We start from the raw sequence: 72089 nt of genomic DNA, 5'->3' as shown, positions 1-72089 counted from the left end.
CGGGCTCGGGTATTTTTGCCATCCCTAGTTTGAACTAAGAAACTAAGAGTAAAAATCCTGGTTGATCGTGTGGTTTGCAGATTTTGCGTCGTTGCTCCTTAACTTTTAATTCTAAGACTGGAAGGTATGGGGGCCGGCTGATGCCCGGCTAGGCCCGGCGCCGGACCCCCACACCGCCCCCCTGGGGCTCGGCCCAGCACAAGCGGCGACCCACAGCCGGGTCCGCCGTGCCTCTCTCCTTCTTCCTTCTCTCACATATACCTATACATATATACATATATATACACAAAGGGGTTCATCCCCCACCCCCCTAGGTCCATCCTCTCCAAGCCACTCCTACATGGCGCCTACGTGGCGGCTCATCCCCTCCAAGCCCATCCAAACCATACCTTCTAGTCTAAGTGGGCCCCATTTTTTATTTAAAAACCCCCACCCTTCTTCCCCTACCTCACCCATAGAAATCCAAATTGTTTATATCAAGGATTAGGATATTTTAAATTTTAATCCCCCTAAATCACCTATTTTGCATCTGATCATTTTCTCCATTGCCATGTTCTTCATTTCATGCTAAAGTCTCTGATTTTCATATGTTACATGACCGGGGTGATGGGTGTAAACAACGGGGTGATTGGTTAATACCCGTATAGTGTTATGTTCAATGAGTAGTGTACTTATTGGAACTATTTTGGTTAAAACCTATTGATTAGTTTACTTATTCTGATTAATACCAGTTGATTAGGGGAGTGAGGGTGGTCACTAGTGATGAAATTCCATCACTCACAAACATCCAATCATGTTCCGCCATGTCAGCAACAATTTTTCCATCACTCACAACCTTTTTTAGTGGCAATGGTCATCACTCATCGCCACACCCAACAATTTCCCTCCAACCAACAATTCTTCTCACAAAATCATATCATCACGCGTTGAAAAAATCACACGTTAAAGATATTTGCATGTTCCACGCGTTATAAACAACTGGTGGCGGTGGGAATTGTTATGTTATCACGCGTTGAAATATGCTATCACGGAAGTTTAACGCACCGCCCCCACCTCTCTTGGAAATATTTTGAACAATTTAACATGATTTAACTTTTGTAGCCAGGATCACGGTGACAGATACCCTGACCCACCTGATCGTGCATATTCAGGTTGTTTTGAGGTTTTGGAACAACTTCACATTGGATTGGACATATGTGTACAATCCCCATATTAATTAATGTTAATGTTATGATATATTGTAGGTGTTAATTTTAATCTTAAGTTAATATTCGCAAATTACGTATTTTGAAACGATTTCTATACTATACAAAAGCATAGGGACATATTTTGCTACGTATTAAATACTAAACGGACGCAGAATGAAAGTATTTTATTTGAATTTGGTGGGTAAAAGAACTAATACGCTCAAGGACTCAAAGAACAATAGGTTTTAAACCATAGGACCGCAAGTTGATATGGAGAAAAGGGTAAAATGTAGACATTTCAGTTAATTTAATAACAAAGTTGGCTTTAAGGACTTAGAATGTAGCGCTTTTTAGAAGTCGAAGACTCAGGCATCCAAAAAGTTTATCCGGAAACCAGTGGCGGACTGGGAATTTTTTTTTAATGGGGTCCACTTTTTCGGTGTTCAGAATTTTCACAAACACGTTAAAATTTTCTGGTCGTCGAGGTTTGGGTCGGGTCGGGGAATGAACATAGTAAAAAATAATACCATAACAAAATTATATAGTCGTTACTTATTAGAAAAAAAACACAATAATAAAAATACGATGTCATCGAAACGGAAAAGAAACATTACAAACTTTTAGAGTTGTTCCCTACGAGTTTCTATCTTTTGAAAACGATCCATTACCTCATCGACCGAAACAACCAGAGAAGTAACAAAATTAAGTTACAAAACTTCGTTCATTTCGAATCAGATTTTCATATTATTTGTTACGTATGGCGCATGATATCAAAGTAAAATCGAATTCAAAGCATACAAAAATTAAGTTATCAAAGTAAACTATTTGTTATTTACGGCGCATGATATCACTCTTGGCAAGGATTTCAGGTTGTTTTTCATGGTTTGTGAGCACAACTTCATAAAGAACTTATTAGTTTAGTATACAGGGCACTTATAATTGATGAAACATTCCCAATATACAGTACACCAAACTATAAAAAAAAAGAAAAAAAACTTAATCAGATTTTACAAAACGAAAAATATACGGTTCTTACCTGTGGAGAGAAGTTTTACTTTTTGGCAAAGGGAATAAAAAACCCTAGTCTAAATTTAGATTTGAAAAAAAAACCACAAAAAACGGCTTAAACATGGATTGAACCCAAGACCTTTTGTTCACAAACCTAGGAATTCACCACTACAACAGGCTCACTACTATTTTACTGGTGTCCAGCTAATTTATTTTATGGGGCCCATGGAAAATTTAATAAACCGGCTCTACTATTTTCTTAAAAAACATTGCGGTCCGAGGACCCCGACACATTCAATATGGGTCCGCCCCTGCCGGAAACTTAACGTGACAGTGTCGACGCAACACTTTTACTCTACAAAGTGTTGGCTGCTTATAACCAATGGCTTTCTTAATTTTCTTAATGTAGTTTAATTTTCTTAATTTAGTTTGATGCATGAGTAAGTGTATTAGAGCATTCACATCCATTCCATCAATTTTTCACCCTAAATTACATTAAAAAACAATACATATTCTTTCTCCTTTTCAATTAAATAATATCCTTTTATACCTTTATCATTACCTTTTCTCTCTCATCCACTCACAATCACTTTCAAAATATATTAAAAAATTATAGAGGGTGAACAGTGTCCCCTCAAATATACAGATGAACAGTAACATTTTCTCTCTCCTCTACTCACAACCTCTTTTTATACTCTTTATATTATAAAAACTCCACTCACATATTTTAGTGGGTTGGATGTGAATGCTCTTATGCTGGCATCATAAAGATCCACCAAAAGACGATTGACTAGCTCCTCCTTGATGTACTATGTTATCGTCAGTTTGCTCCTTGACTCTAACTTAATTAAAAGGTTCTTTGGTTAATTTTACATATAATAATTTATTACTAATTCCTAAAATCAATTTTTTATTGATAATAAAGATAAAAAAACAACTATTTATTATTATTATTATTATTATTAATATATATATATATATATATATATATATATATATATATATATATATATAGGGGATGGTTCAAATGAAAACCACTTTTGTTGTGAAAACTTGAAAACTAACTAAAAAAAGACTAAAAACACACACAATTTTTTTTTTTATAAAAAATCGCAGGTTTTTTTCTATAAAAAAACTTTTTTTTTCAAAAAAAAAATTGTAGTACACATGTGTAATAATACACATGTGTATTATTACACATGTGCACTACAATTTTTTTTAATTTTTTTTATATATATAAAAAGTGGCGAAAATTGGTATGCAAAAAAAATTGGTATGTTTTTTGACTTTTTTAAATAGTTTTCGAGTTTTCACAATAACTAGTGGTTTTCGTTTGAACCTTCCCCCCCCCCCACACACACACACACACACACACACACACACATATATATATATATATATATATATATATATATATATATATATATATATATATATTATATATGGGATCCTAAGAGAAGTCCACCATATTTGAGAAACTTAAGAAACATTCTGGACCACACATTTTCCTATGCTTTTCGTAATATACATATATGTATAGTTTAAAATGGACTATATACATATATGTATATTGTCAAATCTTGAATTATACACATATGTATATAGTCAATTTTAAACTATACAAATGTGTATATTACGAAAAGCATAGACAAAATGTGTGGTCCAGAATGTTTCTCAAGTTTCTCAATTAGCCTAGTGCTTCTCACATGATCCTAACCCTATATATATATATATATAGGGTAAGGTTATTGTAAAAAAGGTTAAAGTGTGAGAAAGGTGAAAAATATTGTATAGATGACATGTGTCCTAAATCTAAATTAATTCAAAAGGGTAAACAAGTAATTTTATCATTAATTCAATTAATTAAAAACTTCCCATAATCGTCACCTTAATTAAAGGAACTATATTTATTTAAAAGATCTCTATAAACACCATTCAGCAAGTATATAACACCACAAGTATATAACACCATTTAGCATGTATATAACACCATTCAGCAAGTATATAACACCATTCAGCAAGTATATAACACCATTCAGTAAGTTTATAACACCATTCAGCAAGTATATAACACCATTCAACAAGTATATAACACCATTCAATAAGTATATAACACCATTCAACAAGTATATAACACCATTCAGTAAGTATATAACACCGTTCAGTAAATATATAACACCATTCATGGACTAAACATCTGATCGAAACATATTTTTTTCTCTATATAAGTATAACAATATGGTACTCATATTAAAGATAAAAACGCTCGTTATTATGGTGTAATTTTTTTTTAAAAAGTTACGTATAAAAAGTTATCGACGTTTAAAAAAGACGGGGGCAAGTTACATGTGCATTAGTGTTAGTTTCTTAATTTAAAAATGTTAAATTTACCTATATACCCTTAATCTAGAAAATTAATATGTTTAATAGTAACCATTATTTACAATTTTGCCATTACAATCTCAACCATTAGATCAAAGATCTGATGGTGTAGATTCTTTCTTACCTTTCTTACAAAAAAACCCTTTTTTTACAGGAACCTCTACCTACCTACCTATATATATATATATAGAGAGAGAGAGAGAGAAAGCGAGAGAGAGAGACACACACACACACATATTAACACCACCCCTCTTTTTACCACCACCACCAGCCCCTTTACCCCAGCCACCACAACCACCTCATACGACCACCACCACAACCACATCCTACAACCACCACCCTCTCTTTTACCCCTTTCCCTTGCCACCACCACCCACCTTGCACGCCGACCACCACCACCTTGCACGCCACCACCCCTTTACCCCTCCCCTTTACCTCTTTACCCCTTCACTCGTGAATCATACTAACACCTTCATCACCGCCCCTAAACACTCACCATCACCTCCATCACCGCCCCTCAGCCCCCATTGTCATCTCCTTCACCACCCCTTTCAGATCTCGCCGGTGAGTGAGTGTTTTAGATCTCACCACCATCGTTTTCATACAATCACCACCGTAGAGACCACCGTAGGGCTTCGATTCCGGCGTCAACCTATGGTTATAGGGATGACGACATAATTAGGGCTTCTGATTTCAGATTGTGGGTTGTAAAGGACGACGACCATCGATCTAGGGTGGTTTGGGTTTAAATTGTGTCGTCCTCCACCATCTGAAACTTCAAATATGTTTTCAGATAGAGGGGTTAGATGAGGCCCCTGGAGATGGTGCAAGGTGGTGGTCACTAGGGGTGGTGGTCCGGTGGAGCTAGTGGAGCTGGTGCAAGGTGGTGGTCGGGTGGGGGCTGTGCACGGTGGTGGTAGTATCGAATCTAGTGGTGGTGAGGTAGTGGTGGTGAGGTAGTGGTGGTGAGGTGGTGGCGGTTGGTGGTTGTGGTGGTGGTTGTTGGTGATGGAAAAGAGATAGGGTATAGAGAGAGAAGAGAGAGGGTGTAAAGAGAGAAGAAATAGTGCAGATAGTTTATGTGTTTTGTTATATATATTATACATATATAATATAATCTTTATTTATAATTTTACCAAAACACCCTTAGAGTGAATAAATATTTTAGATGGAGTTAGTATCGAGGAGCTGATTGGGAAAAATAAAGTAACATCAGGGAGGAAAATGACACTTTTTAAACTATTGAGGCAAAAGGGTTAAAGTAGACAAACCACAGGAGCAAAAACGAAGTTAACTCGTAAAGATTTGTATTTGATCTTTAAAAAAAATAAATGAATGGTTATCTTTAGAAATTAAAATGATCACGACACTAAATTACTAAATTAAGAAATTAACTTTTTTTAACGTCCAACAAAGTCACATTATTTGGGTGTAACCATTGATAAAAGGCCATCCACGCTCCTAATCACGTACAATTTAAAACCATACATGTTAATTTATCAATATGTGGTTTTATTAGTATAAAGCATAGAGATGGATAATACAACATGCATTCAAATACAGCTAAATTAATATATATTATTACTATATATTACTAAAGGAATTGAAATAAATAGTAATTTTAATATTATAATAATATATAGTTTTTTAATACTTTTATTATTTTAATATTATAATAATAGTTATTTTCTTTACTTTTTAACTTTAGTCCTTTTTTTAATATCAGGGGTTGGGATAAACTTGGTGTCAACCGGTATCGAACAAGTACTGGTATCAAAAATACCAGGACGGTACTGTTCGGTATCAGTACATGAATGTAAAAACCGACACTAATGCGGAAAACGCCAAAAGTTGGTGCCGAATTGATATTGGAAATCTTTTGGTTCCGGAAATTCACTGCTACTACCTGGTACCATTTGTTCATCCCTGACCACGGGTTTTATACGAACAACATCGTTACCATACAACTTTTTTGGTTGATTTTCTTTCAGTTATCTTTTAGTGTTTTTTCTACATTTTTTTTATTCATGTCAGTAGTTTCGTTCGTAACACGCTCGTAATGATTTTAAAACACATGTAAACACAGACTAAATAACAAAAGAAATTCGCCGCAACGCGACGAAATTCTTTAAACCTAGTTTGTTATAAAAATAGCTTGTGGGCTTAGACGGATTAGAATATTTATATATGTTCAAGCAACATCTCTTTATCCAATTTTAAAGATAACAAATTAGAATGGGAAAATTACCAAAATGTCTGTTGACCGAGTGCATTTGCAAATTTGTCTCGTTCCTGCGTCTTTGGAAGGTTCTCCCAGGCTCGGAAGCGGCCGTCATTCATGTTGAAGCGTCCATTTCGTTCAAGCTGACACGTGTCCGACAATGTTCAAGCGTCTGGTGCTTGATGTTCATGCGTCTGTGGACGCATGACTCCACGGCTTGCGTCCCTGGTTTCATATCGTATCTAAAATGGCTGAAGCTTTCTTCCGGAATGGTCTGGCTGAAGATGAGCAATGGTCCGGCTGACGCTTTCCACAGCGTCCGGCTGACGCTTTCCACAGCGTCCTGCTGACGCTTTAGATTAGGCCGACGTTTAGCTTAGGCCGACGCTTTAAAACGGACATGCGGACGCTTTAGCTTATGCCGACGTTTTAAAAAGTTATGCCGGACGCTTTAGAAAGTTAACGTGTTCAATTTTTAAGGTAGTCATTTTTTAAATTTTTCAAGTTCAATTTATTGTTAAACAGTTTGGTTTTGGCATATTTATGATCTCCCCCCTTTATTTATTAACATATAACAATTTATTCTTAAAACCGTTTCAAGATTTCTTCCCCTATATATACCACTAGTTTTTTCATAAAATCCTTATTCTGCATTGATCATCTATTGAAAATTTCCTTTACCCGCATAGATTTAGCACCTTCCAAATATGATCAGACCCCCTGAAATTGATTTGCGTGAAGTTGCTTTAATTGAAGATGACGTTTTCCTAAGCTTTAGAGTTGTCGTTGTTTTTAATCGGCAATACTTGTCTGACGGCACGGGTTTCAGCCAATTTCCCCGTCCTCTACCTCTTCACTACAAAGTGCGAAGAAACTGCGAACAACCGGTCCCATATCACTTCCGCCAAAGTGTAAACAACGTGTTGATGGAACTTACCATTTCAAGACACATCGTTTATCTTTGGTCGGTGTTTTGATGCGAATTCCGTAAGCAGAAATAAATTCATTCTTAATTTAATATTTCTCTCCGGATCTTCTACCCAGAAGGAATTAATAGTTTGACGAAGTTATTTGAAGACTATTTAATTCAATTGGAAATAGCAATTTGGCGTAGTTTACGTTTGTTTGTAACACGTGATTTCAAACACGTCTTGTAATAAATATCTGTTTTTAGGTTATTTATTTTTGTTTTTACGTTTTTTAATTAATGTAATGTTTAGGTTTTATGTTTTTGTGTTAATATAAAAATGGTGTAAATGTAAAAAAGTAAAATTTTGGTGTTTTAACCGGAAACAGATTAATTATTTAAAATATGATATTTTTATATAATTATTTAATTTTAGGGAATTGTTTTATTTAAAATTTGAGGGAATCTCCATTAATTAATATTGAAAAACGGGAACGGTCAGGCTGACGCAATCGCGAAGTCCCGTTGACGCAATACAGAGATGGACCGTTGACGCTTTAAAAAAGTTCTGGACGACGCTTTAAATAATCTCAACGGACGCTTTAGCTTTTTGTCCGACGCTTTAGCTTTTTGGCCGACGCTTTAGATTTGGCAGACACTTTAAATTTTTTGAAATTTAACCCTATTTATATACATACAATCTTGTTCACCATATACAATCATTTGTTCACCATATCCTCTACCCCCCGCCCTTAGTGTTCACAGTTCACAGCAATGGGCAGACCTCCTGAAAAGGTTAATAGGTAACGATGCTTGTCGGTGAAGAGGTTGTTGTTGAGGTGTTCGTTGGGTGTTGTTGGTGTTTTGGTTTCGGAAAGGTGGAGTGGGTGGTCTTGCATTGGTGTTACCACCCGGTTGCTCTTGAGCGGGATAAAAGGCTCCTCGGGATTGGAATTGATTTGGGTGGAGGTTTTGGTTTGGGTTAAATTCTTGGTTGGAATTGTGGTTTGCCATTGAATCGGTTTCAATGGTTGGTGTGAATGGTGGTGTTTGGTTGGTTTGATTAGAAGCAAGAGTTGCTTCTAACCGGCTTGCTAAGTTTCTTCTTGCGAGTCTTTCAATTTCCGGTTCGTAGACTAGAGGTGAAGTCCTCCCGGAATTTCGTGTACGCATGCACTACCTGTAACCTGCACAAGTAACACACCCCGCGTAACAAGGAAAAAGACAATACAAAAAGAAAGCAAAACAAATTAAACAGTTAATCACACAAATTCAAACAATATCCAAACACAAAGCGCACGCACTCCCCGGCAGCGGCGCCAAAATTTGATCGGAGAGTCGCACTCCGGTCAAAGATAATATTTATATACCCTAATTACCCTTAACAAATAGCTAGTGGTAGCAAGGGGTCGAACCACGAAGAGTATGTGGTTTGCGAATGGACTTTGAATGAAATGTTGAAAATGTCACTTTTATGAAGCTTGCTAAATATGTTTTTGTGTTTTTGTTTGATTGGAAGTTGTGAATTAGAATAACTAAAATGATTAACTAAATTAACTATGCACGATTACTAAACGCAAAAAGTGAAAATGGTTGGTTGGACAATAATAAGAAAACAAGGCTCACACCCGGTTCGGCAATTGCATTCCTAGGGTTCCTACACGTTTTAAGATTGATTCAATTGCAAAAACGATTAACAAGTTTAGTGTTACACGGCTTAGGTGCCAAGAGCTATCAACGTTATAAGAACGGACCACAATGCACTTCGTTACCAAGAACATGTAAACTCTAACCTAGACAAGGCATAATTGCACATATTCATTTCACAAAGTCAAGTTTAATCTTCACTCGACGGTTTACGAATTCAATACAAATGCAAGACAATTATCATAAGTTTCAAATCAATAAGCAATTTGTCACAAAATCAATCCAAGAACAATGTTTTAACCCTAGACTTACAATTAACCTACACCGGGGTGAAACCTCCGAGGAATTAGCCGCGCATGATCGAATAAACTTGATCACCGGATGTTGTAGACTTGAGTTGGATCATCATGAAGCGTGAAGATGGAATGATGGATGAGGTTTGGAGTTTTGATTGAATGATGATGGTAAATGGATGTGTGGTGTGGTAAATTGATGGGAGGATGGAACTAGGGTTGTTGAAATCAAGAAGAAGATGATGATGATTTCTTGATTCGGGTTGTAGGATCGATGGTAGGGTGATTGGAGATGAGATGATGCTGAATAATGGCTCCAAGACTTGTTTTCAAACTCCAAATGAAGTGTAACTCCCGAATTGAAGGAGCTAGGACCAATAGGAATCGAAATAAACCCCCAAATGGCCAACATTCGCGATTTTCAAATCCCACACCCGTCGCCGACGGGTCTGACCCCGTCGCCGACGGGCTCCCAAAAATGCATGTTTGGCCGACGGCCTAATCAACTGGATACGGGTAACTCAGCATACGGGGTTATCCAGGGGGCGTCGCCGACGGCCTGGACCCCGTCGCCGACGGCCCCCTAAAAACCAACTTTCCATTTTTCGCTCCTTGCACTTCCGGTTGCTCCGTAACGCATCCCGGTGCTCCGGTTTTCGACCCGATGACCCGTAAAGCTCCCGAAAAGCTCCTTAAACTCCATCAAACCTGCAAGACACATTCTTGATTAAAAGTAGGCTATTCGAAACTAAAACTTACGTAAAAACGTTAAGTTAAACAATAACAAGCACCGGTTTTCAACCGCGTATCACATCCCCACACTTGTCGTTTGCTTGCCCTCAAGCAAATCTGTTTTTCACTTTCACGTGGGTCAAACAATGAATATACATCCCATTCCCGAGACAAAGGTTAAGGTCTAATGTCATACAAAAGTTCAAACTCCTTACGATATTCAATGTATTTAGCGGTGACGTGCTTTAGATACACAAATGGTTACCCAAGATTAACCCGCCCGTAAAACTAACAAATCATGCATATCCCTCACAATGTGCTCTCCACTCGGCTTAAAGTTTGCTAACATGTGTAATGTATTAGCTTTTCAACAATTAATCGCTCAAAACCAAATAGAACACGTACCCGCATAGGCTTGCAACTCAATCATTCTCCACTATCGAACACAAATACTAAGCACAAGTCAAAAGGTCTTTGAGGGTTTGTAACGGGGCTAGGCGAAGGGTAGGAATAGGATATTTTTAAGTGGCTATGGTGATGAAAAATTCGAATTTTATTACAAAAGAATATCCTAAACAAAAGCAAACTATAAACATCCACAATGGGCAAAAACTTTCGTCTTTTATTCAACAAACTACTAACACATCTTTTTGTGTTTTTCTCATCGTTTTTTTTTCATTCTTTTTCGCAACATTTTCTGATTTTTTTTTTTTTTTTTTTACAAATGAATCACAACTATACAAACTTAAATTCCTATAATCGAATTTTTCATCACACGGGTTAAAAACGAAAAGGCTTATGGTTATGGGCTAAGTGGGTGATCAAACGAAAGGTATAGGCTCAAAATGGGTAACTAAGGTACTGGTTTGGGTAAGGATAGATAAATGGTTTAAAAGGAAAAGGTTTACCTAATGCCTTAATCATTCTCGTGCTTGTATTTGGTCTATAGTCTCAAATGTATCAAAAGTTGCAAGTTCTACAATACGCGACTAATGGCCCACTCAAACAAAGAAACATGTGAATGTGAATCTATGATGTATAAAGGGCTCAATCCTCACGTATAAGGGTATGATATGTGATATGCATACATTGCTAGTTCCTTAGGCGAATTATTCTCAAATAACCACCCGCTAAATACCCGATATGCTTATTAATTTGAACTTGACCATGACAAAAGACCAAATGGTTTGTGACATCCCTCGTCGACTTGGTTACTTGTGCTTTTGAGATTGCTTTGAAAACAAGACATTTTTGAAAATTTTTTTGAAATTTTCCCCCATCCCCACACTTGAGGTAAACATTGTCCTCAATGTGTAGTATTTAAATGAACGGGTCAAAATCGAAAATTTTTACTACTCCCCCATCCCCACACTTGAGGTACATATTGTCCTCAATGTGTAAGAACTAGAGTTTTTAGGGCACAAGAGATGTGACACGGCTAACCTCCCCAAAATTACCCCCCGGAAAATAAAATACAAAATACAGTCCACTTATTTGCTAACTAAAAATCAAAGGTAAAAAGAAACGTATGCACCTGGTTTTTCGCTAGTTCCTCGTGTGCTATTCATCTTTTCAACCAAGCGGTCGTCTCACGAACATAGTGTACCTACAAATCTTAACCCTTGTGTAGAAGCATGCTTCTCACAACCATCAAAATTTGTTAGTTACCTAGTTCTACCACTTTTATGAAATTATTACCAAGCCATACATTATTGTACCTTTGACTTTATGTGGAAAATATTTTACAACAACAATAAACCTAACTCACTTTCGTAGGAATCACGACGGCATTTAGCATATGCACGCAAGCCCTTTAAACCTCCCGATAGCTCGGGAGGACGAGTCGGTCTCGTGAGGGTTATATAGGGAACACACCCACAAAGTTCATTTAACTAGGCAATAATTAAATAAAAACAAAAAGAAATAACGGAAAATAATATACAACAACAACAACATAAAACATACCATACCTCTACCGCTGATATCGCTCGTTTGGATCCATGGGCGGGTTGGGTTGGTATGGATAACCAGTGAGGGCCTCGAACATCTCCCTATAGTTATCTAAGGGGCTTTGCTCCCCTTGGGGCGGTGGTTGGTACGGGATTGGAACGAAGCTAGACCCTACCGCTTCGGGCCAATGCGGAGTCGGGTCGGATGGGCCTTGAGGATAGGGAAGATCGGAGTAATTTGTCCACCCCGAGTGCTCGGCGTAGGGGAGGCCGGCTTGGTAGTCTCTATGGTGTCGCTCCTGATCATGCAACACTTTGGCGTTATTAAGCGCCATCTCTTGAGAGACGTACATGGCACTCCAACGGCGGCGGTTCAATTCTTCTTCTTGTTGTCGACGCGCCGTTTCCGCTTCTTCCCATGCCCGCCTTCGGGCTGCTTCATCCTCCTGTTGCTTTGCTAACTGTTCCATGTGTGATCTTTGCATGGCTTGGAACAGTTCTTGCTCTTCCATGAACTTATTCATTCTTTCACGTTGGGCTCCTTGAGCGTCCCAGTATTCTTGCATTGAAGCTCCGTAAGACCCTTGCCAAGCTTCTCTCCTTTGATTGTATTCCCGACCTTCTCCTATACACGCGGAGACATTATCATATATCTCCTGTTGCCCCCTGTCAAAGTTTTTGTAGGAGGGCACCCGTCGTCGGGTCACAAAACCTGCCACCTCAGCGTTGATCTCCCTATGTGGCCGCATGTAACGTTGCCTTGGTCTTTGTGCATCGGAGGGTTCAGCTTCCTCCTCTTCTTCCTCCATCTCCACATCTTCTTCCTGCACGGGTGGTGCCCCGGAAGTACGAACCTCAAACTTGTTCCCCAAATCATCGGTCACCACATACCTATTTCCCGAAAACTTGACCTCTATCCTCCAATTTTTCTTCATGTAACCCCAAGTAAATTCCTCCACTGGCTTAGAGACCCATAGTGCTTCCGAGGGTAAGCAATTCTGCTGCACAAGCATGGCACTAATGAGGCGTGCATACGGAATAAACCGCCTCTGAGACGACTCCCTGGTAGCCCATGTGTTCATCATGACTATGTGCCTCCACGACAGTGTCGGGGTCCCATACAATAAGGCATGCACCACCCTGCAATCACTTACTCTCACACCCCCACGATCACCAAATCTTGCTAAAATGTTCTCAACCGAGATCCCTTGAAGGATCTTTCCCTCGAGCGACATATGCTTCCGTTTCATGTCACCCCCTGGGTGGGTTGGCAAAATAACATCTATCAATTGATCCATATCGTTGATGTTCAAGTGATTATCCAAAAAATTCTCAATGGATGGGTAATCATAGGCTTGTACCCCCAAAGAGTCAAACCCAGCAATACGATTCATAGTTTCGAAAGACATCGTCATGTTTCCTCGAGATGTCTTCCCCACTAACTTCCATTGCGAAGGGGATTCATTCTTGTTTACAAGCTTCAAAGTGGACAACCACTCACATACTTCCGACAAGTAAATCCGGTGAGTATTGTCTTCACACCAATCCAAAACGCTCTCCCATCCCAACCTGTCACACCCCCAAAATCCACCTGCGGATAACACCCGCTTCGAGGGCGTGACTGACCAGGATCCAGCCACCAATTATACCGAATACTTAAGTGGATAACAAAAGTAATACTTACTATTCATAAGCTTAGCAAATATTAAGTTCAGAGTTTAAAGCTTTAAGTTTCAAAACAGTCATAAGTAGCGGAAGCATAAGTACGGTAGTTTAAAAACAAGTTCATGATTCAAAATAAGGTAACACCCAACACCAGGGTGAACAGACACTACACGTCCCCAAGCTGCAAGCTCCTTCGTCACTGGTTACCTGCAAAGCATGCAGTAAGGGGTCAACAATAATGCTGAGTGAGTTCACTAGTTGTCCAGTTTTAATTACCAAAAACTTTGTTTCACCGGTTAATTTATCCGTTTATACATGCCCTGGGGAGCTACCCCAAAAGTTAGCGACTAAACTGTTTTTCCAATACCGAACACTAGGTAACCGTTGCGTATCCGCAGGATGCCCCGATGTCAATGTTCTATCATCATTGACGGATTTCTGAGTTCATTAGTTCACGCCCGTCCCAAACCAGGGCACGGTGTGAGGCTGGTAAACACCTAAATAGCGCTATCAACTAATAACCCGTTCGCCTAACCCGGCGACTAATCGGTATTTGTAGTAGGGACTTGAGTGATAGAGTTTCGTTTAGTGCCGTTAGTTGCAATCCGTATAAACAGTAATTAACCAAAAGGTTTCCCAATACCCGGGAAGGAAAAGTAAGTTTTGTTCCCAATAACTAGGGAAGGTATGTAAATGGTATCCCCTTTTACCAGGGGATAGAGTTGTTAGTCTCGTGTCCCAAACCACCGGGACGCCTGCTTTTAAGTTGTGAACTCACCTTGGGTTGCTCGGTAGGTTTAGGTTACTTGTCAATCACGTTGGTCACCACGTCCTAACATGGTTACCGGTATAGGTCAGGTTCGGTGTACAAGTAATCCCGTAAGAACATATACAGGCACATAACATGCATACAAGTAAATAGTCGTGGGGTTATTGGGCCGGCCCTAACAGTAACACAGTCAAACAGAACACAGCAACACATAGTCCATTTAACAGATAGTCCAACACAGAATGGCCCAATAACTAAAATGAACAGCCCACTCGCAACCAGCTGGTCTCGAGTCGCAACCAGGTGGTTTCGGCTTGTCACGATATGGTTGCGAGTCGTAACCGTGGTCTCGAGTTGTCACGTTTTGGTTGCGAGTCGCAACGGCGTGGTCTCGAGTCGCAATCTCGTGGTTTCGACTTGTCATGCTTTGGTTGCGAGTCGCAACCGTGTGGTTTCGAGTCGTAATGCCGTGGTTGCGAGTCGTAATCTGTCACTTTCATACACACGTGATGATGCAGGTATGACAGTCCAAATTGTACACATAAAATCAGACCCAGATTAGGAAACTACCAATAATATTTCACTAACACTTTTCCTAATCTGAATACTAGTAAAGATAGATCAAACTTTGCCATTTTTGAATCTTCAAACCCTCATTCAACAAGTTCATCCTATATTCATATTTTTCTAGGGTTTTCACTATAACAAATCATACCTTTTATGAACCAAAAATCACATATTTATGACAAGATTATCATGGCAAGAACAAAGAACATACAATATATAGCCGAAATCTTATGTTTATCAACATCATTTTTGCAAGAAACTTTAAAGCATAGTGTAGTTGGCTATGAACACTTGTAAACTACCAATATCAAGTCATTTTAGTCATGTTAACACATATTCACAAACCTTCCAAAACAACCTAATAATCATGCATAAACTACTAACCAAACATTTTTCTATTTCATATACATATCATTCAAGCAAGCATATACAAGGCATCCATTACACATAAATCTATACACAAACTAGGACACTAACCGGTTAGGAGAAGAAAGAGCCGAAGACAAGGGAAGAAAATGAGAGAAGATGAAGTGTCCGAGTGATCCGAGCTTGACCGAGTCCTTGTCCGAAATCCCTTGCTTGAATCCGAAAGTTGGAGAAGGTTGGGATGTTGTTTTGGGGTGTTCTAGTTGAGAGAGAAATAAGGAGTGTATGTGTTGGTGTGTTGTGTAAAATGAAAGAAGTGGGGGAAAGGTGGGATATATACCAAGTGTCAACAAGACTAAGGGGGGTTTTGGGTTGGGCTTGGGGTTTCGGCCCAAACCGGTTTCGGCTCAACGGCCCACTCGAGACCGAGTGGCCCACTCGCAACCGCCCGGTTGCGAGTCATGGTCTCGGGTCGTGGTTTCGGCTCTCATATATATATATATAATACATACATACATCACATATCATGCAAAAATCACGTCCGGTTGCGAGTCATGGTCTCGGGTCGTGGTTTCGGCTCTCATATATATATATATAATACATACATACATCACATATCATGCAAAAATCACGTTTCCATTTAATAATATTTATATACACACGAAATATTACAAGGTGATCGTTCGGAAAAAACCTCGAGTGTCACATTATCCCCAAGTTTTAAGAACTTTCGTCCCGAAAGTTGAAGCAGCCACTGCCAAGCTAGCGTGTTTTAACGGGGTGTCACATCATCCCCCCGTTAGTTTGGAATTTCGTCCCGAAATTCGGTTGTAGCTTCAGTGCTGGGGTTTTCGTTTGGGAACAACTGGGGATACTTGGACTTCATCTGGTCCTCCCGCTCCCAGGTAAACTCTGGGCCGCGCCGTGAGTTCCAACGAACTCGCACAAGGGGTATCTGGCTACGTTTGAGGGTTTTGATCTCTCGATCCGTGATCTCAATTGGTTCCTCAGTAAAGTGTAGCTGTTCATCAATAGTCAGTTCCTTAAAAGGAATCACAAGTGTTTCATCCGACAAACACTTCTTCAGGTTAGATACGTGAAAAACGTTGTGCACTGCACTCAGCTCTGCAGGCAGGTTCAATCTATAAGCAACCTTACCGATTTTCTCGGTAATTTCGAATGGTCCAACATACCGTGGATTCAGTTTGCCTCGTTTACCGAAACGAACCACACCCTTCCAGGGTGAGACTTTAAGTAGAACCCGGTCCCCGACCTGGAATTCTAACGGTTTCCTACGCTTGTCAGCGTAGCTTTTCTGACGGTCACGAGCTGCCGCCATGCGTTGCCTGATTTGGGAAATCTTTTCTGTTGTGTCTACCACTAGTTCTGGGCCTGTGAGCTGACTGTCACCTATTTCCGCCCAGCAAAGAGGTGATCGGCATTTACGACCGTACAATGCCTCAAAAGGTGCCGCCTGGATGCTAGTGTGGTAGCTGTTGTTGTAGGAGAATTCCACCAACGGTAGATGCTTCTCCCAGTTCTTGCCAAAATCGATCACACATGCTCTAAGCATGTCTTCCAGGGTTTGGATGGTGCGTTCAGACTGCCCATCCGTTTGCGGATGATAAGCGGTGCTCATGTCCAAACGTGAGCCAAAGGATTTGTGCATAGCTTGCCACAATTCGGAAGTAAAACGAGCGTCTCGGTCGGAAATAATAGAAGTTGGCACCCCGTGCCTGGAGACTACTTCCTTTAAATAGATTTCTGCTAAGGTAGAAAACTTGTCTGTTTCCTTAATGGCCAGAAAGTGTGCAGACTTAGTCAAACGATCTACTATCACCTAGATAGTATCATTCCCGCGTTGAGATCTAGGTAGCCCTGTAACAAAATCCATGGAAATCTGTTCCCATTTCCATTTCGGGATTTCGGGTTGCTGTAGTAGGCCTGCTGGTTTCTGATACTCGATCTTGACTCTTGCGCAGGTCAAACATTTGCCAACGTAGGCTGCTATGTGGGCTTTCATGCCAGGCCACCAGTAAGTGGTCCTTAAGTCGTGGTACATCTTATCTGCACCAGGATGTACTGAATAACGGGACTTATGGGCTTCGTCCATCACAAGCTCTCGTAAATCTCCGTAAAGTGGGACCCAAATGCGCCCTGCCACATAGTAGGCGCCGTCTTCTTTTTGTTCTAGTTGTTGTCTCGATCCTCGCAGGGACTCAGCCCTGATGTTTTCCGGTTTCAGTGCTTCAATCTGAGCATTTCGAATCTGGGTAGGGAGACTAGACTGGATGGTAAGTTGTAATGCTCGCACGCGCCGTGGTATAGTGTCCTTTCGGCTGAGGGCGTCTGCCACGACATTGGCCTTGCCCGGATGATACTTGATGGCGCACTCATAATCATTCAAAAGTTCAACCCATCGGCGTTGTCGCATGTTTAATTCCTTCTGCTTGAAGATATGCTCGAGATTCCTATGATCGGTGTAAATGGTGCACTTGGTACCGTACAGGTAATGTCTCCATATCTTAAGCGCAAATATCACTGCTCCCAGTTCTAAGTCGTGCGTAGTGTAATTCCTTTCGTGTGTCTTGAGTTGTCGGGATGCATAGGCAATAACTTTCTCGCGTTGCATTAACACGCAACCGAGCCCATGAATAGATGCATCGCAATAAACCACGAAGTCGTCAGTGCCTTCAGGCAACGAGAGAATAGGAGCACTACAGAGGTTATCCTTAAGCCTCTGAAAAGCAGATTCCTGTGCTTCATTCCACTTGTAGGTGACGCCTTTCTGAGTGAGCGTAGTGAGGGGTTGTGCAATCTTTGAGAATCCCTGAATGAATCTGCGGTAGTAACCTGCCAATCCCAAAAATTGGCGAACTTCAGTCGGAGTCTTAGGGGTAGGCCAATTCTTTATAGAGTCGATCTTAGCCGGGTCGACGTGGATTCCGTCCTTGTTAACCACGTGCCCAAGGAAATGGACTTCCCGAAGCCAGAAGTCGCATTTCGAGAACTTGGCGTACAGTTGCTCATTGCGAAGGAGTTCGAGGATAAGGCGTAGGTGATGTTCATGCTCTTCCTGACTTTTCGAGTAGATCAAGATGTCGTCTATAAACACGATCACAAATTTGTCGAGGTAGGGTTTGCATACCCGGTTCATGAGATCCATGAACACTGCAGGGGCGTTGGTCATTCCGAAGGGCATAACGAGGAATTCATAATGACCATAACGAGTTCTGAATGCAGTCTTGGAAATATCTTCATTACGGACCCTTAACTGATGGTAGCCTGATCGCAAGTCAATCTTAGAATAGTAGCTCGATCCTTGCAGTTGATCAAACAAATCGTCGATTCGCGGGAGAGGGTAACGATTCTTGATGGTAACCTTGTTCAACTCACGGTAGTCAATGCACATTCGGAACGTGCCATCCTTCTTCTTAACAAAGAGTACCGGTGCTCCCCAGGGTGATGAACTAGGGCGGATAAACCCTTTATCCAAAAGTTCCTGTAGTTGAGTAGAGAGTTCCTTCAATTCTGCGGGGGCTAGTCGATAAGGTGCACGAGCTATTGGCGCTGCTCCGGGAGCTAGCTCGATTTGGAATTCGACCTGACGATGGGGAGGGAGTCCAGGTAGTTCCTCAGGAAATACCTCGGGGTAGTCACGCACTACTGGAAAGTCTTCAATCCTCTTTTCCTTTTCCTGCGTGTTGGTAACAAGTGCTAAGATAGCGGTGTGCCCTTTTCGTAAACACTTCTGGGCCTTCAAGAACGAGATAATGCCGGAGACTTCTCCGCTTTTGCCACCTTGTACAATGAGGGGTTTGTCAGAACGGCGAGGAATACGAACTGCTTTCTCTTGACAGAGGATCTCAGCGCGATGCTTGGATAACCAATCCATACCAATAACGACGTCGAAGCTTCCAAGAGTAACAGGGAAAAGATCGATACTAAATGTCTGACCAGACAACTCTAGTTTGCAACCCTTGACAACGTGTGAGGCCTCGATGTTTCTACCATTAGCTAACTCGACGATATGAGGAGAACTTAGTAACGAAAGCGGACGCTTAAGCTTCTTACTAATACGTAGGGATACATAACTAGCATCGGCACCGGAATCAAATAACACAGAAACATAACGATCATCGAGTAGGAACTTACCCGCCACGACATTGGGGTCATTCCTTGCTTCACCAGCTCCAATCACGAAAGCTCTTCCTCTAGCACCATTCCCAGCATTGTTGTTCTGATTGTTGTTCCCAGCTCCCTGGTTATTGTTGCGGTTCTGATTCAGTTCAGGGCAATCCTTCTTAAAGTGCCCCTCAGCTCCACACTTAAAACATGCCCGGTTGTTTCCCTGCTGCTGCTGCTGTTGGGGTTGTTGCTGATTCTGTCTTGCTGGGAACTGGCTTCTACAATCCTTGGCTTCGTGCCCCATCTTGTGGCATCGCTGACACTGGCCCTTGTTACATGCCCCATTGTGGTGCTTGTTACACTTGTTGCACTTAGGGTAGCTTCCCCGGTAGCCACCCTGTTGCTGAGTGCCTTTGTTGCTTTCAGTTTTCCTTTGCTGCGCTGGGGCCTGAGTGGGGTTAGCATCCTTGCTTTGACTTCCTTCCCACTTACGCTTGCTGTCACTAGAAGTTCCGACGGTAGCACTGATCCTTTTGGGCAGCCTGCCCTCCTCTACAGCCTGATCAGTGAGTTTGTGAGCAAGTCGAACAATCGGCTGAATGGTAGTGTGGTTGGCTGAAGTGACATGGCTTCGAATCTCTGGAGCCAAACCTTTGATATACAGTTCGATCCTTCGGTACATTGGTCGTGACATGTTTGGGCAAAGAGCGGCATAGTCATTTGACAGCTTGGTGTATGTTTCAATTTCCGACCCAACCATCTTGAGTTCATAGTACTCATTCTCAAGCTTGTGGATGTCATCCCGGTGACAGTATTCATCCTTAATCATATCCTTGAAATCCTCCCACGCAGTAGCATTTGCAGTTTCCAACCCAAACATCTGAATCTGCGCCTTCCACCAAGAAAGCGCGCTTCCTTCGAGCGTAGCAGTAGCAAATTTCACCCAATTTGCAGGGGGACACTCGCAAACGGCAAAAACAGCTTCAATTTTCTCAATCCAATGCAGAAGACCTATGGCACCCTCAGTGCCGTTGAAAGGGAGAGGCTTGCAATCCATGAAAGTTTTGAAAGTACACACTGGTGGTTGCGCAGGTGCATGCTGACCTGTTCGTGAGAAGCGAAGCGTATAGGTTTAGAGGCGAAAAGTCGATGTGGCGGTAGGATCTATACATCCTGAAACAACGAGCTTACCTATAGGGTGAGCTGCAAAAGCCGCAGCCACTGTGTTGAGCAGGTTAGTGAACTGAGCCTGCGTCATGTTGATGTTTCCCCTTCCACGTCCACTCATTGTCTTCATAACCAGAAAACACAGTATGAGTGTGATGTCGTAGTGTAGCGAGAATTAGATAGAAGAGAGAGGTGTATCTATCTAGTTTAGGCACACTAGTACGTATAGCATAACAGGAAACATAAAGTAAGCAACAAGTAGACACTGGTCCGAGCTATGAGGTCAAAAGTGTTGAGCCTTGCACTTGGAGTGTAGTGTCGTCGCGAGTCACGGGTTATAGTCTGGTTTTCTCCAAAAAGATTTTCCCCTTTTTAAAACCAAGTTCACTATAACCAATGGCTCTGATACCAATCTGTCACACCCCCAAAATCCACCTGCGGATAACACCCGCTTCGAGGGCGTGACTGACCAGGATCCAGCCACCAATTATACCGAATACTTAAGTGGATAACAAAAGTAATACTTACTATTCATAAGCTTAGCAAATATTAAGTTCAGAGTTTAAAGCTTTAAGTTTCAAAACAGTCATAAGTAGCGGAAGCATAAGTACGGTAGTTTAAAAACAAGTTCATGATTCAAAATAAGGTAACACCCAACACCAGGGTGAACAGACACTACACGTCCCCAAGCTGCAAGCTCCTTCGTCACTGGTTACCTGCAAAGCATGCAGTAAGGGGTCAACAATAATGCTGAGTGAGTTCACTAGTTGTCCAGTTTTAATTACCAAAAACTTTGTTTCACCGGTTAATTTATCCGTTTATACATGCCCTGGGGAGCTACCCCAAAAGTTAGCGACTAAACTGTTTTTCCAATACCGAACACTAGGTAACCGTTGCGTATCCGCAGGATGCCCCGATGTCAATGTTCTATCATCATTGACGGATTTCTGAGTTCATTAGTTCACGCCCGTCCCAAACCAGGGCACGGTGTGAGGCTGGTAAACACCTAAATAGCGCTATCAACTAATAACCCGTTCGCCTAACCCGGCGACTAATCGGTATTTGTAGTAGGGACTTGAGTGATAGAGTTTCGTTTAGTGCCGTTAGTTGCAATCCGTATAAACAGTAATTAACCAAAAGGTTTCCCAATACCCGGGAAGGAAAAGTAAGTTTTGTTCCCAATAACTAGGGAAGGTATGTAAATGGTATCCCCTTTTACCAGGGGATAGAGTTGTTAGTCTCGTGTCCCAAACCACCGGGACGCCTGCTTTTAAGTTGTGAACTCACCTTGGGTTGCTCGGTAGGTTTAGGTTACTTGTCAATCACGTTGGTCACCACGTCCTAACATGGTTACCGGTATAGGTCAGGTTCGGTGTACAAGTAATCCCGTAAGAACATATACAGGCACATAACATGCATACAAGTAAATAGTCGTGGGGTTATTGGGCCGGCCCTAACAGTAACACAATCAAACAGAACACAGCAACACATAGTCCATTTAACAGATAGTCCAACACAGAATGGCCCAATAACTAAAATGAACAGCCCACTCGCAACCAGCTGGTCTCGAGTCGCAACCAGGTGGTTTCGGCTTGTCACGATATGGTTGCGAGTCGTAACCGTGGTCTCGAGTTGTCACGTTTTGGTTGCGAGTCGCAACGGCGTGGTCTCGAGTCGCAATCTCGTGGTTTCGACTTGTCATGCTTTGGTTGCGAGTCGCAACCGTGTGGTTTCGAGTCGTAATGCCGTGGTTGCGAGTCGTAATCTGTCACTTTCATACACACGTGATGATGCAGGTATGACAGTCCAAATTGTACACATAAAATCAGACCCAGATTAGGAAACTACCAATAATATTTCACTAACACTTTTCCTAATCTGAATACTAGTAAAGATAGATCAAACTTTGCCATTTTTGAATCTTCAAACCCTCATTCAACAAGTTCATCCTATATTCATATTTTTCTAGGGTTTTCACTATAACAAATCATACCTTTTATGAACCAAAAATCACATATTTATGACAAGATTATCATGGCAAGAACAAAGAACATACAATATATAGCCGAAATCTTATGTTTATCAACATCATTTTTGCAAGAAACTTTAAAGCATAGTGTAGTTGGCTATGAACACTTGTAAACTACCAATATCAAGTCATTTTAGTCATGTTAACACATATTCACAAACCTTCCAAAACAACCTAATAATCATGCATAAACTACTAACCAAACATTTTTCTATTTCATATACATATCATTCAAGCAAGCATATACAAGGCATCCATTACACATAAATCTATACACAAACTAGGACACTAACCGGTTAGGAGAAGAAAGAGCCGAAGACAAGGGAAGAAAATGAGAGAAGATGAAGTGTCCGAGTGATCCGAGCTTGACCGAGTCCTTGTCCGAAATCCCTTGCTTGAATCCGAAAGTTGGAGAAGGTTGGGATGTTGTTTTGGGGTGTTCTAGTTGAGAGAGAAATAAGGAGTGTATGTGTTGGTGTGTTGTGTAAAATGAAAGAAGTGGGGGAAAGGTGGGATATATACCAAGTGTCAACAAGACTAAGGGGGGTTTTGGGTTGGGCTTGGGGTTTCGGCCCAAACCGGTTTCGGCTCAACGGCCCACTCGAGACCGAGTGGCCCACTCGCAACCGCCCGGTTGCGAGTCATGGTCTCGGGTCGTGGTTTCGGCTCTCATATATATATATATAATACATACATACATCACATATCATGCAAAAATCACGTTTCCATTTAATAATATTTATATACACACGAAATATTACAAGGTGATCGTTCGGAAAAAACCTCGAGTGTCACACAACCTCTCAAACATTTGTACAATCCCGATTTTCCGGAATTCTTCTACATTCACGGTCCGTTCACATATCACTCTTGTTGGAACCGACGTGTTCACCCCGTTTGTCATCTTCCATTTCCACAACTTAGCTTCCAACTTTCTATCTTGGTAGCTCGATAACTGTTTGTTCTTCTCGTCATCCCAAATTCTGGCATTTTGACCATCCCTGAACTTTGCCCATTCCCAATCTTGTCGGTGTAATCTTGGATCATTTTCTGCAACAGTTCTCGGTTGTTCCCATTTCTTCGGTATTAAACCGGAAGAAGACCCAATCCCGGATGATGAAGCTTGACCCGTAGTCTTTTGTCTCTTGCTTCCTGCCATGACTACAATCACAAACAAGCAAAACATCAATATAGATTCAACCTTCATTAACTCCCAAACTTTGAACATGAAGTATGATGTTGACAATTTAATTAACAAGTATACGCAAAGTCGCCTCTTTAAACTTCCAAAGTCGCTCACTTTATCATAACTTATTAATCTTGTCAATCTTACAATATCTTATAATTTTAACAAAGGTCAACATCATCTTCATGTTCAATCATGTTCATAACAGTGTAATCACTTCACTATGGTTATGACATACTCAAATTCCATTCAAAACAACTAATCTTGTTCAAAATCATGCTAGCACAACATACATTGTCTAAACAACCTACTCTTAAACCAAATAGTTTAAAATTTCGGAAGAAAAACACTAATATATGATAATCAAGCATAAATTTGAGAAGAATCCATACCTTTGATGTTGTTAGACAAGAAGAACTAAGAAAAGATGGCAAACAAGCAATTTGATGAACACCCTTTCAAAAACCCTAAAGAACACGCCCAGAAATCTTGCACAATAGCAAGAATTGATGAAAACCGTGTTGGGGGTTTTGTTCGTCTTGAAAAATTACCCAAGATGGACCCAAAAATTAGTGGATTTGGTGGAGAATTGAGAGAGTTATGGTAGCTTGAAGGTTGCTAGGGTTTAGAAGTAAGAGATGAAGAAGGTGAAGAAGTTGGGTACGTAGGAGAGAGAGAGCAAGGAACCTTGTGGCCTTTAGATGGTGTAAGATGATTGTGGACCGAATTTGTGGTGAATAATGGGTTTGGATGAGGGTTGGTGAGGTAAAAGAGGGTTAAAAATCGTTTTTAAGAGGTTTGGAACGAACCTGTGTCGGACATAATTTGAGAACCCGTCGCCGACGGGTCCCCCACCGTCGCCGACGGGCCTTGGAATTGAAGAGGGGGGCGACGGGTTAAGTGTCTGCCGACGGACAAAAAGGTGCCGACGGGTCATTTCCAGAAGCCGTCGCCGACGGTCATGACCCCGTCGCCGACGGGTTGCCCTTTTTTTTTTTTTTTTTTTTAAGGAAAATTATGAATTTTTACCAAAAGAACTATATACATAAGAAATTCCTAAAAATTATTAAAAATGTTTTTGTGATTTTTTTATAAGTTAAAATTTTAAACAAATAACCGTTAACGGCCCTACCACCCCCCAAAAAAAATCGTGTATTGTCCTCAATGCACCAAATCAAGTCCAAAACATACCTTATATCTTCATGACCCGTTTGGAGTGCCCGAACTTCACACAATTAAGAAAGGTTAGTATGAACCGAAAACGATTCACATCTAACTACGCAAACAATTGAATAAATATACATAACTTTACAGAACGTGTTACCGGTCCTTTTACTTCACCTCATATGTTGGCACGCTTACCAAGAAACATACCAACTCCACATTTGCGTCCTTTTTCTCTTCGTTACCATCAAGGAATGGTTTAAGGCGGTGACCGTTAACCGTTTGCTTCGACCCATCCTTCGGGTCCTTGATTGTAACATCTCCAAGTTTCCCGACCCGTGTAATCACATACGGGCCCATCCACTTACTCTTGAGCTTTCCGGGGAAGTATTTAAGCCTCGAATTGTAGAGCCAAACCTTTTGACCCACTTCAAACTCCTTTGGCTTCAACTTCGCGTCATGTGCCCTCTTCATGTCATCCTTGTACTTTGAGGCACACTCGTACGCTTCTTCCCTAAGCTCCTCCAACTCACAAAGCTTTAACTTTCGCTCCTTTCCTGCATCGTCATATTTCATGTTAACCTCTTTTATAGCCCACCAAGCACGATGCACAAGCTCAACCGGCAAGTGACAATTTCGCCCATAAACTAAACGATAAGGAGTGGTTCCAATAGGTGTTTTATGAGCCGTTCTATAAGCCCATAAAGCATCATTCAACTTCGTTGACCAATCCTTTCGGTCGGGTCGAACGGTTTTTTGCAAAATTTCTTTTATTTACCTATTGGAAACCTCAACTTGACCGCTTGTTTGTGGGTGGTAGGGAGTAGCAATTCGATGGTCAACACCATACCGTTTCAAGAGTTTGCCAAAATTAAAATTCTTGAAATGAGATCCCCCATCACTAATGATCACCCGGGGAACCCCAAATCTAGAAATTATATTCGTTTGAACAAAATTGCAAACAACGGTGTGGTCATTCGTTTTGGTGGCAATCGCTTCGACCCATTTGGATACATAATCGACCGCCACCAAAATGTATAAATTGCCATGTGAATTAGGGAATGGGCCCATGAAATCGATCCCCCATACATCAAAAATATCTACAATAAGGATCGGTTGCATGGGCATTTCATCCCTTTTTGATATACTCCCTAACTTTTGACAGTCAACACAATTTTTAGCGAAATTAAAAGCATCCTTAAAAATAGTCGGCCAATAAAGGCCGCTATTGAGCACTTTGTGTCCAGTTTTGTGACCACTAAAATGGCCCCCACAAGCAAATGAATGCAAGTGCATCAAGACGCTAGGAATCTCCTCGTCGGGTATGCATCTTCGAACGACTTGATCCGGACAAATCTTGAATAAGTCCGGTTCCTCCAACGTGTAATACTTGATTTGAGACAGGAAGTGCAACCTCTTCCTTCTATCCCAATGAGCCGGCAAGTCACCTGTAACCAAATAGTTGACAATATTAGCATACCATGGTAATATTCCAACTTTTAAAATTTGCTCATCTGGAAAAGTCTCATTGATTTCTTCACGGGAAGAATCCTCTACACTCAACCGCGACAAATGGTCCGCGACCACATTCTCACTTCCTTTTTTATCTCGAATCTCTAGGTCAAACTCTTGTAGCAAGAGAACCCATCGGATTAGCCTCGGCTTCGCATCCTTCTTGTCCATGAGATACCTAACTGCAGAATGGTCAGAATAAACAATGACCTTAGTACCCCATATATAAGCACGAAACTTATCCAACGCATATACCACCGCAAGCAGCTCTTTCTCGGTGGTTGTGTAATTCAATTGTGCATCCGAGAGAGTCTTACTTGCGTAGTAAATAGCAACCGGTTTCTTATCTACCCTTTGACCCAACACGGCCCCCACCGCATAATCACTTGCATCACACATAATTTCGAATGGTAACGACCAATTCGGTGATTGCAAGATTGGGGCCTCAACCAACTTTTGTTTCAACACATTAAAGGCATTTTGACAATCTTGGTTAAATTCAAACGGTTGGTCTTTTAGCAATAACTTACATAGGGGTTTGGTTATATCACTAAACCCTTTTATAAATCTTCTATAAAACCCCGCGTGACCCAAAAACGATCTAATACCCTTAACATTCGTGGGATAGGGTAAAGTAGAAATAACTTGCACCTTTGCACGATCAACCTCTATCCCACGACTCGACACTACATGCCCCAACACAATCCCTTCTTGAACCATGAAATGGCTCTTTTCCCAACTCAAAACAAGATTTTTCTCAACACATCTTTTCAAAACTTTTTCGAGTTGGTCAAGGCATGTATCAAACGATGACCCAAATATTGAGAAATCATCCATGAAGATTTCCAAAGACTCCCCCACCATATCTGAAAAGATACTCATCATACACCTTTGAAAGGTGGCGGGGGCATTACAAAGTCCAAATGGCATCCGCCTAAATGCGAAAGTACCATATGGACAAGTAAAGGTAGTCTTTGCTTGGTCTTCCGGATGTATAGCAATTTGATTGTATCCGGAATAACCATCCAGAAAACAATAAAATTTTTGTCCGGCCAATTTCTCAACTATTTGGTCAATAAACGGCAAAGGGAAATGGTCTTTGGAAGTTGCGGCATTCAACTTCCTATAATCAATACAAATACGCCACCCGGTTACCGGCCGAGTGGCGACCTCTTCACCTGCGTCGTTTGTGACGACTTGAATACCCGCCTTTTTTGGAACTGTTTGTGTCGGGCTCACCCATTGGCTATCCGAGATAGGGTATACAATACCCGCATCTAGCCACTTCAAAACTTCCTTCTTCACTACTTCTCGCATATTCGGATTTAGTCTTCTTTGTGTGTCGCGAGAAGGGTTCATTCCATCTTCCGTGATGATCTTGTGCATCACCACCGAGGGACTAATTCCCTTCAAATCCGCAATGGTCCACCCGATAGCAGCTCTATGGGTGACCAATACCTCCATCAACCTCTCTTCTTGCTCCCCGGTTAAATTGGATGCAATAATGACCGGGAGCGTGCTACCTTCACCCACATAAGCATACTTAAGATGCTTGGGTAGCACCTTCAACTCTAATGCCGGAGGTTCTTCCAATGACGGCTTCAGCTTCGTGTCTATGCTTTCCGGAAGACTTTCCACTTGATGTGTCCAAGTGGGCCTTCCTTCTTTTGCCGCCATAACCTCCAACTCTTTCATCTCTTCATCCATGCTCCGATTTGTTTCTCCTTGTAACCTGTCAAACATGAAACACTCCTCTATTGTGTTTTCCTCTTCGACACTAGTGTCACATAGAGGTATACACTCATCAACGATGTCCGCCATATAACATTCATCGCCAACTAGAGGATCCGTTAATCCTGAAAAGACATTTAACCGCAACCGACGGTTACCAAAAGTCATGTCGACCGTGCCCGATTTGCAATTAATTTGGGCATTCGATGTTGCCAAAAATGGTCGACCTAGGATCACCGTTGGTTGCTTGGTTCGGTCCAAAGAAACATAATCTAACACAAGAAAGTCCACCGGATAGTAAAAGTCCTCGACCTTGACTATTACATCCGTGACTATCCCACGGGGTAGTTTAGGGGTCAAGTCGGCTAACACCACGGTGGTGTTCGACACTTGAAGTGGACCAAAATCATATTGGTCATATAAACTACCCGGCAAGATACTCACACTCGCCCCAAGATCCAAAAGTGCCCGTGTCATTTTGAATTCACCCACTTGTATTGAAATAATGGGCGCCCCCGGATCTTGGAGTTTTGGTGGAAGTGCACCCGAAAGAATTGAACTCACAGTTTCGGTTAAATCAAGTTTTTTAGGAAATTTGTGAGTTCTCTTTTGGGTACATAAATCTTTCAAGTATTTCGCATATGAAGGAATTTGTTTGATAGCATCTAAGAGTGGTAAGTTAATTTTAACTTGTTTAAAAATTTCCCACATCTCCTCTTGATGTGGGCCTCTTTTGTTTACCACTTTCTTAGATGGTCCCAAAAGAGCTTCGGGAAAAGGGGCGGTATTACCCTCCACACCCTTGTCCTTAGCCTTTGGGATGGGAACGGTCGCAACGGGTGTATCTTTGTTAATTTTTAATTCATTTTTATTTTGACCCGTTCGACCATTATTCTCTTCATCATCACTCGCATCTTCCACCACCCCTTCAACAAACTTGGGTGGTGGTGGCTCAACACCGTTATCTATCACTCGACCACTACGTAAAGAAATTTTGTTTATTGGTACCTCACGTGTGTTTTTCGAGCTCGACCCTTGATGCTTAGGGTTCACCGTGGTGTCGCTTGGAAGTCCTCCTCCACTTCCACGAATTTGAGCCATCTCTTGAGCAAGTTGCCCCACTTGCTTCTCCAACGCCTTATGGGATTTATCTCGTACCTCAAACTCTTTCTTCATCTCTTGATTTGAATGATTGATAGCATTCATAATAGCATCAAATTTTGAATTTATCGAATCATCACCTTGAGAGTTTGAAGCACTACTCCCATTTCCGCCTTGGTTGTAACCTCGTTGATAATTACCTTCACGGTTTTGATACCCTTGGTTACCCCCTTGATTGTAATTCCTTTGATAACCCCCTTGGTTACCACCTTGACGATTGTTGTATGAGGACCCACCTTGACTACCTTGATTACCCGATTGGAAATTCGGATTCATTTGATTTGAGGCGTTACCATACCGGAAATTAGGGTGATTTCTCAAACCCGGATGGTAAGTGTTGGAATTCATGTCGTATTGCTTCCGATCCCCATACACTTGATTTATCTCTTCGGTGTAGTCACTCGATCCCGTTGGGCATTGCTTGGTACTATGCCCAATATCACCACAATCTTCACACACTTCAAATTGAACCGCATTCACCTCCTTCTTTTTCTTCAATTGGGCTATTTCTCGCTCTAAGGTGGAAATCCTATCCTTGGAATCGAGATCGGGAAGTGATCGGGAAACCGGATGCCTTTTTGCTCTATCGGCCGATTCTTTTTGTTTGGACCGTTTGCTCATCCTCTCCAAAAATTCCCAATCGTCATCCTCATGATTGCTCAAGAGTGTACCATTGCTTGTCGTCTCGAGCCGATTCCAAGTCGCATCATCCAAACCCCGTACGAAACATTTCACCAATTCCCATTTTTCTATTTGGTGATGTGGGCATCTCCTCATGAGTTCTTTGAATCGGGTGAATGCTTCATGTAGAGGTTCACTTGAAAGTTGACGAAATGACCGAATTTCATCTCTAGCATCGTCGGTCTTGGCCATGGAATAGTACTCATCCAAAAACGCTTGTTGCATTTGCTCCCAAGTTCGAATACTATTGGCCGGAAGTGTAAAGAACCACTGTTTTGCTTTATCTTTCAATGAAAATTGAAATAGCCGAAGCTTCACTTCCTCTAGTGCGAAATTATGTCCTCCAATAGTATCACAAATAGACGAGAACTCCGTCAAATGAGTGTACGGCTCGTCATTGGACCTCCCGTTGAAATGAGGAAGGATGTTGATGTAATGCGGCTTACAATCGAACATCCTCCTTTCGCATACTATTGGAGAGTTGTTCTCGGTCACTATTGGTCGGAAACGGTCGTTTACTCCCCGTGGAGGTTGTTGACGACGTTGTGGCCCATTAACTTCTTGATCGACCGGTCTTCAATTATCCCGTCTTTCATCCCTTCGCTCCTCTCTTCGATTATCTCTCGGGTTACCACCTCCCACAAAACGAGGAATCCGGTTAGGGTTTACATTGTTGTTGTTATTGTTGTTGTTGTAAAACCCTTCATTCCGGTTCCGTTGGTTGTTATTTTGTGGTTGACGGTTGTTCCCATACCCATTGTTTCTTCCACCCCCGTAGCCATATTCCTCTTCCCCAACATAGTTGGCGTTTTGAGACCCAAACTCCTCATCGTCGTACCTTCGAGCATTGTATACGTTTCCCCTATTCAAGTAACCCCAATCTTCATCATCATTGGCTCGATCATCATAATAACCCCCATCGTCCGAATTTTCCGTATGAATGCTCACGTGTTCCGGCGATTGATAACCGGGAACACTATACGGTTCGTCATCGGGAATTGCATTCCTTAAATCGTCGATGTTGAAAAACGGGTCTTCATTTACGGGATTGCCGTGATCACGGTTACCTCTTCGATCGGAGTTGACATTCCGATCATCAAGGTTAATAGGTAACGATGCTTGTCGGTGAAGAGGTTGTTGTTGAGGTGTTCGTTGGGTGTTGTTGGTGTTTTGGTTTCGGAAAGGTGGAGTGGGTGGTCTTGCATTGGTGTTACCACCCGGTTGCTCTTGAGCGGGATAAAAGGCTCCTCGGGATTGGAATTGATTTGGGTGGAGGTTTTGGTTTGGGTTAAATTCTTGGTTGGAATTGTGGTTTGCCATTGAATCGGTTTCAATGGTTGGTGTGAATGGTGGTGTTTGGTTGGTTTGATTAGAAGCAAGAGTTGCTTCTAACCGGCTTGCTAAGTTTCTTCTTGCGAGTCTTTCAATTTCCGGTTCGTAGACTAGAGGTGAAGTCCTCCCGGAATTTCGTGTACGCATGCACTACCTGTAACCTGCACAAGTAACACACCCCGCGTAACAAGGAAAAAGACAATACAAAAAGAAAGCAAAACAAATTAAACAGTTAATCACACAAATTCAAACAATATCCAAACACAAAGCGCACGCACTCCCCGGCAGCGGCGCCAAAATTTGATCGGAGAGTCGCACTCCGGTCAAAGATAATATTTATATACCCTAATTACCCTTAACAAATAGCTAGTGGTAGCAAGGGGTCGAACCACGAAGAGTATGTGGTTTGCGAATGGACTTTGAATGAAATGTTGAAAATGTCACTTTTATGAAGCTTGCTAAATATGTTTTTGTGTTTTTGTTTGATTGGAAGTTGTGAATTAGAATAACTAAAATGATTAACTAAATTAACTATGCACGATTACTAAACGCAAAAAGTGAAAATGGTTGGTTGGACAATAATAAGAAAACAAGGCTCACACCCGGTTCGGCAATTGCATTCCTAGGGTTCCTACACGTTTTAAGATTGATTCAATTGCAAAAACGATTAACAAGTTTAGTGTTACACGGCTTAGGTGCCAAGAGCTATCAACGTTATAAGAACGGACCACAATGCACTTCGTTACCAAGAATATGTAAACTCTAACCTAGACAAGGCATAATTGCACATATTCATTTCACAAAGTCAAGTTTAATCTTCACTCGACGGTTTACGAATTCAATACAAATGCAAGACAATTATCATAAGTTTCAAATCAATAAGCAATTTGTCACAAAATCAATCCAAGAACAATGTTTTAACCCTAGACTTACAATTAACCTACACCGGGGTGAAACCTCCGAGGAATTAGCCGCGCATGATCGAATAAACTTGATCACCGGATGTTGTAGACTTGAGTTGGATCATCATGAAGCGTGAAGATGGAATGATGGATGAGGTTTGGAGTTTTGATTGAATGATGATGGTAAATGGATGTGTGGTGTGGTGAATTGATGGGAGGATGGAACTAGGGTTGTTGAAATCAAGAAGAAGATGATGATGATTTCTTGATTCGGGTTGTAGGATCGATGGTAGGGTGATTGGAGATGAGATGATGCTGAATAATGGCTCCAAGACTTGTTTTCAAACTCCAAATGAAGTGTAACTCCCGAATTGAAGGAGCTAGGACCAATAGGAATCGAAATAAACCCCCAAATGGCCAACATTCGCGATTTTCAAATCCCACACCCGTCGCTGACGGGTCTGACCCCGTCGCCGACGGGCTCCCAAAAATGCATGTTTGGCCGACGGCCTAATCAACTGGATACGGGTAACTCAGCATACGGGGTTATCCAGGGGGCGTCGCCGACGACCTGGACCCCGTCGCCGACGGCCCCCTAAAAACCAACTTTCCATTTTTCGCTCCTTGCACTTCCGGTTGATCCGTAACGCATCCCGGTGCTCCGGTTTTCGACCCGATGACCCGTAAAGCTCCCGAAAAGCTCCTTAAACTCCATCAAACCTGCAAGACACATTCTTGATTAAAAGTAGGCTATTCGAAACTAAAACTTACGTAAAAACGTTAAGTTAAACAATAACAAGCACCGGTTTTCAACCGCGTATCACCCGATTGGTGTATTCTAGTTCAAATGATTATGTTTGTATTTTTTTTGTGTTATGTTTTTTATGTACTTTGTATTCAATCATAATTTAATAAAGTTATACAGTTTACTGATTTACGTTTGTAAAATTTTAGTTCAATTGCAAGAAAATTCAATGAAAAAAATTCTAGTTCAATTGCAAGAAAATTCAATGAAAAAAATTCTAGTTTTTACCAATGGGTCTAGCTGACGCAATCGAGAACTCCCACCGACGCTTTAAAAATGGTCTGGACGATTAATATTTAAAATATGATTTTCTTATATAAATTTTGAGGGAATCTCCATTAATTAACATTGATGTTTAACCGGAAACAGATTAACATTAGTATTTTTCCAATGAGGTAAAAGTAAAAAAGTAAAAATTTATTTTTTAACCGGAAACAGATTAATATTAAAATATGATTTTCTTATAAAAATTCTGAGGGAATCTCCATTAATACTTTGAAAAACTGGAACGGTCTGGCTGACGCAATCGAAAAGTCCGACTGATGCAATAGAGAAGGCCCGCCGACGCAAGCTGAAGTCCCTCGGATGCAACTTGTCCGTCTTTACATGATAATCGCTACAATTGTCATTTGCACCACACGAGACCGCATCAACCTAAAATAAAAAAATTATTTTTAACAATGAAAACATTATTTAGAAATAATCTATGTTATTCAAAGTTACCATTTCAGTAGCGTTTGATGCTCCATCTGCTCCCTTAGAAATTGTCGACTGTAAAAAACATTACAATATAAGATATAGTGTGTAAGAATTGATTGATAAAGAAATAATTTGATTAGTGTTACCTCCGGCTTCACTAGCTTAGCCAACCTCTGGTAGTTTTCCTCAAACCGATCGTCTAGAAGCTTTTGAAATTGTTCTATCAAAGAATTTTGTGTTTCATCATCAAGATTACACCCACCGAGCGGTTTTCCACTTCTTTTTTTTCTTGAATGTGTGCATGCATTCAAGTTATAATGACCTTCCGAACCATCATTGCCTCCATCGTTGCCTGCATCAACCTTGCCATCAAAACCATCTAAACAATCATTGTCTCCACCATCTACCTCCATATTTTCAAACACATGTCGTTCAAAAGACGGTTCCATTTTTATTGAGGCTGCTTTCATTAAACCAAAACTGACTATGTGTTGCAAACTCGAGCCGAACCACATGGTATCCAACTCTTCGCTGGTGGGAACTAAATCAGAGGTTGGAAAATATTCATCAATCTGCATTTAATTAAAACAATACATTCACATAATATTCATAAAATATATAATATATCCAAGTAAATAAAAATTCCAAAGACAATACCTTTCTTGAATCTTGTATAATCCGATTCACAGAATTCCATGCTAGCCTCTTTCCTGCTGCCCAACTCAAAAATCTCGGACTTTTTGGAGCGATATAAAAACCATCCCGAGATTTGAATTCAGGAAAACTTTCTAAAATCCAAAACTGCAATATAAAAGTAAGTAAACCTATTTAAAAAACCTTTCAAAAATCTTAAACTGCAAAATTAATCCGTTGATGTACCTTGAATGGCCAAATGCAGCCGGGTAAGGAAAAACCCTTCTTTTCTGGCTGGTACCGTTGGTTCTACAAGGAGATTGAGAAATTGAGGTGGGAGCACCGTCCAGCGATAACTAACTGATGAAGTCGCAATTCCAGGATTTTCATTTTTCTTCGACTTCACGAGCCACTTTACACCATGCTCCGACATGTTGTGTATAAAAATTTGATATTTTAACCTTTTTATTAATATAAAACTTAACTATATTACATAATTACCGTTTGTTGAATAAAACCGTTTCCACAAAAACTTAATATGCCACCCCACCAGTGTTTATCTAGAGGTTGGCTCCCAATATAGCTGGAACAACAGGAAGAACAATCACCCTCATAATAAAACTCAAGAACATTTGGAGACCAATTCTCATGTTGTTGCTTATCATTGACCCAGATAGTGTTTTCTACTGATTCCGGTATGTTACTGGAACGCCTCCCGGTTGCCATCATGCTCATAAACACTAATGGACAACGTGGGCCAGTATATATATGCTCAAAATTTAAAAAACTTAGATTTAACTAATATTTTTAGGTTATAATATTTTTACATTGGAAAAAATTATGTTTGATATAATAAAAAAACAACAAAATATATGTTAGAGAAATCAGCCGATCCAAACAATTCAAACAGTCGGCCAAGCCATTGGAAGCGTCGACGAAGCCATCAGAGGAAGCGTCGGCAAGCCGTTGGAAGCGTCTGGGAGCCAAAACTTTTAGGAAGAGATGATGCGTCAGCGAAACACAAAGCCGGACGCATAAATATACTTTTTGTTATGATGCGTCGGCCACCGACGCTTGAACATTGTCGGACAGCTTGAACGAAATGGACGCTTCAACATGAATGACGGCCGCTTCCGAACCTGGGAGGAGCTTCCAAAGACGCAGGAACGTGACAAATTTGCAAATTCACTTGGTTAACAGACATTTTGGTAATTTTCCCAATTAGAATGCTTATAAAATGTTGGTCAAACGTGTTTGGTCTTGTGACTGCCACAAAACATACGATTTGCAGAATAAATCGACCCGAATAAAAGCAGATTACTCGTCTCTTTTTATTTTAAATACCCCAACACAATCTTGCTTTGCTCTTTCTGCAATCTCAGGAACCTGCAACAACTTGTTCAGATGCATCTTCAAAGGTGAATTCTGAGTTTGTTGATCATAAACCACTGTTTTATGTCTTTGTTTCTTGCATTCTTCATCATCGTGTTGTGTGTTGTTTGTGCTCATCAAAATGATTATAAGGTTTGAATTTGATGCAACACATCGATACCCATATGTTAATCTTTGCTTCTTAACGTGGGTATCATTACATTCAGGTTTATCAAGCTTTTTTATACTTGTTATAAACTTATGGATTGTGTTAAACCATTCAGAAGATTATGTTGAACAGTGTGTTGTGTTCATAATTAGTTTTGATCTAATTGTTTTAGTTAACAAATTGTTATGATATTTTTGGGTTCAATACTACAAGAATTTTGAGCTTTAGTGGTGACAATATTAGTGGCGACTGCTAATATGTCGCCGCTAAAGGTGGATCCGTGTCCTGGGACCATTAATTGCTTATTGGCCGTTGGATGAAGACCTGATCCAACGATCAGGGAAATATCTCACGCCACTAAAGAGTTTTAAGCGGAGCGGGATAAAGTCCTTATCCATTCCCTTTCCCTCCATTCTACCCAGCACATCTCCACTCACCATCTCCAGAGCCCTAATATGTACAGCTTTTAATATGAAAAAAAACTGGAAAAAACGAAAAAACTGAAAAATCCAAAAAAAAAAAAACGTTTTAGTGGCGACGCTCATCGTCGCTATTGAATAACAGGTTTTAGCGACGAAATCAGCAGTATCGCCTATTTCTAGCTTTAGCGACGACTACTTCTAGCTTTAGCGACCATTTTTGTCGCCACTAAAGCTGAAATTTCTTGTAGTGAGTGTGGTTTTCTGAAGGTGCTAATCATCTAAATTAATTTTTTATTCAAATTTCCCAAAGTAAATGTCACAAAGTTTCTGTGTTAGGGGTAAATTTGTGGAATAGTCGTAAATCGCGTTAAGTTTGAGGGGAAAATTAGTTTCTGTTTTTGGGGACAAAGATCAAGAACATGTGTTTTGTTTGAAACATGAAGCTAACAACGATGTCTGTTTTCATGTGTACTATGGATAGATGGATAAAGATACCGCCGCTGTTTATAAACGAGTCGAGTGGCTCCATTCTGAACAGTGTTCTTCTGCTGGTAACACTTTTGGAGAGCCACAAAGACGATGCGAGTCGGGCATGAGTACCAGGCACAAATCCCAGCTTTGATGACAGAAAACGAGCGATCCCAGCTCATAAAGTTACCCGTCTGTGAATTTGGTCTGTCAATTCCTGTCACTTGGGTTCACAGTCAAGATAAGAACAAGGAAGAAACCATGGGGATTGTTAAAATGTCATACAACTATATGTGTTTTCATTTTATACCTTTATACATGTTCTTTATTTTATATATATATATATATATATATATATATATATATATATATATATATATATATATATATATATATATATATATATATAGGGGAGGGTTATCTTGAGAACGCTAACTCGTACGAGAACCGTGAGAACGAATAAAAAAACCAATCATAACCAATTTTTTTAATACAAACCTCATTGTAATTAAAATAAAACATCAAAAAAAGAATTTGCAACATCAAATAATTCATTTCTCCGTTCAAAATCACTTTTATTAGAATTTTTACAGATGTGTAAATATAACAAATTTACACATGTGTACATGGCAAACTTACACATGTGTAAATTTTCTTTATTTACGAATTTGCGTAAATTTAAACCTATAAATGAAATTTATAACATTGTATTCGAATAATAATGATAAGTGTAAAAAGAAATTTTGAATTTGAATTATTTTTGACAAAGTTCTCGCGGTTTTTTGATTCGTTCTCACGGTTCTCGCGATATTTAGCGTTCTCATTTAAACCCTCCCCTATATATATATATATATATATATATATATTTGTTTCTCACACATTTTTTATTTGTTTTTCATTGTCACAAATTCTGGGATCAACTAAATGTGTCTTGGACATGATTGGGCTGAACATAATTGGACTGCTGGACTTATTGGGCTGCTGGACTGCTGGAGTACATGATTAGGCGAGAAGAGATAACTCAATTCATTCATTTTATGTATCACATATATTTTCTCTCTCTTCATGGTTGTATGAGTTGCACTTATCAAAGTTCCAGAATCATATTGGTTCCTTTCCTTCTCTCTCTTAGGGTTTGATAGATCATACTGTTCTTGCTGATCTTGTATTGAGATCATCATTCGTAGTATAGATCAAAGAGTACAGATCATCGTGTTCATGATCTGCTGGTGAGTTGAGAGGCTATTTTAGTGCAGTTCGTTAAATCTATTCTTGTTCTTGTATTCATTAAATCTGTTCACGTTCTTGTATCAAAGTTCTTATTAAGCGATATACAAAGTTTCTGGTTATGGATCCATGTTTTTTTGACAGGGATTAATGCGGGTCCAAAGGATGCGTCTTATATTGTAGGTTGTGACACAGACAATGAAGAGTCTTGGACCGCAATTGAACATGATAGTTTTATTCTAGTTTGACGCAGGTATTTTGTTTAATGTTTAATTTTCTACACTCAGAAAGATCGGTTGTTGACGTATGGTTTCTTGCAGGTCATTAGAACGTTTGAGGAGGGAAAACTTCCGTTCGAGAAGTATGTTTTCATTTTAAGGGATACAATGGGCCTCGATCTTCTTGTACAAGCCGTAGCCATTGGCAAAGGGAAACAAGACCTTACTATCAAGACCCGAACGCGATTAACAAGCAAAAAAGTTGAATCTACTTGCTCGTCTCTTAAAACAGAAGAAATTGTTAACATTTTGAAGGATCTAATTGGATTAAGCAAAGTACGGTTAAATGAGTTCTTCTGGGCGGCTGTGTGGCCTAGGCTTTTGGCTAGAGGATGGCACTATGAAAAGGCTAGAAACTATGCGTTCCAAAACTCGAAGAATTTAGTGTTTCTTGCACCTGGTGTGACGAAGTTTTCAAGGAGGAATCTGGTCAAAGGAAGTCAATATTTTGACTCGTTGATTGAAGTGCTGAATAAAGTTACATCTGAACCGCACCTTCTTGAACACGAACCTGGCAAGGACCGCTTGGTCGAGCCACATGAAACATACCGGTCAGATGATGAACGAGATTTGTTGAAATGCACAGTTGTGGATACCAGTTTGGTTGGCCTTGTTAAGGTCAAAGAGCTGACAAGTTTGACTGTTTTTGAACCTGCTGATATGCAAGCGTCGGCTAGTGTTTTTGGAGAAACTGAACACGACATCGCAGAAGAATCTAGCATTGAAGATGTGAATCTTAATAGAGTGGAAAATACCAAAATGGATCTCTCTACAGATGGGCAACCAGCAAGAAAACAGAAGTTGGTATTCATACGAAAAAGAAAACGTCAAACAGTTGATAATATTAAAAATGACAACACTCCTGGTAAAGATGAGGATACGGAAGATACTGCATGTTCTGATAAGAAGCATACAAGGATAGTGATCGACTTGAACAGCCCTCGAGTGGGTCCACGTTCAGATGATGATAACAAATCATCTTTTGCTGACTCCAACAAGATTGACTCGTTGACTCCTCTTGCAAATGGTCAACGACAGAGTAGAAGAAACCGTTCATTGACCAAAAAAGCATTGGAAGCTCTTGAGATCGAGTTTATGAACCCAAAAAAGAAGAGGATAGAGCTAGAGGATGGGACTCGCAGGCATGTTCATGCTAAAATGGGTCGTGTATCAAGTTGTGGTGCGCGTTACTTGGTGGATGGAGTCTTTGATGGTTCTTCCCATATGGTCACTGAATCTCCCAAATGACATGAGGTTGACTTTCTTAACTAACAGCTTGTTGTGGTCAAATCATACTTACATAGTTATAGAGTGTGCTTGATTTTTATTTAAACATGTTGAGTTTATATTTACCCTATATAATTATTTTCAGTTCAATCATATGTCATAAGTATTAGCGGGTATATATTTTATATATATTTTGTATTCTCTGGAAATATATATCCGCTAATAGATTGTGGGAAGTCTCTTCTACTTTACTCTTACAATACCATATATCACATTCGTTGTTGGTATAATAAGCAGTGTTGTAAGAATCGTTAGGCGCTAGTCGGGCGGTGGGGTACCGACTAGCGATTAATCGGGATTAATATGGATTAATCGGATTGAGACTTTTATATGTATATTTTAGCTATATATATACACACACATTTTTATATGCAGTTTTTTAAATTAGACATGTTTTAACCCCTCATTAACCCATTTTTTTAAATAATTGGAAGGAATTTATATGGTTTGGTCAAAATTTGGCCGGCATCTAGTCAAAATTTGGCCAGAATAGGACCGCCACACCTAGCTATTAATCGGCCATTAATCGGTGAACCTCCGATTAGTGATTAATCGGTGACTAATCAGAGAGTAGTCGGGATTTTTACAACCATGATAATAAGTCCTACATGCAAAGTCCTTGCAAGCCCCATTTGTATGCCATATTGAAGTATGTCAAGGGAGCAGTAACTTATGGGGTCTAGTTTAAGAGGGAGCCGAATACTGTTCCACACGGGTATTGCGATTCTGATTACACTAGTAACTCGAGTTGCCGGAGGTCAACTTCGGGTTACACCAAATAATATCTAATGTACTCATTGCTTGGGATTGAACTCGAGACCTCCTACTAAGAGGCAAGGGACTCTTAATATCATTTTAAAAGTATGAGCATTTTATACAAGATACAAAAATAAGTTTACTGGTTGCTTATGTATTTTTTATAAGGTAAGCGAATTTGATATAAATTAGATAACACTAACTTTTTGTAAAAGAAAATAGAAAATAAGTGGTTTCAGCTGTTCCAATTGTGATCTATTGTCCAAATCGTGGTTTTAAGAATTAATTGTAAGAACTTATACATGTAGCACCAGTGGTCTAGTGGTAGAATAGTACCCTGCCACGGTACAGACCCGGTTTCGATTCCCGGCTGGTGCAAAATGCTGTGATGACTAAAAGCCTTGCTTTGGATGGGGTCCATTGCTTCACATCTTCCGTAGATGAAATAAAGGCTTTATCTGAGCAAACTTTTTTATTTTTAAAAATGATAATACACATACATGGATTTAGAGTGTATTAGTTTGCTTTTAAAATATTAATTCTGATTGTATTTTGTAAAAAAAGTTTATATCATCAACAAATGAGTGTAAATGAGCAGGATGTATATGAATGTGTGTTCATTACAAGTGGGAAATCAAAGTGGAAAAGGCTATGGTTATTATTTTAAGTGTTTAAAAGGGAAAAAGAGGTATCGTGTATGCGGGTTGAATGATTAATTGATAAATGACTTATTGGTAGATGGTTATTGTGTTATTGCCCCCCCCCCCCCCCCCCCTTCTAGAACATGAAATTTATACTAAGTTTACATTTTTATATATGTTATCTGACCCACGCTACCTAAAGAAGAAAAACAAATTTTGGCACCCCTCTAGAACATGGGCTCTGTACGGTCGCCCACATATACACCCTTAAAGACTCCCCTGGTTAAATCTTAGTATCTTTTAAGTTACATGTGTCTCTTTATATAAATATATTATGATAGAATTAGTTGGGTATAACTGTGAGGTTAAATTCAAGCGTTGATCATATGAGTTTTGGGATAAATTGACATAGGATTCATGTTAAAACAAGTTTAAACAATTGTAAATTATTGGAAAATGACATACGATTATATTGATGGTGAACTAGTGGCATAGGTCCATTGCTCAACATCTTTCATAAATAAAATAAAGGCTTAACAGAGCTAATTTTTTTAAAAGTTACAATCTTTTATTTAAGAATTACAAAATTATTTTTATTAAACTTGAAAATGATAAAACAAATAAACTCGTCTATATATATACACACACATAGATTTAGGGTGTATTAGTTTGCTTTTAAAATACTAAATCTGGATGTATTTTGTAAAATAAGTTTATATCATCACCAAATATGAAAGTAAATGAGCAGGATGTATATGAGTATACGAATGTGTATACATATACGCTCATCACAAGTTACCATTTCTAAATGCTTACATGATTAAAAGTGCATTTTATAAATACAACATGCTTATACAAGTGGGAAATCAAAGTGGAAAAGGCTAGTCATCCATGTTCACCCCCTCTGAACATTAAATTTATACTAGGTTTATATTTTATTTATATATATTAGTAGAGAAAGGTTGTTGTACAAGAGGAAAGACGTGTACGAAGTGTAGAAGAGAAGTTTGCCCCTTGATTTGTAAGATCAATGGTTGAGATTAAGTGTTTCTCAAATATAGAATTCACATAACTAAAAACAATGGAACAACTGGGGAAAATGGTAAAATAGGAAAATACAATATTGTTGACTCATAAACCCACCCTCCCCCCCCCCCCCTTAATTTTCAAATGGTTATAACTTTTCATACGTTAATATTTTTTTATAAAGTTACACCGTATTAATGAGCGTTTCATTCTCTTTAATTCGAGTAGCCTATTGCTATATTTTTCTTATTTTTTTTGAAAGATTTTGAGAACCCATTACGTGATTATGTGATTTTGAATATCTATTACGTGAACCCACCCAGTTCATTTTGTCCTTTTCTTCCGAACCACCCCAAAAGAATACCCTCCTGATTCTATCCAGTGACTCCAGTATCGTTAGTGGTGCTTTAAAAAGTGAGAAATAATATGTAGGTAAGGAATTTAACACCGATTTTATTAGTGTTATCCTCCCACCGTATGATAAGGTTTTCGCTTTCCAAAGAGACAACCTATTTTTAAATATCTCTATCACCGATTTCCAATTTCGAGCAAGATTCATATTCGCACCTACTAATAACCCAAGATGCTTAAACGGGAACGTACCTTTTTTACACCTCAATAGATTCGCCATGTTATGAACTTCATGATCCTCCACACCGATCCCGAAAATGCTACACTTGGCGAGGTTAACTTTTAAACCCGATGCTAGGTAGAAACATCTCAATAACCGCCTCAGGTTGCTAATATTCGCCATAGACCACTCCCCAATGGGGCAAGTATTGATTCTCATCTAGGTTTTGTTGACTTTTTGAAAGAAAATGTGGTTTTTATTTTGTTGATTTGATTTGCTTGGATCCGATCATTGTGACTTCTTAAATATGGTTTCTTCAGGTTTATGGTTTATGTTCTGCACATCTTCTTTGCAATATTATTAGAAATTATCGCTGAATCACTTGAATTCTATTTTGCAATCACTGTTGCATTATCTTACAATTTCATTTGTTTGTGATTTAAAAACAGAAAATGTGATTAACCAATGATCCATTTTGGTACTATATTGGAATCACTGCAACATTTTGGAACCACATGAAATTTCATTTTATGATTTAAAAATAAGAACAAAATTATGTTTAAAACTTATAATGGCTTATCTTATAAATTTTTTAGAATAAAAATGCAATTTTTTAATCGAAAAATCCATGTCATTATTTATTTTTTCCACATCATATTAAAGAATTAAAAAAAATAAAAATACCTGACATATCATCGTTGGTAACCTAATAACCTAATAATTACATAGTATTTGAATACGAAATGAAACTTCAGTGACTTTAGAGAGACAAAAAAAGTTTCAATGACTTAATTGGAACACTTGATAAACTTGATTACATTTCTATAAAGTTACCCCTAAATTATATACAAAACATTAGTCAAGCCAACATATACTAGCAACTTAATGTCGTATATTAGAGATTTAACAACGTAATAAAGCATAAACAATCAAGTTCTTATTATTGAATGTGTAATCACGTAATGAATTTACATTGAATGCGTAATGATTTATGTTGAATGTGTAATCACGTAATGGGTATTCAAAAATCATGTAGTCATGTACCGGGTATTTAAAATCATGTAATGGGTACCGGGTATTCAAAATCACGTAATGGGTACCGGGTATTCAGAATCACGTAATAACGTAATGGGTATTCAAAGTTCTGTAAATATTTTTAAGAACACTATAACAATAGGCTGCTCGAATTAAATAGAATGAAATGTTAGTTAATACGAAGTAATTTTTTTTAAACATTAACGTATGAAAAAGTTATAGCCATTTGAAAATAAGGAGGAAACTAGTTAAAAAGAGAAAATACCATCATACATTTTTTTTCTTAAATTGAGAAAAAAATGTGTGATTATAATTGTCTCTTATATTTCGTATGAAATTCCTCTCTTGTACATGATCTCTTATCATATTAATTGATCTATGCTACCAAAACAAGAAAAACAAATTTTGCCCCCCCTCCCCCCCCCTCCCACGTAATGGGTATTCAAAAATCACGTAGTCATGTACCGGGTATTCAAAATCACGTAATAACGTAATGGGTATTCAAAGTTCTGTAAATTATTTTTAAGAACACTATAGCAATAGGCTGCTCGAATTAAATAGAATGAAATCTTAGTTAATACGATTAAATTTTTTAAAAATATTAACGTATGAAAAAGTTATAGCTATTTGAAAATAAGGAGGAAACTAGTTAAAGAGAGAAAATACCATCATACCTTTTTTTTTAATTGAGAAAATAAATGTGTGATTATAATTATCTCTTATATTACGTATGAAATTCCTCTCCTGTACATGATCTCTTATCATATTAATTGATCTATGCTACCTAAACAAGAAAAACAAATTTTGCCCCCCCCCCCCCGAAAAAAAAAACATGGATTTTATACAGTCACCCATCCTTCACACCCTTAAAAACTCTTTTGGGTAAATTTTAGTATCGTTTTAAGTTAAATGTGTCTCTTTGGGTATGTTTGGTATGGGGTAATGGAATGGACGGTGGAATGGAATCGACAAGGTAATGGAATGGATGAGGTAACAGAATTGATCATTACCATTCCATGTCTTGTTTGGTTACCATGTGAGAATGGAATGAATCATTACTTTTTGTTGTTTGGTTAGCAAGAAAAGACGAAGGAATAAAATCGGATGGTGGTGGTCGGTGGTGGGCGTTGATGGTGGGTGGTGATAGGTGGCAGTTGTACCGGCGGCGGTGGGTGACGGCGGGTGGTAATAGCAGCGATGGTGGTTGACGGCGGAGTTGGGTGGCGGCAGTGACGACGGTGGTGGCGTCGGCGACGGTGGGTGGTGGCGGCAGTGGTGGACAGCGGTGGTGGGGGTTGGTGGCGACGGTGGTGGTTGATGACGATGGCGGAGGTGAGTGGAGACGGTGATCGGAGGTGGCAATGGTGGGTGGCGGTGGTGGACATGGGTAGCGGCAGTGATCGGTAGTGGTAGCGACGACGATGGCGGATGTGGGTGGCGGCAGTGATCGGAGGTGTCAGTGGTGACAAGTGGGGACAGAGGTGGGTGGCGGTGGCGAAGGTTGCGATGGCAGTGGTGGTGTTATCGGTAGGTCGCGGGTGACGACGGTGGGAGCTGGCTGGTGGCGGTGGGTGGGTGGCAGCGGAGGTGGGTGACGATGGCAGACGGCGGTGGTGGATGGCGGTGGTGATGGTGGGTGGTGGCAACGATGGTGGTTTGTGGTGTATTTAATGTAGGATGAAGAGGGAATGAAATGGAAAAAAAAACATGGGGGCGGATGTAATGATTTTGAAGGAATGAAATGCATTTTGGAATGAGCGATTCCATTCCATCGACCAACAAAACACACTTTTTTTCATTCTCTCATAATGGCACATTCCATTGCACCCCACATTACTGCATACCAAACACTACCTTTATATGCGTATGAAGTGTTAGAATTGGTTGAGTGATGATTTATTAATTTCTAGTTATATTTTTCAAAATTATTAGGTTGCCATATCCCATTTCACAAGTCAAGTTTTACGATTTTGTAGCAAGAATAGAGTTTGTAAGGGTTCACGAAAAAAACAAGTTAAGGGGCCTCATATAACATTCAATGTTATAGTCACTTTTCAAATGAATACAAACACATCACATGTCTATGTGTATAAACAACAATACACCACCATAACAATACACCACCATAGTAATATATGCGTGCATTTTTTTTTATAATTACAAACATCATGTTCATTTTACAATTAAAATTCGTACACACAACAATTTTTTAAATAGATTTAAAGTAACTTTAGATTAAACTACTAATACGAAAGTTCATTTATGTCTTCAGTTCATCCAGCATTAATCTTCATTCATTTCGGCAAAGCAATCTGTCTAATGATCCATGTGATGCATTTTGCTTCATGGCCTGCAAATTTCACTACATTAATCACAAATAAAAAAAAAACTATAGTTAACCCATAACAAAATTAGACCCTCAGCAAATTACCTTTCTATATCAAATCGGACATAACGCATTTCAAAAGAACCTACATAACTTGTAGTAATTTTGAAAACGTGTATCCGTCAAACCAAAAGAGACATTCGAACATATCTCTTTGTATTCTGAAACTCAAGAACATGTCGTGTACTTTTACCACAAAGATCCCCATGTATACATCTAATCAGAACTCAGATCTTTGTTGATTAGATGCTCATATGTAGTAGATCCAACAAAGCACAGAGCAGAAAATAAGTCAACTAGCACAGATCTGAAATTATAAATCCAGATCTTTTTGTAAATATCGAAACAAATTTGGGTATTTTGAACTTAACAACAAATAATAAAAAGAAGAAAATCGGATTTTAATTTGATGTGAATTTAGAAAGTTTTGAGGCTCAGATCTGCATCTAGAACTGGAAGATTGAAAAACAGGAAATGAAAAATAAAAATAAAAGCAGTAATGATTGGGTAGGATGATTGAAGAGATAGGGTAGGTAGTGACTTATTTATATAACAAATTTTCACCTTTTTACTTTTTAGGGACCGAAGTATATATTTTTTCACTGGGAATATTTAACTAGCAACCTAGTGTTTTTTATTGTTGGAAGGACGCGGATGACAAGGAAATAGCGCATGTCATCATATAAAATACGAGTTAAATGTTATTTTAGTATCTGTGGTTCCGGTTATTTTTCAGTTTAGTCTAAAGGTTTGAAATTTTGTCATTTTAGTCCAAATGGTTTCAAACGTTGCCATTTTAGTTCACTGGGTTAACTCCGTTCATTTTTTATGTTAGCTAGAATGGTAATTCGCTTATTTTATATGGTCGAATTGCCCTTCTAGTTAACAGAATTACATTTAAAATGACCGAAGTGTCATTCTAGTTAACAAAATAAAGGGATGGAGTTAACCCAGTGGACTAAAATGGCAACGTTTAAAACTATTTGGACTAAAATGACAACATTTCAAACCTTTGGATTAAATTGGCAAAATGACCCAAACCACATGGACTAAAATGACATTTGACTCTATAAAATAGTAATAAGGCTATAGAGTGTGGTCATGACCCTCGTGACCACCATGACCCTCCACGTCAGGGTCATGTAACCCACCTCTAATCCATCATCCAAAACCACTATCCTAAGGATGTGGTCATGAGCTAAACCACTAGCCCCTTATTTATTTTAATTTTGTCTTTGTCTAAAGAAAAAGAAAATAATTTCTTGAAAAATGGTAAGGAGGACCATGGTTGTCATGGTTTAATCCATGCAAACCATGGTGGATCAAGCAAGAGGGTGGTGTAGCCTTACATTCATGTTCCTAGGTGGCGAATCATATCGCAACCATGATCTCCACACCCTTTAGCCTAAGAATAGATTTTAAAATTTGTTAATTTGGTGAGTTTAGGATAAGTATTAAAAGGGTTTGGGGTTATCTCACACGAAGTTAAAATTCGATAGGAACATAGACATAACCCGAAATTGAAGATCGTGTTAGACTTGTGGACATGAACATAAAACAAGTTTTTATGGGTTAGGCACAAATATTTACTTACTATTAAAGGAGACTATTTGCTAACATAAAAATGCTTACGCGTCGATCTCTCAGACATGCCAACTAAGCATTTCTGATCTCATTTTTACATCATCTTCTTTTATAAAACAATTTCTTTTAATCAAATTTGGCTCCATCTTCACATTTAAGCTAAATCCTTTAAAACACGTGTCTAATTATTTTGGCTCCATATTTTTCTACCTTTAAAATTTGAAATTTGAAATGAATATTTGGGCAGACCATTTAAATTTAAAGACTTAAAGACCCTAAAACATTTGGGCAGACCATTTCAAAATTCAAACTCTGCTTTCTCTCAGCTTCTTCTCTCATCTTACAAAAACTATCATCCGTCGACAACTCGGGTTGGGACCATTTCAAAAACTATCATCTGTTCTATAGGAAGTAGTGGTCTTGTACTCAAACTATCTAGTGCGGTATTCAGATCAAAAAATCATCAGAGTCGTTGATAATTGGATGTTCTCTGAGTTGTTCTGGTGAGTTTGACAGTAGATAAAGCTCGGGAAACGACATCATTTGGATATATTTTTGTTTCGTGTGATTTTATATACCTGCTTACAGTTTATGTGAAGCAAATGACGGTTATAGCATCTGTTTATTATGTTAGATTTTCGTTTTTAATCAGTTTGTTATGAAGTGTTAACGTGAAGATCTAAGATCTACTTTCTAATGTTTGAATTTGATATTCGTTATGGGAAATTCTTTTAATTGATATAATCTTTTGCCCTACAGTTTACAAATATTTTTATTGACTGTTGTCATGTATATTGTACATATCAATTATAATTAATGGTTCTCAAAGATGCATATCTTTTGTTGTTGCAAGTTTTCAGGTATGCCATTCTCTTGGAGGTGGGACATGGTCTGGTATGGGAACACTTTTGATTTCAAAGATTAGAGAAGAGTACCGGATAGGATGATGATGGCTTATTCTGTATTTCCTTTCCCAAGGTTACGGATATAGTTGTTGAGCCTTATAATGCTACGTTGTCTGTTCATCAGCTTTGTTGAGAATGCTGGCGAATGTATGGTTCTTGGTATTGAAGCATCGTATGATGTGTGAATGAACCTTTTCTCACATCAAGTTATATCTTATCATGACACCTTGAAAACTCTATACTTGAAACATTTTGTTTCATTTTCTTCTAAATGATTTATTGATCATGTTAACAGAGCGGGCATGGCCAATTTTCAAAATCAATATATTAACTTTCTTTAAAAAACAAGATGAAAACAACTAAACAATGAGATAGTTAAAGCTACTTATGAGAATTGCAAGGTATCCCTAGAATTAACTTGATATCTAGGGTTATGTGTTTAAGAATTGGTAATTGATATGGGTTTTGTTTGCTTTACAGGAACTAATATTCAAACGAACGAAGTTGCTAATAAGCTGGAGTGTAGTTGTACTTCTCTTTGAATATCGTTTATTTTCTATACTTTAATTGCTTTTATAGTAAAACTGGCATTTGTGCTACTTGTCATTGATAAGATTTTCCAAAATTTTGTTTAGATTTATATCTAAATGTATGACTTCTAGGGATTGTTAATTCTGAATAATCTTATCTTTGTAATTGAGAAAACCACTTTTCATCATAAACTGGATATGATCTGTTGCAGGATTAGTGTTCTGCTGGATTGATGATTAGATATGAATCCTATGGTTGAATTGATTGATACTCTCTGCTGACATTTTCTTAGTTCTCTCAAATTTTTAGGATTATCATGGCGGTTGAAGCTGTAACGCCTCGCTCTTTGAAACCTTCCGTAATTAGAAAGATTATTATACTTCTATTTTTGGAAACTTATATTCATATCGTATCCGTATTTCACTACTAGCTTCGCAATTCAAAGCTTCAATCATAATAAAACTTGGTTATTTTACCTAAATTATACATTTATCACACGCCTTCGTTTTACTTTTATCATATTCACATGTTCGGTACATATGCATCACTCACATAAATAGATACTTATTTACACACAAACAAACATAACTACATACCTAAAACTCTTTATACGCACATTGTACGTAATTTTATGCTCACGATACTTGATCTACCCCCTCATGCATAAATTATACTTGATTACATGATAATAATTCAATATACAACTTAAAATACACTAAGAATCAAAGTAGAGGGGCCACTAATGTCAAAAACTGAAAGTAGCCCGGAGACCCTCGGCCGCGTGTCGCGGCATGTTTGGTGTTCCCTTCCGCGAGTCGCGGGGATACCCGTCCGCAGCCCAGCCATATCAGCTCATGGATTGGCTCTCTTTTGTCACTCAACCACCACCTAACTCACTTTATTACACTCCTAAGTACTAACCCTAATCCCCCCTATAAATACACCCATTCTAACACCCATTTTCACTTTCCAAACTCCTCAAATACTCTCAAATGCTCTCAATTCATCCAAATGTCCAATGTTGGCAGATTGTACCTTTGCTCAAAACAGTGAGTTTTGAGCACTTTTCTTCTACTTTTCTTCATGTTTTCTTGTACCAAACTACTTGGATGACCTTCAAGGATGTTATCCAAGATTCACCAAGGTGAAATCACGTGATACATCACTTACATAAGGCTCCAAAGTCAGACTTACTTTCTGATTTATAAAAACTTATGCAACTTATTTCCTTTCATTGTTTATCTTGTGAATCTTGTGCCAAACTTATCCTCAATCAAACTCATGGTTGAGGGACTTGTTTATGGGTGATTCTTATGAGTTTAGAGGTGCAAATACCCTCTAAACTTTCTGTTTTGTACAATGTTCATGTATCTTTTATTTCTTTGCTAAAACTTGGTGGAATCTTGTACCTACCAAGCTCACAACTTAGTCTATAGTTGGTGGTTTGTGTTGAGGTGATTTCTATGAAGTTATGAGTTCAAAACTCTTTACTTTAAAAGTTCATACATGTTATAACCCAAGTGTTGAAAGACAATCACGATTCATCATGTTCCACCGAGCCTGAAGCTTGAGCCTAAAATAAAGCTCATTTATTTATCGAGTCCGAGTTCGAGCCTTAATGTAATGTTAGTTTTTATAAATATTTAATAACATGTACCCTTTACTGAAAGTTGTTTAATTAACGAGCCAAGCCGAGCTTATTTAAACTTGTTTACGAGCCGAGCCCGAACCTAAAAAACTTATTTAGTAAATGAGCCCAAGCCCGAGCTTCACTTATCAAGCTCGCGAGCCTGAACGAGTCTATTCTTTATACTATGTTTATTTAATATATTAATTAATAGATAATAAATGAGCCGAGCCCAAGTCTAGCTAGAACTTGAGAAACTACTAACGAGCCGAGTTCAAGCTTTGAAAACAAAGCTCGAACCGAGCTGAGCTTGAGTTCAAGCTCTCATGAGTTAATCGAGCACAAGCTCGGCTCAGCTTATTTACATCCCAACTTTTAAGTTTAGAAGACCCAAAAAGTCTCTTTCTAAAAAATCATCTTTATCATCACTTTCTTCCCTTATATTGTGGAACATGGTTGCTTGTTTTATAGACATTTTCTTTTGTTATCAATGTCTGGGATATAATTTTTATGACTAGGATCCTGAGATCTGTTGATTAAAGGCAGGATTTTAACATGTGGGACATAAAATAGGATACTGACGAAACTGAGGATCCAGAACGTTATTGTTACTAATCGTTTGCTTGTCTCGTTAGAGAATATTTTGCCAGAATATTCTAAACATAAATGGCTGGAAGATTACTTGTGCCTAAATTATCGCAAAGGTAGCTCAAGAAAATGTGTGAAAATGGTGTTGGGAGCTGCCAACGGTCAATAACCAATTCTCTTCAGGATCCCGGATTTTTCGGAGTTTTAGTTAGAATTCATTTTTAACTTGTATTATAAAATGGCTTAATTGGATCATTTCAGGGACACGAAACACTTACCACAAACACTCTATACTCATTCACAAACAACATTATCAATTGTAACACTTAGTTTGATCGATCAAGCCTCACAATTGTAATCCTATTTCGTATTTATATTAGTGGAGTTGTGTAATTACTAGCTCCTGGAGTTTTTTGTGCCGGAGATCAACTTTACGAAGAAGATCAAGGGTTTTTTCCCCGTGATAAATCCTTTGTGTTCATTGCATTCATTTCAAATTCATAACACTATAGCTTACAAACTGTTTTCTTAAACCAGGATCCTTACTGTAAATCAGGATCTTGAGTATCGTATCTGTTATTTTCACAAGAATCTCACCTCACTATTTAAATTGATTGTAAAGTTCATCTAGTCAATTTTTAACTAAAACAATCAATATGATACGAAACATACATTTTTTTTTATTCAACGGTGTGTGATGACCAACCTAAAAAAATAGGATTGTTGTCCTAAATTTTATTTCAGGCGGCAGGTTGAGCCGCTCCTAGGTTAACTACATTTGTAAAGACACACTGTTAAGATCTTATGTTATTGTTAATGGTCAAATATCCTTACCTTTGTTAACTTAAGGTTGGTCAAGTTGTTTTTCATAAGTAACCCTTACGTTTTAGGCAAGATGAGGACTTAAGAGGGAGTTGACTTGATAGAGTATGATTGGCTAATATGCAATTGAATTTAAGTCAATAACGATGGCTATGGTCACCATACGTATGAAGTAAACTTAGGTAGTGGAAAAATAGAATTCTAGCTTTTAAAACTGTACATGTAGCATCCGGCCCCTCGAACTACCAATATTATCCGCTTTGTCCCTGATGGGTTGCATATCCAGGAACTTACGACTTTGTTTTTGGTCGCCCCGGTGGAGACTTCCCAGGAGGTCACCCATCTTAGTACTACTCCCACCCGAGCACGCTTGACTCACTACTAGAAAATTGGGCAATTGTGACCAAAATTTGCTACCAAAAAAAATGGTAGCAAATTTAGCCACCGATTTGCCACAGAAATGAAAAATAAGTGGATTTATCATGATATGGTAGCAAACTAGTTGCAATGTTTGCCACCTTTTTATTTTCGGTGGAAATTTGTGGAAAAAACACGCAAAAGCATGAAAAATAAAAAGGTATGTGTTAATTGTGACCATGTCATCGGTGACAGCATGAAAATTCAAATAGGCGGGTTATTTTTTAGTGGATATGCGCGCTTCAACAGTCAATTAATTAGGGTTCCAACCAAATAACCCCCTCCCAAAATTTTAATCTCTGCTTCTCACCCGCTCCTCTACGTCCAGCCATTCAAAGAACTCTACTCCCATACTGATCGAAGAACTAAGCCTCTTGCAAAAGCAATTTCACCTCAGGTTGGCTTTTCCATCGCCTTTTTTTCTTTTATTTATTTCAGTTTTGTGAAATTGAAGCTGCAATCATGAGTTTTGTTAATTCGATTTCTGTTTTTGAATTGAGTCTATACGATTTCGTTAATTTTTTTGTTTTATTTTGAGTTCTGTTAAACACAATCCAGATTCTCTCTTGTTTGTTTATAGTTACCCACATGTGTAGGGCTTGTTCGTTTTGATTTAATGATTTATCATACAATCCGGACATGAATTAGATCGGTTGATGGTGTTCTTCAAAGGAGATTGAACCTGCAGTAATCAGGATAGCACTCTGGCGAGTTAGTGGTATATCTAATGCCCTCTCCATCGCTGCCTACCTTGGTTTTTTGGTTGCTCCTCCCTCTTAGGTCAATTTTATTGTTTGTTATCGTATACTAATGTGTTGTGAATATTTTTTAGTTTGAGGTTTTTAGGGTTTAGGAATTGGAAATTTGCGAAATTTACAACAACTGTAAGAACATTCATGTTTATTATCTTCTATTTTTTCTCTAGATCAACGATTAGTTCATCAATAAATCGTATATCATCTTAATATAAGATGAAATAACGTTTTGAGTTTTTTTAACTGGATTTACCTTTCTGTTGTGCATATTTATACATAATGTCATTGAACAAATCTTAAATCATCTTCATATATGCAATTGTCCCAATATAAAAAAAGAAAATTACGTTAAAACAAGACAAATGGAGGACAAAAAGAAGATGATGACTGATTCCGATGATGACTATCGTCACAATAAGAGGAAAAGAGTGCACTAGAACAACAAAATGGTAAATATATTTGTATCAACTTGGTTTTGGTAAGTAGCTATTACGGTCTATAGTATTATATACAACTATATAAACAACTAGTTGTGTCAACACGTACAACTATCTAGACAGGAGGAGCGTTTTGGTTCAAGGTTGTTTGTATCTGAATTTAATCATGTTTTGGTTTGCTTTGTTGGTACAGATAGTGACGTCAGCTGTTCGACATTAAAGTCATCACTAGCTTTTTTTTTAACTTTTGTTAACTAATGCTCTTGATGTCTTCACCAAAACTTTAGTCATTGCTCAAACATAATGACAGAATTACTGAAGTCGATTCAGGTAAGCTCTCTTCATATTCTTGACTATGAAGTGTGGATGCGCGCTATCCGGGCTGGTCAACCATTCTGAAGCCTTATTGAAGCTGATTGAGGTATGTTTTTATAACTTATATGTCTGATGCTTTCTTGCCTATCACCTTTGTTCTAAGTTTGAGCCAAATACGTGTTTTAATCGCCACTCTGACTTCTAGTCGTTAAGTTATGTTTCTCAAAAAGGGTAAAAGTGACGATAATTCTTGGTGGGAAATTTTTGGTTATATCTTCTTGTGTCTGGGTGGGTAGAGGGGGGTGAGTGTATGCAAATAAGGTTTGTATTTAAGTCACAGCAACACAAGATCAAATTTAAAGTTCATTCATGCAATGCTACTATGTGTGGTTCCTATAGAGTTCTTGTCTAGAGTGGTGTTACTTTGCTGCTCAATGAGCAACTGAACCGATTGGTTATTCGGTTATCTTCTTCTTGTTCTCCATTTGATCGAGTCTTGAAAGTTCAGTTGGCGTCTTAATGGTTCATACATACTCTCATGTGTTTATCATTGAATACTCTTAATCGGGTTGCTCTAGTAAGCTACATGGTCTTTTTGATTGTCTTTTTCCCCTTCTACAAATACTCCGTTTTAGAAAGTCACTTGGATAGAATACGGGGGACTTTATCTACGGATGTGTGTAGAGCTGATTAAGCTAACCGAGTTATTTTTTCTTTGTAAAAAGAAGGATGCTTACTGCTCAGTTTGACCAAATTTTGGGTCAAACAACTATTACAATTTAAGGAAACAACAAATCGGACTGGCCGGGTTAGGTAGGTTGGCTGGACCGCCTAGTTTTTTACTGGTATGATGGTTTAATCGTTCGGTTTTGGTGGTTTGAGCCAAATTCTTTTTCTTTCGAAGTCACTAGCATAGTTATCGATAGCGACCGCTAACGCGAATAGCGTGGCGAGGTGAGACATGGTCGCTACATGGTGTATAGCGCTGAATAGCGTGAAAATAGCGGATTCCAACGATGACTTCCGGCCGGAAACCTGCAATTCTGCCGGAAACTATGAAGAAGAAGAAGAGAAGAGCGGCTGCGTTTTTGTTTTTGTTGCTCCGGTCAGAAACCTGCAAAGCGGCTGCTGCGTTGATGTGTGCAAAATGTAACATATAAATTACATCAAATGAGACATAAAACTAACCCTTTTTTAGTACTAATGTTGGAAAAAGTGTGTTTTTGTCTACCTTTTGAATTTACAGGACCAAATGAGCTTAAACGGACAAAAGGAACAAATATACAGCCAAAACCAACATAAATACAAAGAAAAGGAATAAACGTGACATGCCCGACCCCTCGGCAGCATCCCCAAAGCAAAAACAAGACAACAGAAGACTGACCACGGGGCCGTACCCAGCCGGACACAAGGGCGTGGTCAAGAGCCTGCAGAAAAGACAAACCTGTAGAAGCTTTTACGCCCACCACGGGGGCATGCCCAGCTCAACACGGGGCGTGGTTAACGCAAAGATACGCAGAATCTTGCAAAATCTTGATAGTACAGATACGATGCTGACCACGGGGTCGTGCCCACTGGACACGGGGCCATGTGGGACCCTCTGCTGACACTTGCATTTAATGAAGGAAGAGAAAAGGCTGGCCACGGGGGTGTGCCCGCTGGACACAGGGCCGTGGCCAAAGCTCTGTGCAGACTATAAATAGGGGTGCTTGGCTCACTTCAAAGGCATCCCTTGGCAAACCACTACTCTCCCACTTTGCTACCACTCCACCACCACCACTACAACACCAACACCCACTACCACCATCATTCATCATCCATCTTTAGAGTGTGTAGTAGTCTCGGGATCCAAGATTGATCGTATAGGTTCTTGCCAATCAAAGGCCATGTTTGGTTAAGCCTCTTACATCACTTGGTGAAGACAAGTCTTTTATGTATTACTTTTGATTTTTAATCTTTCGGCACTTTTTATTTGGTTTTGTATTAATGACTTTAATAACTAGTTTCTTATGTTGAAGGTAAATTTTCTTTATCATTTGTCATTGGTGTCTTGGCGTTACTTTACTGTCTATATAAAGTAAAAGATTGCATCATTCATGTCTCTACGGTCTATATAGAGGCATGTTGGCTACCTGGTCGGGGGTTAAGGGAATGGTTTAGTAAGGTTCTTGCCTTGTTCAGTGTATAGATCCTGCAAGGACCTGGTTCAACTTACTAGGACCTCCTTCTATACCCACTGGTATTGGATGGCGGGGGTGCGAATAGCTTGAACCCCTCATATGTAAACTACTATTAATACATTAAAACCCGCTACTTGGGATTGTATCTCTACTGACTCAAACCACTTAGCCGAGGGTAACGTCACCTTCAAAAGAGGGGCCTACCACTTTTCGCATTAATAACTTAATTAATTATCTTTCAATATTCCGACCCTTTGGGATAGTATCCCTGCTGACTCAAACCACTGGGTTGAGGGTAACGTCATCTTCAAAAGAGCGGCCTACTGCTATAACTAAGATAATCTCTTGAAAAGTCCGAAAGTGCGAAAATCATCAAAGGATACATTAAAGGCGAGTCGGATCCAAGTGATTCATCTTGTCTATCTGTATTTATTTTATTTTTATTTCTGCATTTTTAGTTTTTATTTTCTTGTTTCAAATCTTTTCTCAAAAAAATTTAGATTGATTAGACGTTGAGGATAAACTGGTATTAAAAGCTCTTATGTCCTTGGACGACCTCGGTATCTTACCAACGCTATACTACGCTAACGATGGATGCACTTGCCCAAGTGTGTTTTAGTGTTTCATAGAATATCGTGTTTATAAATTTAAAACTTGACTAATGCGTAAAATGGGCTCAAAATATTAATAAAATCATATCACACCTAACGCACACCATGCATTTTTGTTTTTGTTGCGTTTGATAAGTTTATGGATTTTAACATTTAACCCCTCTATCTTTCATTAGGTTACATTTAGTAATTAAAACTTCTAAAAATTTACATAAAAAGTGTAAAATTAGTTTGTGTATTTTAACATTTAACCCCCTATTTTCACTAGCTTATATTTGGTCCTTAAATTTATAAATTTATACATAAAAGGTATAAAACTAACGTTATATATAAAAAAGTTATGTAGATAGCTATTTTTTATTTCTTAAATTTTTAACTACCTTATCGCTAAACACGAAATAGCGGGCGCTATTTCATCGCTATCGCTACGTAGCATATAGGTATGTTGTCGCTATTCGCTATCGATAACTATGATCACTAGTTTGTTTTATGTTTTTCAAAATGGTAAAAAAAGGTTTTTGCTTTCATTTGGGAGGTTCGGCTGGTTCCAATGGTTTATAAACACCCCTAGTAAAAAGGGTAAGAATAATTTTTGACTAGGCACACATACATGTTTGAAATTTGGGGAAAGGTAATCACGTCCATTTAAGGAATAACAGATTTTTTGGCTCAATTCCAACTGACATCGGAGCATATCCAAATTTGACACGATTGTGAGTAATCTACATTGGTCATTATCATCATCATCATCATCATCATCATACTCAGTAAATCCTAACAATAGCAAAGTTAGGGTAGGGTTTGAGGAGGGTAGATGTAGACAACCTTACCTCTATCCCGTAGGAATAGAGAGGCTACTTCCAGTGAGACCCCCGGCTCGATTGTAGTTTTGTATCAAGTGTTGGACCTAAGACACATAACATTCAAACAATCGGGATACAGACTGATTGGTGCATGTACCCCCGTGTCTTTCAGCTATCAACGTCACCACATGATGCATGATTAACCATCCGCCGCTTTTAACGTTATTTTCACGAAATTAGTAAAATAACGTTAAAGTTAGTACCATTTCACTTTTGCCCTCCCCCCCGAGCGCCCACACATATATACGTTATATGTGCACACCGCAAACGGGGCATAGTAATCTACATTGGTATAGAAGTTTATAGATATATAAAAAATTCAAGGTATCTCTTACTGCATCTTCTAACTTTGGGTGCACACTTTTCAGGGATTTGAGTTTCAACAATTTGGATGGACAGATTCCAAGAGGGTTGTTCAACTTGAGTCAACTCTCTTTCTTGTAATACACATATTCCCTTTCTATGATAACACACAACATATATAGCTTTAGGTTCATGAGAAAACCACCAAAGCCTGGATAACGCAGGCAGCCACTATAAACTAGTCATTTTTTTTCATTTCTTCTAATTTAAAGGTTAGTATTGTATAAAGAATATATAAATATAGTTCGCGAAGCCATGAAGGTACATGTATGTAGCTCACGAATTTACATAATATATTTCATATTACGTGTGTGTATATATATAGGTAAAGGGTTCTGTACAAATGCCCTTATCGTACATTACGTACGCTACAATCTCAGCCGTCAGATCATCTTCCTGCATTTTAAAAATCGCATGTTGTTTTTTTATAACAATTTCGCATGTGATAATTTTTGATGAATTCGCATGTTATTTTTTTGTACCAATATCGCATGTGATAATGATAATTTTGATGAAATAGCATGTTTTTTTATAACAATTTCGCATGTGGTAATTTTGATGAATTCGCATGTTAAAAAACCAACATGCGAATTTGTTACAAAAAAACAACATGCGAATTCAATGTGGGAAGATGATCGGACGACTGAGATTGTAGCGTACGTAATGTACGATAAGGGCATTTGTACGTTAACCTAACCCTATATATATATATATATACATATATATATATATATATGTAGCTTAAGAGCTACATATATGTATCTTGCGACCTAGACATAGTTTTTTTTTGTTTGAGAATTATGAAGGTAGTTTTTCTGGATTTTGTTTTTAATATAGATAAAAGATGTTTTCCACTTGCATATGTAGCACATTTAGTTTTTGTTTTGGTTACATAAATACAAATTAGTAATGCTTGCAAAAACAATCTAAAGACACACTCAAACAACTCCATAGAATTGTATAAGTTATTAGGAGTAAATGAAATTGCAACCCATTTACTTTTGCATGGTTAACTTGGTTTATGTTTAACCTTTAACCGGTAAAATAAGAAAAAAAAAAGATAGCTAAAAACTAAACTTGTCAAATGGGTAGAAAATCACCCAAAATCTATTATAATGCATAAATCATTCATTATTAAGTCAGATTATTGTTGAAATAGTATAGTGATTGTAATCATATTTGTTATGCTTTCTAACTAAACTTGCATGCTTCTGCTGATTTACAGAGTTTTTGGGAATTAACGCCAAACCATATACCTTTAGTTATGGAGAACTGAGAGATGCAACTGATGTTTTAGTCCTGCAAATAAGCTTGGTGAGGGAGGTTTTGGACCTGTTTACAAGGTACTCCATAGTTTTCATGAGTGATCCATTTTTTCTTCTTAAACTCAAGATTAACCATAGTGGTTTTTAATTTTTTTATTGTAAACAGGGAACACTTGATGATGGGAGAGCAATAGCTGTTAAACAACTCTCTGTAGCCTCCCACCAGGGCAAGGCTCAGTTTATTGCTGAAATAGCAACAAAATCCGTTGTCCAACACCGCAACCTTGTTAAGTTATATGGATGTTGCATTGAAAGAGTCAAACGACTTCTTGTTTACGAGTATCTTGAGAACAAGAGTCTTGATCAAGCGTTATTTGGTAAGAAATATCACTTTACATTCATCATAACTGTCGTTTTTAGACATGAATTGCAGAGTAATGAACTATAATGTTACAATCGGGGTCTACTATGTAGGAGACAATAGGCTATCTCTTAGTTAGGCAACCCGGTTTGAAATATGTCTCGGACTAGCACGCGGGCTTGCATATATGCATGAGGGATCTAGAATAAGGATTATACACCGAGATGTTAAAGCTAGTAATGTTTTACTTGATGCTGATCTCAACCCCAAGATCTCGGACTTTGGTTTGGCCAAACTTTATGATGACAAGAAAACACACATGAGTACTCGTGTTGCAGGAACAATGTAAAATGTTGGATAATATTGTGTTTGTCTTTTAATTTTATTAGTATTTGTGTGTGTGTGTATTAGTCGACTTTCTTGAAGTGTTGATGATTCTGTATGTATTTTGTAGAGGGTATTTGGCACCAGAGTATGCAATGCGTCGACACCTTACAGAAAAAGCTGATGCATTTAGGTTTGGAGTTGTAGCTCTAGAGATTGTTAGTGGAAGGCCTAATTCTGATTCAACTTTGGAAGATGAGCAAATTTATCTTCTTGAATGGTTGGGCATCTTTTATTTTCTTAAATATTACTTATAATTTTAAAATATCTGTATTATTAGTATACAATTACTTCTATCTGGTTGGTTCCATTGGTGTGTTTTTTAGGCATGGAACTTACATGAAGCTAATAGTGAAATTGAGCTGGGGATGAAGAATTGTCTGACTTTGATGAGAATGAAGTAAAAAGAGTGGCGAGAATCACCCTTTTATGCACACAAACCTCACCGACGCAAAGACCGCCAATGTCGCGAGTGGTGGCAATGCTTTTAGGAGATATAGAAGCAGGTAGTGTCATTACTCGGCCCGGGTATTAAACTAGTTGGATATTGTTATCTTTGCAACCAACTTGACCCGTTATTAGTTTTTGTCAATTTTGACTTCTTGATTCAATACAATGGTTGTTTTGTATATCGAAAAGTTGAACTTAGTTATCGTGGAGCTCGTTAAGGAAAAGGATGAAGAAAAAGAAAGATTAAATGGAATTATTGCGGGGTTGTTGGCTGAAAAAGAAAAAGATAAGGTTTATAAAGATGCTATGCTCGATAGGATGTCACAAATTGAAGCTATGTTAACAAGTACAGTTCGAAGATAACTATAAACAATTGGTTTTGAATGATTCGATGTTTATCATATTAGGATAATTTTTGTTATTTGATGTTTTAGTTGACATTTCTATTCGAATGTTTATATGCTTTTCAAACATAAATGTTTTATATAATTTTGGGTTTTCGTTAACTTATATTAGACTTTTTTTATATAATTTTGTAATTTTATTGATATGTAATTTTTATGAAAAAAAAATCAAGCAATCACAAAATGGTAGCAAATAATTCAACAAGTGTGTTAAATGCCACCGATTTTCAATGAAAAATGGTGGCAAATGGTTGGAAGCTAAATGGTGGCAATATCAAACTGTGGCAAAAAATCCATCACAACTCAGTAGCAAAGAAGCGGTGGCAAATAATTTTGACCAATTTTATTGTGGCAAAAAAATCTGGTAGCAAAATATAAAAATGGTTGCCATTTGGTGGCATTAGGGCAATTGACACGGATGTTTTTGTCACCAAGTTTTCAGTGGCAAAATGGTGACAACAAGGAAATTGCTACCATTTTGTGACCAAAAGTTTCATGACAAAACCCTCTTTTCTAGTTGTGACCATGGAGTTCTCCTCTCATCCATTAGCATTAAACCCAAAACGCGTTGTGATTTAAGAGGCGAGGAATGTCTTATGAACCAAGAATCTCTCTTGTACACGACCGTATGTGGGATTTGCCTAGGGTGTCACAATGGTCTATGTTAATCTTTCGGTAGTCGGTATCAGTATCGTTATAGTACATATGTCAATAATAATCATTCATCAATTCTGCTGCGACACGCGTAGTTAACATTTTCATAATTCAGTCAAAAAATGAGAAAAAAAAAAATATCAATCTGATAATACTGTAACACGATCTTCAAAAACCATCAATTATTAATCAATGATCATAAGAGATTTCCTTTGGGCGTGTATGTGTGTATTTGGACTGTCCAAGTTCGAAACTTCCCGTTTTAGTTGTCAGTAGAGAAGACTGTGGCCGAGTGGCGGATGGTAGTGGTGACAATGGTGGTGGGGAGGATGATTACGGTGGAGAGGGAGTGGTTGGTGAAGAGATGATGTTGGTGCTACATGAATCTTGATCAACTACAAGAAGAATGATAATAAAAAAAAATACAATACAAAACTAATTTGGTCGTACTTTTTTATTTGTTTTCCCACACTTCAAAAGTTATCTAAGTTTATGTTACATCAAAATAAAAGATCTCCTAGAAAAAAAAATTCAATATTCTTTTCATGCATTTCAGTTCTCATGAATAATAATCTTGGATGACTTTTTCGGGGCTCGCTAAATGTACCCCTACATATCATTTTTGGGTAAAACAGTAAAAGTACTAGTGAAATGACTAATTTAATACTGTTATTTTTAAACTTCTTTGCGTCAAGGACGGAACCACCCTTTGGCCAAGGTGGGCGGTCGCACACTTTGAAAAAAAAAATAGTGCATATTTTAGGCAAAAAACCTAACTACACCTCTTAAAAATATACTTGAACATCTTATCCGTATTCCCAGCGAATAATTCTTAGGTCCGCTACTGGCTTCTTCTGATCATCAGTGCATATTTTGATCATCAATCAATGCATTTCCATGCACTTCCTACACATCCGATCATCAATCAATGCTTTTCCATGCATGTTCAGCACATTTTGATCATCAATCAATGCTTTCCCATGCATGTCCCCGCATATTTAATGCATCGGAACATATATATATTTGTATTCTGAAACTCAAGAACAAGTCGTATACGTTTACCACAAAGACCCCCATGTATACATCTAATCAAAAGTCAAAACTGAACCTAAACAAGATTCAGATCTGACTTGATTCAGATGATCATATGTAGATCCAGGCACAATTTTGTTTTTTCTTCAACTCGATGAAAAATGATCGAAACAACAAAGGTTTTTATAAAAATCGTAATGATCTAATGGGAAAATTTAACAAAATCTTGACATTTCAAATGTCAAATTTGCATCTTGATCGGGAACGTAAGAGAAAATGAAAATGTTTGAGGAAAGTAGAAGAAACGAAAAAGAAAAAAAAAGAAATTGTGGTAAGAAATGGGAAGAGTGAGAGAAGAGAGTTGATTGTGTTTGAGCTTCTTAGGGGTGAAGGCTTATTTATAGAACAAACTTTCACTTTTTTTACTGTGCAAGATTAATTAAGTATTTACATTGTTACCTTCAACCTAAAGCAATCTAAAAAGGCTCAAATGATAAGCATATATGAGAAAATAATGTATGGTTTGCTACATGAGTCGTAGTGCAACGGATTTGTGTCAAAAAAATAGGTTAAATTGGCTTGCGTCAAATCAGGATCACCCACTATCGATGGTGACACGATGGCCGAAGGTGGCAGCAGTGTGCGGGGTTGATGACACACAATATATGCCCAAAACATAACATATGACAAGTTACTAATGACATATAACTGTATATGTCACAAAAAGCATATTTTTTTTAAAAGTGTGTTTAAATATTATTTGAAGTCAGACAATTCAATCAACATTATATGTATTACTATTTAGTTGAAAATAATTTTCACGGATTATACAAAATCCCGAAATGATGACAATTTTATATAGAGAAGTTATAGCATTTGATTTTAGGTATTAAATGTAAATATATATTATTTGTGGTAAATGACATATTTATATTGTTTACATACATGTATACTATTTGGCATAAAAAAAAGCATTACAATGTAGAAATACAAAATGTGTATAAATTACTTGGAAGTATTATTAGATGATCAATTTTACTTAAAAGTTTATACTCATATAAGTAAAAATAAAGGTAAAACTTTATATGTATATAATAATATAAATAATATATTTATGCATATGATTTTTCAAATATCTCCATATCTTTACAATGACTTTGGGTAGGAACAAAAGAGTTAAAAGTGTTTTCGCGTGTCCTTGTTTTTCAACGGCAACAAAAAAGAACAATTAAATATATTGGATATGATTGTGCTTTCGGAAGTCACTTCTTTCAGTTCTTTGTCTTTAACCGAATATAAGTTGTTAACTTTTGATTAATTATTATTTTATCCATTCTTTTTGAAAATGAGCATGACCATTTTCCTAAACTATGTCGACAACTCGACAAGATGATTGAAAAATCAAATATGGTTTCCGTCATCCTTTTTTAAAGTAGAAAACAACTTTCCTTCTGATTTGTTTTCCGGTTTTAGTTGAGAAAATGAAGGAAAAATAATGCTTATTTTCTTTGTATTCGTGTGAAAAACATCTCATCATGTCTTTCTTGTTCTCTGATTCGTGGATTCAGTGGTATATATGCAAATGAAAAAAAAAGGAATTCTTTATTCACTTGTTGAACTAGACATTTAAGTATAGCATCACTTAAATCAGTTAACGCTCAGTGTGGATACATTAAATTTTTTTAACGACAAATGTTACATAACACTACTTTTAAATTAAATCAAATTTTACACCATGTCAGAAATTGAACTCTGGTCTCTCCTTAAGAGGCACAGAGCCTCTACCACCCCACCAAAGTGATGATCACAGTGCGGATACATTACTATAAGTTGTCAAATGCACATAACATAATTGTATATTTAACAATGGTTGTTATAAGTTTTTACAAATGAATCTTCACTTTAAATGTGTTTGAAAATCATTGTATACATTTTCCGTAAGGAAATTTTAAAACCCATATGTAAATCCTGATAGCGGTATCAACTTCTTCTACAAGTCTTAAGAAAGCTCATTAAATTAAATTTTGACAAAACTGTGTATTTTTTATTTCTATACAAAAAAATAAATTAAATATTCATTGCTAAATATTTTATTAAAAAAATCATAATACCTTTTTAAGTTTTTTTGTGCGTATATATAATATTTTTTTATAAATTGAAAATAGAACTTATAAAAAATTAGGCATATTTAGAAGAAAAAAAAAAAACTAGATACAATTTATTATAGAATTTGTAAACTTTTAATTATGTATTTTACTATATTAAAAGGATAAAATGTAAAAACAAATCTCTATCTATACTTTCTATAAAAGGAGAAATCCAAGTGACATAAGAAAAACTGATGTGTCAGCTAGAGAGCATGTGCAACAAGGCTTTTCTTATATCATTATTACATCATAAAGCCTAATATATAAATCAGCTTAAAATACATTTAATGCTCTATCAAACCACTGCCTTGTGTATTTTCAAATTTTAAAGGTCTGGCCTACATTCTAAAGGGTAAACCACTGCCCATCTACGAGAAAGTAGCAGCTGGTTCCTTTGGTAAGTGTATACTTAGCAGCAGCAGTTGTTGTTATCTTCCGTAATACTTTTAGAACAACAGATGTTTAACGCTAATTACCGGGAAATTCAAATTCAAATATGCATGGGAATAAGTAATTAGCAATTAATGCATGTCACTCAGATTCAAACTCCTGTCAATCATCCTTCTTATATAAGGTTTTTCTTCTCATTTCCCTCTTCATATTTCATCACGCTTTCATTTTCTCTAATTTTGAAATTTGAAATTTAATCACAATCCGAATTCTGAATTATAAGCATGTCAATATCAGTTGACAGTAATAATCTTAGTTTTGTTAATGATTTGAATCCTGGGAAGGATATGTGGAACATGAAGGTGAGAATTATTTGAAAATGGAATCAGGGTTACAAGATGGAGATCATCTTCATTGATGAGAATGTAATTTGTATCTCTGCTTTTCCGTTTTATTATAGAAAATGTAGTGTTGTATGCTAAGAAGATAATTTCTTTAAATGTTCTTCAGGGTGCTAAGATTCAAGCAGGTATTAAGAGTCATCTGGTACCTGTTTTTGATGGACAGCTGCAAGAAGATGCTGTTGTGATTCTGTCGAAATTTGGTGTTGGTGAGAATAAAGATTTATATAAAGTAGTAGTGCAGCCTTATAAAATCAACTTTTATAGATGCACAACTGTTACTCGTGTGAGAGGTTGGCAAGGTGTTGAGTATGGTTTCAATTTCAGAGCTTATGAAGATATTCTTCAAGGAGAGGCGTTAAACGCTTTGAGTGTTGGTAGTGTATATTTTTGTAATCATGTCTTGCTTGTATAATATTAGAGAGTTTTACTTATATTCTTGTATAATGTGATCATATAGATGTTGCTGGATCTGTGATTTTTTGTGGAGATCTTGAAATCTTTGATCGACCTCCAAAGGAGACTAAGAAGATGAATTTCGAGATTGAAGATTTGGAGTAACTTGTTGTTTATATGTTCAGTCATGTACTGATCATTAAATGTATTTAATGATGTTAATAAATAAGTTGAAGAATGTTTGTATTTAATGTGGGATCATGGTAATGGTAATAAATGAGATTTATAGTGTTTGTATGTAATGCTGAATAATGGTAATAAATGAGGTCTACAGTTTATTCTTAGACCATAGGTAATGGTTAATGCCCACTAAGGGTATTTTTCACCACATCATCATCATAATGCCCTTTTAAAAAATGTGTAATGGTTAATGCCCATTTCATTTATTACTTTCCATTATTTTTCTTCTCTTTGGGCATTATTATAAAAATGCCCCTCACTCTTCATGCCCCTATAATGCCCATGAGTAATGGTGTAAGGGCATTATTAAAATCTTTCATGCCCTTATAAAACCCCATTACATATGGTCTTAGTGAATATGGTAGTTAATTTATGGCTAATTTGCTACTTTAATAAATGTTATAGCTTTCCTGGTTGATTTTCTGTTTTTATTCATTCAACGTTGTGTTGATATGAATATTCTTTTCATGTAGTGGTAAGGTTTTGCGGTGTACTGTGTGGAATGATTATGCTCTGCAGATTAAGGACTTCATTTCTAAAGTCTCACCTCATGAGTATGTGATGGCTGTTATACAGCATGGAAAGTGTAAGGAATGGAAAGGTATTTTTGTTACTTTCTGCAAATCATAACTATACTGTTTATTTCTGGCAATATAAAGACAGGTATACATTAAATATCTATATACTTTTCCATGTAGGTGAATATACTGTTCAAAGTGATAAGTTTGCAACACGAATTTTTCTGAATCAAGAAATTGATGAAGTTGATGAGCTAAGGAGGAGGTAATTCTCAATGTAATTTCTGTTGTATATAGATGTTCAAGTCAAATACTTGGTTTCATGTCATTTGTATACTAATTCTAATCATTTGTGGTATTCAAAAGGCATATATTGAAGTTTGGACAAGGGAGTAGTTCTACTTCTCAAACGATACTATCGTCTCATAGTATTTTTCCATTACATAAAGAATTTTAACTGAAGGTGTGAAGAAACATGTTGATGAGATTAGCGAGATAGAAGAGGTTTCACTTCTTTGTATATAGTTTGGTTATTTGTTTGGTTTATCACCTGCGTGTTTTTACAGGAAGTGTGTTGTGTTTTTACAGGAACTGTCTTGTGTTGTGGTTGCGACAATTAAGATTGTGCAAGAAGAGTATGGTTGGTTTTATGCTGCCTGTCGTAAGTGTTTCAAGAAGGTGATGGGTAAAAGTGAATACTTGCAGAATGTTGAGAATGTTTCAGATGATATTCTTCGATTGCCTGCGACTTCTTTGGTTTGTATCAGATGTCATACTGAATGTACATCGATCACCACAAAGTAAGCAATGATGATTATTTAGCGTTATATTTATATAAGTAACATTCTAAGACTCATATTTGAATATAGTTTTGCAGTTTACTTAGTTAGTTGTGTATATTTCAGGTTCAAGGTGCAAGTGCGGGTGCAAGATGAGAGTGGTAGTGTTTCTTTTGTTATGTTTGATAGAGATGTTCAGAAGCTTCTTGGATTAGCGGCGAGTGACATAAGAGAGAGGCAGGTTAAGGCCAATGATACTGGATTCCCTCATGAGATATTTCGATTGGTTGATAAGAAGGCTGCTTTTAAGATTGATGTTTCAGAGTTCAATCTTAAAAATGACTATCGTGTTTATACTGTGCAAAAAACAACTGATGATCCAGTAATAATTGCTGAGTTGGTTGGTGGAGATGGTAATGGTGATGAAAATACTGATGAGGTAGCATATAAAATTACTCTTTCAATCTATTTATTTTTCTTTTGAGTTTTAAACACTGGATTGTGTACTTTTTTATATGATATCACATATTATGATCCTTTAGGTTACTCAAGAGGTAGCTGACATTAAAGACGTTAACCTTTCAGACTCTTCTTAGGTGTCTTCTGAACAAACTTCAAGGGTGAGTATTTATTTTTAAAGTATGTTTAGTACGTTTAAAAAGAGTTCATTATTTTATTAAATGAGATCAATAGTTGTTTTGTGATCTGTTGGAAGGATGCTGTCTCTGTTACGGCCGACTCTTCAGTCGTTGAAGTTGAAAAGGATTCTGGATCAAGTCCCAATGGAAAGCGGATGGCTCAAGATGCTGATGTTGCCAACATTGGTGAGCTATCCACTAATGTGAGAAGAACCCGGAAGAAGCTGACTAAGGTTAACAATTAGATGCTTATGAAAAAACAATTCTTATGAGAGATAAGTAGAAATCACTTATTTTTGAAGAATCCTTGTGGTTTTTATTTATGTCTGTTAACTGTTGTTTTAACAAACTGTGGTTAAAAGTTTGGTTTGTAAGGGCTACGATGATGAAAATGATATATAATGTCTATGGTTTGAATATTAAGTAAGGTTAACTTTTTGTTTGTTATATAATATAATATTGTTATTATACATTATATACATTTTTGGTGATATTGATGGACTGAATAAGTAGTAGGGTTGTATAGCGTGCTAACATCTGTTAACCCCTAAGCACTGTTAAAGATCTGTTAAAGGCTTAGCACTGTTATAGCGTGCTTCAACAGACCTTATGAGCTGTTGATCATCATCTGTTAAAGATCTTATACTATAGATCTTCTTTTGAATTGTGTAATATCTGTTGGTGAACAGCAGGACTTAGGTTCATGATACATTTTACTTCATCAACAGAGGTTCTCTTTAGCAGACTTTTGCTTCAGCAGTTGTCACGGCCCCCGACCCGGTTTGACCCGTTTCAGGAGCCGCGGGACAGAAATCCCGTGGTATTTAATTTAGGCGACAGCGGAAGACTTTTAAAACAGAATCTTTTAATAATTTAAACTGGCCGTTTCATAATTTAGGGATAAATTCCCGTAATTTACAATAATGTGATTTCTCAGGGAAATCTTTATTTTTCAAAACATGTTTCTTTTATTTATTTACATTGAACCGCTTTTCTAAGCTGAGAGTGCTCCACGGCACTTTTCCTTGCTCATAATAGATCACCTGAAACAAGTTTGGAAAAGGTTTTGTCAGCGAGGAAATACTGAGTGAATCATTCAGTTTATTAAAACGACACACTTGTTATAATTTACAGTATTAAGGGGAATTACAATGTTTCTGATATCAAACCAACTACCCACAGTACTTGTCACTCGACTACCCATTGGCTATCTCGTTGTCCAAATGGTGTCTGTGACTGTGGTCAGATCACCCCTTGGCTAACTCGTTGTCCAAGTGTGACGGGAAATAAGTAATGTATACAAAACCCCACATACCGGCTGTAACTTGGTGATTACATAGACTTAATCACTGTAATTATAACTTTGAAAATAATTTGGAGTATTGTAAAACATTTGATAAAAAGAGAATAACTCACTTTGCAGATTTTACGAGCAGCGTTTAAGCCTTACTGATTTGCCTGTGATTAACCTAATTTAAATAAAATGCACACACACAAACGGGTTAGTAACTAATTCAGCGGTTACGTCAATTCACGAGATTAAACCCTCACAACAATTAATAAGTGCAATACTTAATAATTCAATGGATTCACAACGAATGACAGAGCATAGTCCGAATTCGAACAGCACTCAAACATTCAAGTCGAAATCACAATGAATAACAAAGTATCAGCTCAATTTGAGCAGCACTCAACAATCGTTGGATAGTTATAATCGATCGGACGTTGAATCGTAATAGCGATCGAGTTATTACCCTGATTGCGGCAGCACCTCGTGATTCGTGTGTGTGTTGGGGACTGTTTTGAGTATAACTCGACGTACACAGAAGGTATAAACGTCGTTCTAAAGGCAGAAGGCAAGTCCCAAGGTCGGCTATTTATACTAATTTTTGGGACTCCCTTACGGACCGTATGCCTGATCCCTTACGGTCCGTAAGCTAAGCAGTCTAATTATAGGCTGCCTAGGCTCGGGACTAGCTTGCATGAATCAACTATTTTGACAAATCAGATTGTACCAACATTTTATTTAGATAAACGTCCAACTAGGGTTTGCCCCCTTGAGTTTTAGGGGCCCTGATCCTGATTCCGATTGTTCTGAAAATTTTAGGGCTAATGCAGAATTACTTGGGTGTCTCAATTAGGGTTTTCTTATTGACTAATTATCGTCCTAATTATTGATTTTAGTGACAGTTGTTACATCCTCCCCACCTTGAAAAAAATCTCGTCCTCGAGATTCACTGAAATAGATGAGGGTATTTTCGCTTCATTTCTGATTCCAGTTCCCAAGTGTATTCTGGTCCTCTTCTGGATTCCCATTTGACTTTCACTAGTACTAGTCGTTTGTGTTTGAGAAACTTGATTTTCCGGTCTTCTATTTGTAGGGGTTTCTCTACGAATTTCAGCTTTTCATTTACCTCTATATCTTGAAGAGGTACTACCAGGGATTCGTCTGATAGACATTTCTTGAGATTGGATACATGAAACACATCATGTACTCCAGCTAATTCTTCTGGTAGTTGTAAACGATAAGCTACTGGTCCTATTCGTTGGATCACTAGGAATGGTCCAACATATCTTGGACTTAGTTTTCCTTTCTTACCAAATCGTACCACTCCTTTCCAAGGAGAAACTTTCAAGAGTACTTTGTCTCCTACCTGAAATTCTAGTGGCTTGCGGCGATTGTCTGCATAGCTCTTCTGAAGATCTCTAGCAGTCTTCAGTCTTTCCTTGATTTGCGATATCTTGTCAGTGGTTTCTTGCACAATCTCTGGTCCTGATAATTGACTTTCTCCTATTTCTGCCCAACAAACGGGAGTTCTGCACTTGCGTCCATACAGTGCTTCGAATGGAGCAGCTTCGATGCTCGAATGATAACTATTGTTATAGGAGAATTCAATTAATGGTAAATGGCTATCCCAATTACCACCAAAATCAATTACACATGCTCGGAGCATGTCTTCCATTGTTTGTATCGTCCTTTAACTTTGTCCGTCCGTTTGAGGATGATATGCAGTACTTAAATTGAGTCGAGTTCCCATTGCCTCCTGGAAACTTGTCCAGAAATGGGAAGTGAAACGACTATCTCTATCCGATACAATGGAGAGTGGGACTCCATGTAAGGATACTACTTCATCTACATACAACTTGGCTAACCTTTCCATGCTAAAGGTTTCCTTTATTGGTAGAAAATGAGCTGATTTGGTTAATCGATCCACAATTACCCAAATAGCATCATTACCTTTTCTGGTTTTGGGTAACTTAGTAACAAAGTCCATTGTTATAAGTTCCCATTTCCATACAGGCATCTCTAACTGTTGTAGTAGTCCTGAAGGTTTCTGGTGTTCGGCCTTAACTTGCGAACAGGTAAGACACTTGGTTACATATTCAGCTATGTCCTTTTTCATTCCTATCCACCAGAAATTATTTCTTAAATCTTGGTACATCTTATTGTTTCCTGGATGTACAGTATACCTAGATTTATGTGCTTCTTCAAGAATTTTATGTCTTAATTCTCCCTGCTTAGGTACCCAAATTCGTTTCTTGTGGAATCTCCAAATTCCATCCTTCCCTTG

The 72089-nt window shown here is 38.1% G+C and overlaps 1 protein-coding gene and 2 long non-coding RNA genes across 4 annotated transcripts; 2 read left to right on the top strand and 1 right to left on the bottom strand.

The window, feature by feature from the left end:
- Positions 1-38110: 38110 nt before the first annotated feature.
- On the top strand, positions 38111-40161 carry LOC110877746. 2 transcript variants are annotated; one of them, XM_022125944.2, is made up of 3 exons: positions 38111-38482; positions 38625-38733; positions 38801-40161. In XM_022125944.2, the coding sequence occupies exon 3, from the start codon at positions 38867-38869 to the stop codon at positions 40004-40006; it is 1140 nt and encodes a 379-aa protein (XP_021981636.1). In that variant the 5' UTR covers positions 38111-38482; positions 38625-38733; positions 38801-38866; the 3' UTR covers positions 40007-40161. The 2 variants fall into 2 exon arrangements, with proteins under 2 accessions (XP_021981636.1, XP_035830658.1); XM_035974765.1 differs by having other exon boundaries at positions 38111-38733.
- Positions 40162-46108: 5947 nt separating this feature from the next.
- LOC110877754 lies at positions 46109-46982 on the bottom strand. The gene is made up of 2 exons (XR_002557267.2): positions 46506-46982; positions 46109-46424 (listed from the first exon to the last, which is right to left on the bottom strand). It is a non-coding gene; the product is annotated as an uncharacterized LOC110877754 (long non-coding RNA).
- A 1373-nt stretch (positions 46983-48355) lies between these two features.
- Positions 48356-49608, top strand: LOC110939749. The gene is made up of 3 exons (XR_002592454.2): positions 48356-48547; positions 48905-49022; positions 49430-49608. It is a non-coding gene; the product is annotated as an uncharacterized LOC110939749 (long non-coding RNA).
- Positions 49609-72089: the final 22481 nt, after the last annotated feature.

This window comes from Helianthus annuus, chromosome 1 (assembly GCF_002127325.2).
Source record: "Helianthus annuus cultivar XRQ/B chromosome 1, HanXRQr2.0-SUNRISE, whole genome shotgun sequence".
NCBI classification, from domain to species: domain Eukaryota; kingdom Viridiplantae; phylum Streptophyta; class Magnoliopsida; order Asterales; family Asteraceae; genus Helianthus; species Helianthus annuus.
This window is presented reverse-complemented; position numbering and strand designations above follow the sequence as displayed.

What these genes read in the sequence shown, in the direction of transcription:
- LOC110877746 (XM_022125944.2), top strand. Translation starts at nt 38,867, where the DNA reads ATGGGCCTCGATCTTCTTGTACAAGCCGTAGCCATTGGCAAAGGGAAA.